Here is a 72,089-nt window from a genome sequence, read left to right on the forward strand (position 1 = left end):
TAACTAAGCACATAGTAGGTGCTTGATAAATCTTTGTTGAGGATGACGACAACATAAACTCTGTATATTTGAGGAGGAGTGGTTTTGGAGGTTTTAAGATGTTTTCCTCAATGAATGACTTCTTTCAAACTGGTTTCTAATTGTGTTTACCTCCTACATGAGTCCAATTTAGTACGGGGCCACAGTGAATCAATGTCGTGTGTAACCTAAGGACAGAATCATCATTTATTTTCCTGTTAAAAATAAAACTGCACCATGAATTTCGAACAAATCTAATGCATAAATACATATTTTGGGTGATTCAATGCCAGAATATCCCATTCAAATGCCAGCGTATTATAAAACCAACTGACTGCCATCATTCACTTATACTTTCAATGTATGCAAGTTATTTCACATCCATTTCCATTTTTCCTTAAATAGTAGAAACTGAAATCTACTAATCAATACTTCCTTCCACCCATTCTCATGGGAAAAACTCAGAGCCTGTGATTTGAGTATCACCAAGTCATCATCACTTGATGGTGCCCTATTGCCTCCTTTAGGCACTCGGCTTCAGTGGTGGGGTGTGGAGGGCACCAGGAAGCCCTCTCAAAACAACTGGAAGCAAGAGGTGTGAATTCACATGTTCAGCAGCAGATGTGTACATTCGTTCAATACCTGCTGCAGACATACAACCTCTTGCCATGTTTTACACATTTAAGTGTGGCACTTTGTCAAAGTGAGATGGCCCACGTCTGGAAGAAACTGGAGAAGGCGACCCAGAATACGAGGACTTCAAAGCAGCATGCAGGCTATATCCACAAAATTGCAGCAGGCACGGGGAGGAGAAGAGAGAGAGAGAGAAGAGATGACAGGTGAATGGATGGATGACAGATAATACATGATGGATAAGAAACAGACAAACAGAAATGTCGATAATACACAGAAATATTTTTAGATGGAATTAACAGATTTGGAGCACAAGATAAAAGAGTAATGAAAAAGCCCAGTTGTATTACAAGTCAACTCAAAAGCGCTGGCTGATTGAGTCCTCGAGTCATCAGAACGTCCACATAATACTGACAACTGTGCTCATTTACAAAGGGTTTACTCTGTTGCGGGCACTGGGCTGAGCACCTCACCTACTCTCTCTGTAAGGATCGTCTCATCAACTCCTCAGAACCTTTTCAATTATACAGAAATTCAAAGCACCTCAGAGAGAAGAGAGACAGAGGCATGAGCTGACACACACCTTGGTAAATGCAGTCCTGGGGACAAGTTTCAAATGTACCCCTAAGAAAGATATCAGGGCTTCCTGATTAGTTGAGTTGGAATTGTCCCAATATTCATGAGTACACAACAATCAGTGTTGGCAGAATCCATGCTGTGTACCCATGGAATATTGGGACGATTTCTCTGCACACTCTTTGATTGACAAGATACCTAATGTCAAAAATATTACCATGAATTTAGAAAATACCTTAATGAAATTTAATTTTATTAATCATAAAACATCCATATGTATTTGAGATTGGTAAGATGCAGATGATGCTAACCATGTAATGATTCGGATGACGGATAATGCTCGATGCATACAGAGTGATCGTATAGCCAGGGCACAGCTCAAGGATGCTGGCAGATGACAGAGCAGAAATCAGTTCCAGGTTCCACATTCTGGCTGAGTCACCTCGATCACTCTGAGCCTCAGCTTTCTTCATCTGGAAAATGAGGGCAGTAATACTCATCGCACAATGTTACTTTAAAGATTAAATAAGATAGTATTTATTAGGTTGAGTCATACAGGAAATCGCACAGGAAATCACACATATACAACTGATTTTGATCTACAAAAATGTCAATTTCCTGAGGTTCGACCTATTATATGTGAAGTGCTTGGCACAGTCTGGAGCATAGTAAGGACTCATTACACAGTGGTGGGGCTGGGATGAGGAGGAGGAGGAGTTGTTTGTTTGTGGACACTTGACAATAATTCCATGGTTCCCATTCCCAGGCCCATCCAAGTGTGTTCCCATCAACAGAGAACAAGAAACCAGAGAATCGATTAGAAAAGACTTCAAATAATTTGTTGTGCTACCACAGTTGAAACTTTTGGTTGGGTAAAATATTGCATTGGTTACCAGGAGGCGTGAGGGTTGATTGAATGTATTACCCAGGACATCTCTGCCTGGCGGCTGAGTAGACAAGCGTTGGCATTATCAACGAAGCGCATTTCTATCACGTGTAACACTGTGGTGGCTGGGAAGAGGACTGAAGGGGGTACAAATAGAAGGACCAAGGTGCTGGCACCTTCGTGTGGAGTCACGTGGAGAAAGCCACTGAAAGATGGACCTAGAAGTTCGAGATTACGCGAGCTGCAGAGCTCAGACAGGACACGTTCTCAGCAAGCTCTTGTTATGATCGAATCTGTCCCCTCCTCCTTCAGAACAAAAACTGACGATTGGCGGGTCACTGTTGAATCCTATTCCGGGACGTCAATTAGGGAAGTGAGGAGAAGCACATGCATGTAGGAGAGCAAGCAGCTTCACTCGAGGCGAGTGGCTGACATAAGGTCCCATCGTTTCATTCTACTGTATAACATTATTTTGCTCTACTTTCTTAATATTATCATAAGTACAAATTTAGGATTTTTGATCAGTTATGGACCACCTGCCGGGGCTCAGTATGTCACTGACAGACAAAGCCCTCAATTTCTTCTTTTCCCTGTGATATAAAAAATGCATTTGTCAACATTAAAAAAGAATGCTTGGAAGTGAGTCTTCACGAGCAGTTTCACACTAGACTAAGACTCGTTTATGTTTAACGCAGTCATCAAGGTGTTAGAGTACATTTTTATTAATAAGCTTCATCATTTTCTAATTTTCCAAAAACCCACAATGTGATGTTTACCTAATAATCCTGAAACTTGCACAAAATCACAGTTGTTACTGTAAAATTATTTAAATGACACAACCTTATCATTTACCATTTTGTTAGTTTAGTGCAGCAATAATTAAGAGATTCATTTTTTGAAAGCCCGGCATACAAAATGCTGCGCACATAAAAATAAACAACATCTTACTCATGTGACCAAAAAGCTCATACATAGTTTAATTTAGCAGCTGTAGAACAAGTAGATACGAAAAAGTGTAGAGTCCGGGGCCCCACCCACCGAAGGTTCTGACTCAGGGAGCCTGAGCTGAGGTGCAGAAACAAGCACTGTGAGTGACAGCCAGGTCACCGCACACTCAGAGAAGCACGTTTTATGAGTGAGAGTTGACTGAGAAGCATCTGGCCACACTGACACATTGCTTTCAGTGCTTTGAGCTTTCCCCCACGTTTCTCAAAGCCAACAAGGTCTGCGGTCAAAAGAGACTTGGTCATAGACACTGAGGATGAAAGACCCTCCCCTGAGAGGGACCTCCTCTAATACAAAATTAGTGCCATACTGGGACTTTTTCATAGCCAAATCCAGTTAAGCAATTACAGTCCATTTACGTTAGGTATACTTTAAGTCTATTTGATTTATGTCCATTCCATTTCGCAATCTCTTTGGTAGGCACCAAAGAGCCACTAACCAATGCCTACACATCACACGTCACATTCTGCAGGACCACCGTGAATTCTCTGCTGAGCACGCTCTTTTCCTGGGTCTGTAGACCTACTCTTCGGACATCTCCTCCTAAGGCTTCTTTCCCAAACTAGTTCCACTGCTCATCCCTGGATCCTCTCCACATGATCTAAACCTTAAGATAATCGACAACCAGAGCTGCCATTAGCCCACACAGTGATTTTAGAAAACAGAATTAGAAAACAGAATCCTTCCCTCAAGACACTTTACTTTCATTTCATGGAAAATTGTCACAGATGCTAATTTTGTTAGGACACCTTCCTGCTGACAGAAATGTATCCAAATATATAACTATATAATGTCTGTAATAAACAGACAGATGATAGATAGATAGATAGATAGATAGATAGATAGATAGATAGATAGATAGATAGATGATGGATGGATGGATGGGATAGACAGATAGACAGACAGACAGACAGATGATATAGATATAGAAAGCTTTCCACGCTCCCCTTGAATACCACGTGTAGTGGCTCTAGCAGATAAACTTTGAGGCCATTTGTGTATTTTGTTCTTAAATTTGTACCCTAGGTCCAAACACCAATATTTCCCACCACCCAAGAAATGGAGGTGGGATAAGAGCTTTTGATGATAATTATGATTTACATCGTCAGGCAGAATTCTATTTTTCCTTAACTTGCTGCCTTGTGGGCGGAATGTTTGGAATATGTTGGATTACTGGGGAATTAGTCTTTTTATAGGCCCCCTATTTATGGAAAAAAGAATAGTGTCAGTTCGAGTTCTCACTATTTAACTAGAGAGAAACGGAGGGTAGGTAAAATCTGCATAAACACAATGGCAAAGAAAAGCTTTATCAAGAGGTAAACTGCAAAACACAGGGATGAGTAATAACGTCTATAGATGTGCCTTAATCTACAAAATGAAGTGGAGAATTAACACAATCAAGCTTTCTTTCTTTTCTCCCTCCCTTTCTCTCCCACTCTCCTCACTTTCAAAGAAAGCACTACATGAATAATTGAGACAAGGGAATTTTTTTCCCCTGAATAATTCAGGAAATTGCCTCAATTTTCCTTTTCGCTTTTCGCTACATTTACTGTGTAGACTCTGACCACATGTACATAATGAGACCACGTTGCTACTACACAATCAACAAGCTATTTTTTTCCTTTGCCTTAATTTTTCAATTGATTATGTGACACTTAACTGTATCAACCATACGTTGATCTGACTTCTTTTTTAAAAAAGACTGGACTAGCCACACTGGCCTTGTCTCCTCCCCCCTTATCGCTAGCTGCCTGAGCAATGAGCAGCATTCTCTCCAACTAGTATATTTTATTATCTTATGAATGGGGTTGGCCTGTCCTTTTGCAAATCAGTAGGCTCTCAACTCAATTCCAGAGAAACTAGACACAAGAGGATGTAAGAATGCTTGCAAACTTCCTTTGAAAGCTAATAAAAAGTTGACTGACATAAGACCTACTATCTATTCCGTGTCAAAAATATAGTTTTGGATTCAGAAATGGCTTGAATCACCACCAAAAGCCTTGCCTGAATTTAGCAAGCTCAGCTTCTATGGTATATCAGTAATTTTTTTGAAGCCAGACCTAACATATAGATTCCTGTTTATATCTATTTACATCTAAGAGATGGTATCTATTTAGATACTTTCTCATTATTTGAAAGTGTTTCAATATGTTCAATGTGGTTACGAATATTTCAACATATCTTTTCACTCTTGTTGCTATAGAATTCATGGAAAGCTTCCCATGTTATTGTTTCTGAATAATTCTCCCTTACTAATTAAACACGAGACATAAGCATAAACACTGCTCGGTCCAGAGGTTCCCTCTTGACAACACAACCATAGTTGTTGACTCGAAAGGAAGCATTTCCTACAGAACGTCAAGCATTTTTTGCCCAGATGCAGGACGTGGCTCACTTTCCTTTCCCTCACTTTATTAAACATGGCAGGATCCCTGAATGAAAATCAAGCGTGGCCCAGCAAGGGGCTGAGTTATTAAACATCACCACTGTTAATGTCTGCATGACATTTGCTTGCTGACACTGGGCCAACTGATTCACTGTCCTAGACTTTTAACCTCTTTCTTCCCCACTCTTTAGTTTCTCATTGTTTCGCTCCCTTTTCTGACTCCATTTATTTTTAATTCAATTTGTTTTCATTCTTTCTTTCCTTCTTTTTGTCATGAGCACATTTTTTTCCCCTGTCAATCCTTACCTCTTTGTTCACTATCCTCAGCACACTATTTGTCCTTGAATTTTCTTGTTGAAAAAAATAGTTCTTAGCCCTTGGTCCAACCCTGGAACTCACAGGAAAGAGTTCAAGCCTCTTGCTCTATTATTAAAAGGCTATTCAAGTCATCAACCCATTTCGAGTTCATTTGGGGGCGGGGGAGAGGGAAGGTCCAGATTCATTCTTTTGTATGTTGCTGACTAGTTTTTGCAACACCTTTCACTAAAAAGACTGTCCTTTACCCATTGTATATTCTTGGCTTCTTTGCTGAAAATAAATTGACTGTATATGCATGGGTTTATTTCTAGGCTCTCTATTCTGTTACATTGATCTGTGTGTCTGCTTTTATGCCAATACCATACTGTTTTGATTGCTATAGCTTTATAATACAATTTGAAATCAAGAAATGTGATGCCTCCAAGTTTATTCTTCTTTCTCTAGATTGCTTTGGTTATTTGTAGTCTTTTGGATGTTCTTACTCAATGAGGGGACTCCTTTCAAGTGTATGTCAAATCGTCGTGTTGTACATTTTAAATATCTTACAATTTTATTTGTCAGTTGTACCTCGATAAAGCTGGGGGTGGGTAAAATCTCAAAAAAAAAAAAGGCTACATAAGTCACTGCATCTAGCCAAGAATGTTCCTTTAATCCAAACACACCTCTGCCTGCTAACAGAGGAAGCACTTCCTCAGCTCCACGGCCCTCACCTCAGCTCCCAGCAGGCCACAGCCCTGGGCATTCCCAGTCTCCCTAGCTGCTGTGTGTGATTGTTAAGGGCATAGACTGTAGGGTCAGTTTATAAACCTGCACTGGAACCCCAGCTTTGTGATCTTCAGCAAGTTCCATAAACGCCTACATGAGGGTCTCAGTTTCCTCTCCCATAAAATGGGGACAATCATGTTATAAAAATTAATTAAGCAGTTAACGAGAAGCACTTAGCACAGTGCCTGACTAACCCTGATATAATATATTGCTCATGTTTAGTGAATACTTTCATGTGCCAAGCAATGAGCTAAGCTCTTTAGTGGCATCATTTTGCAGCAATACTATAGGTTACCCATTACATTATGCACATCTTCTGAAGGAGATAAGTGAACGTCAGAGTAAGTGATCCAATGAAGATCTTAATGACAGTCACCACCACAAGAGCTGAGCCCTGGTGAACACTGACTCTGTGCCAGGCACAGCCATGATGGACAATCTCTTCATGGCCATCACTTCTGTACCCCAGGGACAGTGGCTATCCCTACATGCTTCATCCTTCTATAAATGAGATGGGGGTGCAATGGGGAGGGGAACGGCAGCCTCATACATGCCAATAGAAATGTGGCACCACATTGAGGAGCACCAGGAGAGGATGCCTAAAGCCTCGAGGCCAACAGAGTAAAGAAAATATATGAGTAGTGAAGGCCAACCAGGCAGTGCTGCTCGCCTGGACTGCCCAGTCATAGTCTTCAAATGTTGACCAAGAGGCCACCTCTGTTGGACAGCCAAGCACTTAGCAAGGCAGAGTGTACAAACCTCTGCTACAGGCAGAACATTCTCCACGTCACTCACAGCAGGATGTCTTTGGAAGTTTAACCTCTGGTCCACTACGGCCGATCTTAAATGGGTAATCAAACCTGCAGGTATTAATTAAACTTATGGTTCTATTTATTGTAGCACTCTGGGGATTGAGCAGACAGCAAATAGCAATAAGTACTTCTGAATGTTCTCTTTGGCTTAATTACTGTTCCATAGTTAGTCCATCAAATTGATGTACAATCAACAAGGCTGTACTTACTAATACTGCTCGTTTAGAGTGAGAATGTTTGGGAGCTGCCAACATCTTTCCCATAGTGCTCGAGTTCACTAAAGAATCAAAACAGGACGGACCCAAGGAGGCCTTTAATCTAGTCCATCACTTACCAGTTTGGCAGGGAGTGCCTCTCCCCTTCAGCTAGCATTGCTTTTTTTTTACACATAACTTTAGCACTGGAGGGTCTTTGGAACTAACTACATCATCACACCCAGCCTAAACAGGATGAAGAAAAGGGCAGAGTTATCGAGCATCCTGTGGTTTTTAAGCCTCATATGCAGCCAACATAGATAATTAAAAGTATGGATTCTTGAAATCTAAAGAGACGTTAGAGGTTATCTAATTCAACCACCTCATTTTATACAAGATGAAACTGAGACCAGAGAAGCCAAGTGGCTTGACTAGGTCACGTGATGTCTCAGTAAGGGAATCTTCGGCTGCAATAAAGAGAGACCTGCCCAAGCTAGCTTAATTAAGTAAAGGGAGATTTATTATAAGAGTGAAGGGGACTCACAGTATCCAGTCAGGGCGGTGCAGGAAATGGAAAGTCACCGGCCTCTGTTTCTGCTTCCTCCCGCACACTTGCTTCCTTCTTGTATCTGACACTCTTAATTCTTGCCCCTCGTGACTTCAGCTTACGTGTGGCTTTGAGTTGCCATGGCACCAGAATCTGATCCCATCTGTATATGACCTTCCAGCTTCAAAGCTCAGCACCTCCTAACCACAGGTTCTGTGTGTCTTCAAATTCTGCAAATTACGAATTTGATTGGCTCACCTTGGGGCTAGAGTTCACGCATTATACGATGAATTGTGGCCAAGACACGTGGGCCACCCAGGCCCACCCTTCAGCAGGGGTTAGGGGGCAGGGCGCAGTTCCAAGAACAAGGAATGAGACACCCACATTTGTAGTAAAGCCAACACTAACATCGAGATTTTCCAACTCTGTATCTAGAACCCTTCCATATTATACCAGCTCTCAATTTCAGCCCAAGAAATATCTTTCACTTAAAGGGGAAACAGAATTTGGGGCTATAAATAACTTAGAAAATGGTGGCTAGAGAATGATGACCTTAGAGTCGCTACATGTAAAACCAGAAGAAAGGCACTGTAGTTACCACATATACTGAATCACCATCCAAAATTATAATGAGGGAGGGAGGGAGGGAGGGGGAGAGAGAGAGAACACTGAGAACAAATAAGAACAATCAGAACGCAGACGCTAGACTTCCTTCTCCATTCTTCCCAGGAAAATAGCATGTTTTGGTGGTGTCAGGAGGTCCTTTACCAGGTCTCGTAATCCAAGTGACGAGCAGGACGCCATAAAATCCCCACCCTCTCTTGGAAGAATCGAGTAATGACATTCACATCTCATCCTCTAGTATCTAAACTACTTCTATTTGCTATGATCGTTTAGGAAGGAACAAACTGTGCTGTTTTAAAATCAGATTTTTGTTATCTTTCTGTTTCCTCCCTCCCATTAGATATAATTTCCTTCCACTGAGTGACTGAGGCAAGAAAGAAAACTTCTGCTAGTATTTCTCCCTTGACCTACCTCTTTCCTTAGACTGCCTCTTTCCTTCTGCTCTCTATTTTATCGGGAAAATGAGAGATAACTGAAATGAACCCAAGCAGGTAGTGAAGGCAAAAAGAATTATAAATCTTGGGCGAGAGCTCGGGTCACTGCCTTCGAAAGGAAAGTGGTATCAGCAGAAAAGGTGCTCGGCTGTGGTTAGAAGAACCAGCTCTAGGCCTGCGAGGGACACACACCAGCAATGTGACAAGGCAGTCGCTCTGGGTTCTGAGTGTAGTTTCACGGCAATGTGCCACAAGTGATGTCTTGGTCCTCTTTTCAGACATTCCCAGCCAGACCTTCATGATCCCTGGTCACTCTAGAGGGTCCCATTTACCCCCTGGAGCATGGCGCAGTCTGTTATCACTGTGGGGCTGAGGGAGAGTGGCTGGGAAGCAGAAATTCTTGTTCAGATCCTGGCGCCGGCACCGGTTAGCTGTGCAATCCATTTACTTCCCCACCTTCTTTACTCACCACAAACAGGGATTTGGACCAGAGGTCTTGATCAAGGTAGATCTGAACGCTTCCAGGTTTCAGGCTCCCTTGGAAATTGCAGCGCATGCCATGGACACCTCAAGTGCTGTGTACGCTTCACAGGGTTTCATCCTGAAAGCTACCCTTGAACCTGTCATTGATTCATAAGCCCTATGTTCATATTCCTAAACTAGACAACCTCTACAGCACCTCCAGCTCTGGGAGTCTGTAAATACCAACAGCCCCCAAATCTCCCTATGGAAGAAAAGCATTTCAGCACGCTGCAGGACACAAGAGATCATCAATTCTACCTCTTCCTTTCACAGACAAAAGAAACCGAGGGCCAGAGGGCTTGGACCAGCTGCCTATGACCCCAGAGTCTGCGGGGTTTGGATGAGAACCTGTGGACACTGACCAGGTCCCCACTGGTCCCAGGAGTGGGTGCTGCAAAGCACTGGTTACTCGGGGCTCCCCACTCAGGAGCTCTCTGTGCCCAGGCAATTGTTACTGGATCTTCCGACTTGAGAGAGATGATAGGTGATGGTCCAGAAGTTCTGTGCACCCCAGTGAGAGAGGCTGGATGCCACCTTGAGAGCTGCCGGCTGCAACGCCGCCCAGCACTGGGAGCCGGTGGGCACTGCATGGATCCAGGGCGTGGCCAGCAAAGAAAATGGTTCTGCAAGAAATGGGGTTTCATTTCAAAGGCGGACAAAGCGATTCTCATACGTGGTTCCTAATGGCACCATGAGAATTCCCCTGATGCCAGCCAAGCCAGGGAAAGAAACTGTGTGTCCTCTCTTATCAGCGAGAGCTGTCGCTTGAGAAAATAACAAAGTTCACTGTGCCCTGCCTATGCCTAAAAGCTCAGGCTTTTTGTTAACAATACTACAGAGTCGTGTCACATTCCATAAATCATACGTATGGGAGCAAGGCTTAAAGCATTTTCTCAAGTTTGTATAAAACCCAGATTTTTTTCTTTTTTGCCAGTCTTGATGAGCAGTGGGTGTCTGGGTGGGTGGATTGAGTGACACGTTAGTGAGAAAGTCCCCTCCCCTTGCGGAGCTCCTCAGAAAAGGAGTCAGAGAGATAGCACTTGAGAAAGTGACAGGCAGATCATGTAGCCCCGCTGCTGATGAAAAGGAATTTAAATCTGTCACAATCCTGAATTCAGCACAGCGCTGGTACAGAGAAGGGAGTGAACTGAATTTCACTAACCTTTGTCAGGCTGTTTTCATTTGGGGTGAGCCCCTGGAGAAGCATCTCAGACCCCTCCCTCCTCTCTCCCAGCATCCTGCGGCCACTAAGGAGACCCCAGCAGCTAACAGAGAAGCAGGCAGCCTTCACCTCCCATGTGTTCCCTAAGGAGTCCCCCGCATGCCCTCCCTGTGCTGGCTGCAAAGGTCTCCCAATTATCTCCTCTACCTGCCACGTTCGACAGTAAACTATGTGAGTTGCCAGAAATTCAATGTCTGAGGACACGCCACGATGGCACAGCCATGACATGAGAACAGATGGAAAACTTCTCAGGAACAAAATGTGCACACAGAAAAATGGGTTCTGGCTTTGAAGTGTATATTCACGGTGCAGCTTTCAAGTCTTCTGAAAAGCCCAAACCTGACCTACTTAGGCGGTGTTCTTATTTATGTCTCAGAAGAAGAAGCTGTATATTTAGCAAATGAGGACTCTCCACCCCCATGCCCACTTCTCCACGTTTATAGAGCTGAGCAATTTTCGCTTGTTAATTTTTCCCCAGATTGTCTCCATAACAGGGGATAGATAAGTTAAACACTGTTAAAAATCCATGAGTTCCAGGAATTCTGCAGAAATGCATTCAGACTTTAAGTGAGTGTATGACTTAATATTGCTTAAAAGATGGAGAACCAGGCTACAGTCGATCCGTGTTTGTTCATCTTCCCTTGGCTGGCAAACCAGCTGCCTGGCTGTTCTGTTATTAACGCTGCAGCTCAGATCCACCAGTGCTCCAACACGCAAACTGCGTGACTTTCTGCTAGGAGAGTCTACGTGCGCAGAGGAATACAGCATTGAAGCTATTATCTAGCTGACACAAGCCAAAATAGACATTAGTTTCAATTATCTAGATTTCCAGGAGAAAGCCTTTATAACCTTCATTATCGGGATAATTACCTTGACTCTCACCCTTTGTACATGTAATCAAAACCATAAAGTTTTCATCCTTTGTAACAAACAGCTGCCTCAAATCCTTCAGGGGAGGTCTGGGAATAGAAATAATAAGTGAACTACATACATGTAAAGAGCACACCTTCTAAAGAGAATGTTGATTCTTGCAGCTTTGTTTCAAGGAGTCCTCCAAAGAGAAATCTTCTTTAGCAAAGTAGGTGACACGAGGATGTCACATCACTCAGCCATGAGATTCGGACTCCCTTGGATTTTTTAGAAACAGAAAAGGTTAATATTAGGGAATCCAGGACCCACTGTTACCATGCATGTTAGCATATACTCTTTTTTTTTTTTCCCCCTGATAAATTTGTTAATTCCATCCCTTCTTATTGACAGGGAAAAGATGGATGAATAGTATGTGAGAGTAAAAAATAATAATGATATGAGGTCTTAATATATTATGTACTTTTTCTTCCGATTCCCAACATGAGCCTATGTGCAGTGTTTAATAGTGTAATTTCATCAGCCCAGCTCTCATTTTCTCAATTAGGCAAATGTGGGAAATCTAGGGTATGCTCATGGCTGTCTCCCAGCACCCACTGCCTCGCGAGCTGTGGCCACAGCTACCAGATTCTCCCGCACAGGGCGCATGGCCCAGAGGCAGCAGCAACCACCATCACCACAAGGACCTGTGGCAATTATCTCACCTGAGAGTATGACTTCGATGGGCCTGTCTTTCTCTGCCCCGTGTTCCTTGCCCCAGATCTTTGTCCCTTTTTAAGAAGTTGCTCTGGCCTGAACCTGAAGCCCTCCTCAGAAAAGAGCTCCATTTCTAGGAAATTCTACTGACTGCGTCCTGCTAAGCGGGCATCCTCCGCTTAACCTCTTTAGCTTAGCACGGTTAGATGAAAATAAACACATGCACCCGGGGTATTTCTCTTATCTACAGCTGGCTCCCAGGTCATGTTGGGACAGAGCTCATTGGGACACAGTATGACCCTTGACCTGGCTCCCACAGTTCTGGCTAACAAATCTATAATGCAATACCAAGTTCCAAGTGTACCCGATCTCCACACTTCGGGGGGGCGACACTGGGTGTGAGCATTAAATTAGATGATGCTTGTGTACAGAACTCAACAAATGACTGACACAAAATAGACAGTGTTAGAAGAATTGTGTCCCCCCAAAATTCACAGGTCGAAGCCCTAATCCACAGTGCGATGGTATTTGGAGAAGGGGGTCTTTGGGAAATAATTGGGTTTAGATGAGGTCATGAAGGTGGCACCCTCATTATGGGATTGGTGCCCTTATAAGGAGAGACACCAGAGGGCTTGCTCTCTACCTGTCTCTGCCATGTGAGGACACAGCCAGAAGGTAGCCTTCTGCAAGCCAGGAAGGGACTCTCACCAGGAGCCTGACCATGCTGGCACCCTGATCTGGGACTTCTGCTACAGGTCGAAATGTCATGTGCTCGAAAGGCCAAAACTCAAAATGTCAGAGTTTGGAGTAAGGAAAGTTTATTGATCCAGAAGGCGCCAATCAAGAAAGTAGGAGACTTAGTCTTCAAACTCCTCTTAAGAAAGAACAGAGTTCGGGCTTCTTTTACGTCACAGGAACGGAAAAATGGGAGAAGCCGTTTGTGTAAAACCCCGGGCAGGGAGCGGAATTCCTCTAAGGACTGGCATGCCTGAGGCAGGAGCAACTGGCTTGAGGGCCACGGGAACGAGGCAGACTTGAACAAGATGGAGTCAGAGAGGCAGAGCATTGCACCCTGCTACATTCCCCGCCTTGGGACCTTGAGGACTAAATGCCTATTGCTCATGCCACCCAGCTGTGGCCTTAGCCAAAGCAGACTAAGACAAACGTGTTCTCATCACCCACCTCACCCCTTCCGAGCCCCACGTTCCTCTTCGTCCGGTTGTTAGCAGCATCCCCACACACATACTTCCATGTTTCAAAGCCCTTTTCTTTCCTGAGTCAACCCGAATATTCTGACTTACACGGAACTCAAGGACTGGCCAGGAACCTACTATGTGCTTGAAGTGTGAGGCAAAGTCTTGCGAGACCCCATGCCCTCCGGTTGAACAACCGTCTTCAGTGTCCCGGGGCGCACCGCTCACGGGCCTGCTCCCATCGGCTGCGGAGCTGGGTTCAGAGAGCGGAGTGAATGAAATACAGCTATGTGGGCTTCTGCTCCATTAGGGAAGGGAAAAAATCAATGTTTGCCAAATGCAGAAGGACAAAATCAATAGCGAAAGAAATTTTATTTTCAGCCTTCTAAGGGAGTATTACAAAGGAGAGAGGGTGAAAATTATTATTATTTATTGATGTACATAGCACCTTCTGAAAGCCTCAAAGTGTTTTATGGAATTACAAACTGCTTTCTTTCCTTTCTGTGTTCAGATGGCTTTGCCCTGCTCACACATAGCCCTCTCTACGAGGGGTGAGTGCAAGAAGTATTAGGGCAACATGACACCAACGGTGATAGGAGTGATCACTTAAAATTGGTTACTCGTTTATTTATGAAAAAACAGAAAGTAATAATTAGTAGTGCAATGAGACTAGCACACTCTAATCTTGTGAAAAGTTCCTGAGGAAGAAGCCGCCTCCTTAGATTTTAGATGGCATCATAATATGTGTGGTTTGGCAAACAGAGGAAAGAACCCTCTCCCCACCCTTCTCCAATGTTCCTTTGTTGGAACAAGCAGCACATTTGGGGAGAATCAACCACCTGCTGCCAACATCTTAATGCAGTTCCTGGCAGAGGAGTTTTGATAGATGGCTTCAAAGCCATGAGTGTAAACTACTGAACAAAACTTTCCGGAGGAGAAACGTCAAAAGCGCGAGGCTGCAGGAAGCAGGGCTTCTGGAGGTTGGCAGCTGTCTGAAAAATCCATAAAGGGAAGAGTCAAAATAAAATCCTCTACAAGGGTAGAGGATTTCGTCTCCTCCATCTCCTCTTAACTGATTTTTTCTCATTTGAACTTTGTAACTATCCTTCGAGAAGGAGAGGCCAGGAATTATTAACCCCATTTTACAGAGGCTCCTAGAGTGTGAATGACTTACCCAAAATCATTCAGCTATTTATTGGCAGAGCTAAGAATGCAACCGGGACTCCTGGATTCTTAGCCAGAAGGAAGATGAGATTAACCAGCTCAATTTTCTACCTCAAAAGAGGAAAGCCTTCCACAGCATCCCTGAGAAGCAGACAAATCCAGAAATGATGGATTCATCATTTCGTGTGAGAATCGCATTTACTTTTAAAATTATTATTTGATCTCTTAATTACGAAAATACAAAGACCAACTCCATATAGTGTCCTCTGGTTTCTCCTCCCTGTGCCATCTGGAACCATCCGGTCTAGTCTCACTTCTAGTCTTACTTAAGAAAGACAGCCTAAGAAAAACCACCATCTGCTTTTTGACAAATATCTCCCGTTCCCTCAAGAATATTTCCTATTATTACATGGTTTCCAGCTATTTCCCTCTCCTACCCTGGACAGTTCCAATTTGTCCCTATTACATATTAAAATATTATGCTAAGAACCCAACAAAAATTCCAAATATCATCTGACATCATGAGACATTAAGACAATTTCCTCTCATTTTCTGGATACTGTTAGACTTGCTTTAGGAAGAATTTAATTTGCACTATGGACTTCAAGGGGCCTGCTCAAAATCTAAGGTCTTTTTATAGGAACTGCCAGATTTTCCAGCCACCAAGCTCCACCCCACACCTGCATCAGAGTTTTTTAAATCTCGGTGGAGGACTTCTAACATATTATTTGTCCTGCATAGATTTGTGAGTCAGACATTCTGTTGTCATTCAAATTACTAATAAATTAATTCGATGAACAAGAACCTAGGGCCCTATAACACAGGCCACAGGTGAGTTCTTTGTCGTTTGGCGTTAGCTTATTAATCTGCACTCGTTGGCCATTTGACTGAGAATGAATGTCCTCACCTAGTGTTTGGTTTACATGCTTCTTTTCAGGCACTGCTCCAGGATTAGCCCCAGGCAATAGCTACTTTAAGAATAAGAGGGATGAAATATGGAAACCCCCCCCTTGGTTCTACTAGTTTGCTCCTCTCTCTGCTTTCTAAAGTCGGTGGCTCTATAGTCTGGCTTTTCTTTAAGGGCCCCATTTGGTAACCCAGCTTCCCCAAAGGTCTGATGTCCCAACCTCCCACCCCTGTCATCAACTCTCCTCTGAGCTTGAGTCTCCTGGTGCCCCATCCCAGTGAACCCACTTGCTCACCGTAGACTTCAGTTTCTGCTCAAGAACTCTCCCTTGAAAACAGCTACATTGGCTCTGATATTCCCTTTGCCCTCCTGTCCCTTGTCCCTGAGGTCAGTCAATTACTTCGCTCAGCTTCGTCTTGTCTATACAAATATTATACAAAACTTTGTCAACATCCTTAATAAAATCCACGTCTACCATATAACAGCATTCCACTATCTATTAAGTCTAGTCAGAAAAGTAATAGGTTCACCTCTGTATGAATTGCTGGATTCCAGTTTATGTACATAGAGTAAACTCCTGCATAAGTTCAGCTTCTCCTTCTTCTGGAAGCTATCCCTCCCTCACCCATACCACCTACATGGTCAGTGTGACCTCACACCCAGCCTCAGTCCATTAGTCCAGGTGGCCAACCATGCCAGGCATTTCTTCTGCGGGAACCAACTAAAACCGAAGCAGAGAAGCTAATTTCTCTTCAGTGCCTGAACTCAAGGTGTGGTGCTTGAAAACTGTGAGCCTCTATGTTACGGTCACATGGGCTATGGCGACACCCCTACTGGTGAGGGGGCAGAAGACAGAAATAGAAGGGCCAGGACGCGCAGGTACAACAGACCCAGCGGATCCTGGAAGCCCAAGACTCTGGTCTCAGTTTTTCTTGAGATGAGCCACAGTCTTCTCTTTCGGTCTCGAGAGTCAGCCAAATCCTTTTGAACAAGCCCCTTTTTTGCCTAAGCTAGTTTGAGTTCAGTTTTTGTTATGTGCCACCGAAGAGTCCTAAGTGACACAGAGAAAGATTCTAACCCCAGAGCCCAGAGCCAGCCAGGTGCCCCAGCCTTTCGGAACCAGAGGAACCATTCAAACTCACGAAATCTCACAAAGAGCTTCTTGGCCTGAAGAAAGGAAAATAAGTAAATGGATGTATCTCACCCTACGTCCTCTATATGACGTAAGTCAGAAAATTAAAAACCTTATATTTTTTAATTTTCCCAGTGTACCAACAACTTCAATAATTCTCTTTTTTTAATGCTCTTTATTTCAGTCTACTTGATTTTCCTCTTTCTTTCTTGATGTCCTATTCATAGCAAAGGAAAGTCCCTCTCCCAGGCCCCCATCCAAATCACAGACTGTTACAGACCCGGGGAGAGAGACCGGGAGAGACCACAGCAGCCGAGCGTCTCTGCTTATTCCGGTTGCTCTGAGTTGAGCGGTGAAGGGGTTTTCCAGCTGAACGGGCCTTCTGCACACAGCACAAATGCTTCAGGACCCTGTCTTGCTTCCCTCCTCCTATTCACAGCCCTGGCGGGTACCCCAGTAAATACCTGAGACACTCACTTTTTTATTACACTTCCTGGTTAAGTCAAAACAGTTTCCAAGACAAGCAGAAAAAATAATTGAACAAACTCTCCCTACTCCTAAGTTTAGTCCAATTCACAAACACAGACAATAGCTAAATATAGAAAAGGCTTCATCTGTGCAAGGCCAACAAAGAGGGATCAGAATCTGCTCTTGGAACCTCAGTGTCACTTGGGAGTCACTGGCCGTTCAGTCCAGAGGGAGGGGACTTTCCCTCCAGACCCGTCCGTGCGTTGCTAAGCAACACGAACACGATGACCCTCGGCCTCGGGAACACAGAGATACTCCCCGCAATGTTCTTGAGGAGAGAAAGCCACGGAGCTTAGATTTCATGTCACTAGAACAGATGTACAGTGTAAATTACTTAAGGTCACGATCCCTGTGGGGTTTATTACTTTTCCCTCCTAGCATTTCCTATAATCAGGACCAGTTAAATAATTCGAGGAGCTCACTGCAAAATGAAAAGGCAGGGGTCCTTTTAAAAATTATTAAGAATTTCAAGAGGGTAACAGCACGCATCAAACCAAACACCCAGGTGGCCTACTGTGAAGCCAGTCTTGTCCACAATACCTTGGCCATGACTTTTAAAGAATAAATGCTTATGAATGGATCAATGACTTGGATAACCAGGGTCGGAATCAGAAAAAAGAGGAAGAGAGAGAGGACACTCCTGCTTCGAGCAAGTAACCCATTTTTATCTCTTGGGTGTCTGCTTAGAACTCTTGTAAGAAAGGGTTCCGCTGTTAAAGTTTGAGAACAATGCCCTACGGAAGCATCTTCATAGACCTTAGAGCACAGTCCACTCATAACCAGGTTCTGACTAAATCAGCTCAAGTGTGGATTCAAGAGACAAAGTCATTAAGACTGAAGATCAGAGAAAAAAAACATAATCTGGCACGTAAATTTTCAATGTTTTTAGAGAACGCTGTTCACTCAAAATAATCCGCGAGTTCATGAGTTGCTCTGACCAACCCCTGTGCTTAACCACCTCTTAGCAATTCATTTTCATGCCATTCACCAACTCGTTCCTTTACGTGTGCATTTTTACCTATGGTCTTCATTCTTATCATCAGCATCTCAAAGTATCTGCTAGAGGGCTGTTACAAGCAAACGATCGATCTTTAAAGAAAGTGTTAAACACTTGTTGGATGCTTGCAGTCACCTTGTTCTGCTCTTTAAAAGCAAAGGATGGGGATGCTTACCAAGCATTTTCTGAGAAATGAGTGTAAATTGCAGGAAACAGTGTGTAAATTAAAGAAACTGCCTAATATAATTAACCACACAGGAAATGTAATGGGTCTGAAAAACAAAAGCGTAATTTATGAGGAAATATCAATTGAAATAATGTAAATAATAGGTTTTTCACTGCGGTTTCTATTACTTGTGGAACTAAGGTGGCCATTAGTCAAGGAAGTGCCTCTCGAAATCTAGAAAGTTCTTTAATGATATAGCGTTAGAATGTCATAGTGCCTTCGGGAAAGGTCCTTAATTAATTGTGTGATTATTGTAAGACACCCTATGGGCCCAGCCAAGTTTCCCCGCTTTTCCCACTATGCCAACCACACCTATAAAACATGGCCTAGCCCTCGGCCAGGACCTTCGGGGAAAGCTCTCTGCCCTGAGCTTTCGTTGGATGGTGAACCTCTCCACGCCGGGCCCTCCTGTCTTACTGTTTACTTCTGAAGTGGTCAGATATGAGCAACACTGACTCGTTTCATATCATCCATCAGAATTAAAAGTGTTATTGATACTCTGGCATGCCCCTTCATAAACCGATTTAGCCAACTCTTCCTTTTCAGCCTCATCTTTTCTTTCCTTTGAAGCTGTTAGCTTCTCGACATGAAAAATATACATATTAATGGAATAAGCTCAGTGTCTCTACATAAACGGAATCACGACAAAACCTCTAAGTGACGCTTAACCACATAAGCTTTAACCGAAGCTCATGCTCAGATACAGACCTTTTGTAATTAAAGAAAAACAACATTAGCTTGTATTTTTAGTGTACATTTTTTGCTGTAAAAACCCGATTGTTACTTACCCTGATTACCTTAACTCTACCCTATAGCAAAGAGATTGCCGGGGGTAACCCAGACAAAATAATGGTGGTGGAATGCAAACACTCTCGATGTCAGCCTTTCTGAAGGTCCTTAGGTCCAGATTCCAAACGACAGAAAATAGAAAATACTATGAACAACAGATGTATTTTGCACCTCTGTCTTTGTTCCATCTGTGGTCCTGCTAATTCGTACGGCAGGACTGCCCAACCCTCTGTCTTCTGTCACTTTTCTGTCTCCCTGAACTGAGGGCTTTGGTCACATGCTCTGGGACTTGCAGGGTCTGTTTCCAGGGGCTCTCCCGCAGTGGAGCCCGCACGCCCGCTGGCACACTGGTCCAGCGGCTGCGATCTCCAACTCCCACGCCATATGGATCTTCCCTCTCCACTCACACGGTCCCAAGGCAGTCAGTCTTAAGGGTTCAGGAAAAGAATCTGCCCTCCCCAGATGCTGTAACTATAAACACCTAAAGCAAGCACTTTTTTTTTACATGTTGAACAACTTAAAATGAGAGAATAGAACAGTACATTCTAGAACATTTTTTAAGCCTCAATCAACAAATGGTCAGAGGTTAAAAATCCAGTTTACCAGAACTTTCTGGTCTCATGGGTCTTTTATATCCCTGCTAAGGAGGGGTGGTTGGCTCATTAGTATCAGCAGTTCTCTAATGGTAGAGGTAGTGACATTTATTTCTACACAAAGAAAGAAAAAAGAATAGCCCCTTCCTTATTCTTATTTCTGGCCATCACAGATATCCTTCTTTATAATTACTTAGGCTAGTGCTATTACAGCCATCATTTTCACTATTTACTATTATGGGTATTTAGAGGCTCATAAAAATGTGAGCTTCCTCAATGCTTAAACAGCACGAGCGATAAATCAGAGGCACAGAGCATTGGCTGACACTGGATGAAACCTGACAGGGAACAGCTGGATTGCTCTCTTGACTAAATATTTACAAAAGGCATGATTCTATCACTGAGCGACGCTGTGCGAATATAACAATTTATCAATCATCTTGTTTAACACCAATCCCCACAGGAAGGTCTCCATTCCCACTTAACAATGGGAATCTACTGTATGCTAATTAATTTGCTTATTTGCACTTAAGGTTATTTCAGACACGTATGCCCTTGTGCTTTTATAACAGCACGTTTTACACGGAGGCCAAACAAATGTTTTATAGGAAAAAAAAAAGCAGGGGTAGGGGGCCAAGTTAACTATAAGTCTTGGCTCACACTCAGTCTTCTGGGGTCAGAGTGGAGCAGAGTGGACATGTTAAGGCAGATTCTAGGGATGTGGCAGCAGATGTTGCTGCTAATTCTGGAGAATAGGAGAAAGACGAAAGGAGAGCCGGTAGCTTCTTGAATTTGAATTTTAAAAAGTTTGACTACTTGTTATTTACCACTAAAGTGGTCACTCTGAGGCGGGTCCATCATTACCATTCAGTCCAGTGCCCCACCTCCCATGTGCTCTCAGAAAGATGCAGAGTATGGTTCTCACCTTCGGGTGTCTTTCAGCCTCGGGAGAAAAACTGAGTGAGCCCAGGCTGACTTGCACAACATCACAAGGAACATAGATGAAAGCTTCTATAAAACCCATTAGTAGAGGAATTCTGGGAGGATGGCTGTGATGTCAATGGAATAGTTTTGGATCTTCCAGAATCTTCACATAAAACAGACAGAGCATGTAAATAGAAAACCGAAACACACGAACATGTGTGACAACACTGGGTGACAACTTTTCTCTACAAGTCCCCAAAAACAAGTGGATAGTGTTTAAGTACCTACTGCCCAACACCTGAGTGTTATGGGCACCTGAGAGGGAAAATGCAGAGGAAAGGAATGGGGCGAGCCTGTGAGCAAGAGAACCCAGTAAAGCCAACCAGTCGTCCCTGGAAAGTGTGCTGGGCGAATCTGAGAAGAGCAGCTGAATCTGTGACTAAGAAGTTGAAGGAGCGCCAACTGCACAGCTTCTCTCAGCCCTCCAGAACGACCAGCCAACCCTCCCTCCCGAGAAGGGGGTACGCAAGAGAAGACACTCAGGAATGTAACCAAAACTGAGCAGGATAGGGACAATAGAGGAAAAGGAAAAAGAAGGTGCAGATGAAAGGGGGATAGGGGAGGAGGAATAGTCAGGAAATCTCAGAAGGCTAGCTTCCACTTCACCACGCTACAAAAACAGCAGAGGAGGGAGCTCCTTGAAGTTGGCAAATCTCTAGGAACCTCTCTGCCTTCTACAAATTCAGAAAAACTAAATTTGCATAAAAATGAGCAATCAAAAAATGCACAGGTCATTTCCCATACAGAGTGATTATCAGAAAGAAAAATGTGTATCAGGATAACATCTCTACAATGAAATCATGCCATAAAGACATATTCCAAAAGAAAAAAAAAATCACAACTGTAATCTTTCAAAACGCACTAAAGATATTAAAAAAATGATATGAGAGATGAAAGAACAATAAATCAGAATTCGAAAGATACAGTAATGAGATAAAATTCAACAAAAATTATACATAAAGGAAAAATTTGTTTTAGAATTAAGACTAAATTATAAGAAACACAAGTGCAAATAAACACAATAAATAGTGCCTTTGGAAGGTAAAAAGGAAGAAATTTTTTTTAACAAAAAATTTATAGAAAGATTTTTAAATAATCAAGAGAAAATGGCAAATGTTGGAGATAAGCAAAGAAAATGTAAAATAGTATTCCTTGTAAAAGAAAACAAAAGCAAAAGAGAATAATAACTATAATTCGAAAATTTTTTCTTAAATTAAAATTAAAAAGATATGAAACAGTATATTGGAAGAGCTCTATGTATCCTTGAAAATAACCCAAAATGATCAACACCAAGTCATATTCTAACAAAATTGCTCAACTTTACAGAGAAAAGAAAAAAGTCATTTGGATGTTGGACAGAAAAATGCATGTGATTTATAAAAGAATGAAATTAGGTTTTCATCAGACTCTTAAATAGCAGCTCTTGGGCCAAAAGAAAATAAGAAAACATATTTCAGATACTCAAGGAAGGAAAATATGAGCCAAAAATTTTATACCCAGCAAACCTGACCATCAAGTAAAAACAGCTCAAACTCCTGTTAACATGCAAAACTCAGGAAATGCTTCCATGGGTCCTTCCTAAAGAAACTAGAAATTAAGATTCAGACAAACCAAATGACTAGAAAAGCATCAACAAAAAGACCTCTGATGAGTATTAAATATGTAATTGGAGAATTAAGGCTAAAAGAGAATTAAAAAGAAGAGATTATAATATGTAATAGCTAAATGATCTCACAGTGTAGATATAGCAGTCCTTTTTAAAATGGGAGAAGAGTGTATCAAGATAGTGTATTTCCTGTAAATTGACAAGAACTTACAAGTCTCTGGATTCAAAGACTTGAACAGACTCAGGTTTGATCTCTTTGAAAGTCTATAAGTATCATTAAGTTCTTTCATCAGGAGGCATAATGTCTGGTTTTCACTGTATTTAATAAAAAAATTATTTAACTAATGCTAGTAATTTTATTTAACTGTTTTCAGTAATCAAAATTGGTGGTGTATCATTAGTATTGCTGTTTCTAGATTTTTTTTATGTGTAATGTGGGATAAAGGAAGTTAGTAATTATGGGATATTCTAATGTCAGCACTTCCTGTGTCCTTCCTGATGTGGAGAGAGAAGATGCAATGTAATGTAGAAGAGTTTAAATAAAAACCCTGTAGTACGAAATTTGAATTGGAGGTATCAACATGAACTTGTGAGATATTTTATTTTTAAATATACATGTGCACACATTTATTTCCTAGATCTATCCACTGGAAAAGCCTAGAAAGAAGGAGGAATCCATTAACAATAAGCATTTTAGGTTCCTAGATTGTAATCTTAATGTGTCATTATTTTAAAAAGGGGGAGAACTTCTTGGAGCAATGGGTAGGACAAGAAATATAAAGATAAGAAGACATACCAGGCGTGAAGAAAATTATCAAGGCCTGTTTGAGCTTCAGTAAGGATTAAAATAGCAATAGATTGAAACCCAACATACATATTTAACTCCATGGGTTTATAATGATTTTTTTTAAGTGGTCACTTCCAAAGATGACAGAACCAATGCATGATCTCAAAAGCTGGATAAATAAAAGGAGAAAATCAGGCACCTGTCTGAACTGTACCTCTGGATCACTCTCTAAATAGTAGGTGAGGGGGAATATTATCTTATAAAATTATTCCAGCTAATAAATAAAAAGAAAATTGTAGAATCAGAACATCACCATTTGACAGCCCCTAAAAATTAATGAATCTAGGCATTGAGAGTGAACCATTGCCAACATCAAAAAAGAGTAAAAAGTAAGCATTGTGTTCCTCCTGGTGGAAAAACACAAGGTGATCAATAGTCTTGTCAAAGAGCTTAACCCTGAGTCTGATCCAGCCTCCATATTCAGCCGCCAATTTGCAGGGAATAGGAAGGATAGAAGCACTTGTCAAAATGTCCAGTGTGTACACAAGCAGCAAAATCTTGCCTCTGAGAAACTCACATGATCCAGTTCTCCAGCCTATAAGTTTTAAGGAAAAGAAAGGGATGTATGGCAATCTCTAATTATGAAACTTAAAAAAAAAAAAAAACATATCAAATAAATCCTGTCTTGGAAAAATGCAAAGAACTGATATTCGAAGAAGTCATGGTAGTGGCTACTTTTGGAGGGAGATGCGGTGGTGGGGACAAGGCACACAGAGACTCCCCTGGGGTATCTGGCAAAGTTCTATTTCTTTACTTGCATGGCATTTACAACAGTATTTGTTCAACTTGTAAAACTCCGCTAAGCTACATATTTGTTGGGTGTGGTTTTCTATATCTATATTTTATTTTACAATGACCAAGATTAAAAGAAAACTGTAATCCTAGCAAAAAGGCACAAATGCTATTATTATGTAAAGAATATGAACCTTTGAAGGAGGTAGGTCTAGATTTAGGCCCTACTTTACCACAAAAGAAAAAAGAAAAAAAACACTAGGATTGACCTCTCTGAGTCTCATTTTCTGCTCTGAGAAATGGTAATACTAAAACCTAAAAGTTCCAGCAATCTAATAGGTACTACATAAATATTAGTTTTATTATTTTTTTCTCCTTCTTCTTTTGTCCTCCTTGTTAAGTGTTTGCTAGAAAGATCAGCACGACTAAAACCATGAAGAATTTAGGAGGTTTCATGGAGGAGTCTTGAGCAAGATTTAATGAAAGAGATGGTATATTAACCAAAGAATGTGAGTGGCAATCTGAGTGGGAGGGCATATGGAAACAGCAGCTGAGTTACACAAAGGAAGGCCAGTAAGCAGGTTTGCTTGCTAAGGTGATCGAGGTTCATCAATCCAACTAGCTACAGAGGGTGGGAGGTAGCATAAGTGAGTGAAGCAGGCTCAGTGTCTACAAAAGACAGCAGCACAGGTACGATGATAAAAGGCACTGACCCTAAGACTCAGCCTCAGTGATGAGATTGGGAGGTGGGGCCTCTGGGAGAGAATCAGGATTAAGTGAGTCACGGGATGGAGCCCCTGTGAATGGAATTAGTGCCCTCCTAAGAATGAGAGAGCTTGCTTCTTCTCTGCTCTCTGCCATGTGAAGGTACAGAAGTCAGGAGCCAGCGACCCAGAAGAGGGTCTCACCAGAACCCCAGCATGCTGGCTCCCTGATCTCAGACTTCCAGGCTCCAGAACTGTGAGAAATAAATTTCTGTTTTTTATAAGTCACCCAGTCTCTGGTATGTTATAGCAGCCTCAACAGACTAAGACAGTGGGGATTATAAGACTTTTAAACCCAGGCTTAATCGTGTTTTTTTTTTTTAAGTCTGTTAACTAACTACCAGAACATACATTCTGTGAGTTCCCCATTAGTCCTTCAAATCCTTGACAGGGAGAAGAGCAAGATACTCCCACATTAGAAGTATGTTATGTACTTTGGATCACTCTGGGCAGAGCATTGCCATGCTAAGGAGAAATCTTTAGTGCACACACATGGCCAAAACCACACTAGAGATGAAGCATAAATATACCAATATCCTCAAATCCCCAAACCACAAAATAGCAAGGCTTACTGGAAAATAAATACAGGTCTATGCAATAATATCTACGTTTACATTGCTACAAGTTTAAATGAATGCTTTTCCTCACTGGGTTTCCTTTTTAGAAGTTCATGTTTTGTTTGTTTTTTAATATAACACCCTTCCAAGGAATTCCTATATCCTATAAATGATCAATTCCTATATCCTATAAATGATCAATAACTCTGACACTTAGGGTGAGAATGAAGGAACTGGGACCAAAAGTTGACCTCTTAGCCACCAATGGGAAGACAAAATCCAACCCTAAGGGATGTGATGATTAGAAAAAGCCAGACCTGTTGAGTTAATTCTATTAATTATATGGAATAACACCACCTGACTCCACCTAGCTCTCACCACATGCCAGGCACTGGCGTCACTGCCTTTAATCTTCACCAACACTCCTTAGAGGGGTGTGGTAGGCCCCGTGTTACCAACGGGGAACGGAATCCAGAACATGAGTAGTTCGTCCAAGGTCAGGCCATTAGACTCAATCACATGTTCTCTAACACCAAAGCCCCATGCTCTGTACTCTCTGATGTCACTGCATTATGGTAACTCAGGTTGTTATCCTGGTTCTTCTTGATTTGTTTCCAAGAATCCCAGGATAAAGATTGCCACTTAGATGTTCTTACAGGAGAAGCATCTGAACACAAGTGAACCCGATGATCCACCCCATTCCAACTGAGGCTGAGGTGGCACAGCCACAGATGGCACCTGCCAGGCCAATAGCTATACCACTAACACCAGAGAAGGGACAGAGCACAGATGTGGCATTGAGAGCTGGGTGCAAACCCCAGCTCCAGCTGTGATTTGGACAGGTGGCCTCACCTCTCTGATTCTGTTTTCTCATTGGCCAAATAGAAGTCTAAAATATCCCACTGCACAACGGTTGTTGGGAAGATTAAATACGTATACAGCAGCCTAAAGTGCTCAAAGTTCTTCTCCCTCATCCTATGTGCTGGGGGACATAGTATTTCAACCTCGTCTGCACACGGCACGTGGCCCAAGCGTTGTCTGAGTACGAGGCCACTATTATGTTTGATTTGGTTTTTCTCCTTTGAAAGCATACACACGTCACCCCAAGTTCAACACACCTGAGAACATTTATGCCTACGGCATTTTCCAAATTGGTGCAAAAGCCCGGCAGAATCTGTCTGAGAAACAGTCTCGCTCCCCAAACGCATCATGGTTATGAGAAGATATAGTTATAGACAAACTTGACCAGATGGCATCTGGAGAGTGTCCCTTTGAACAAGAAAACTGAGCTAATTCAAAAAGGGTCCTCTGCCTCCTTCAGCGAGATGGAAAAGAGAGAATATCAGCCACTCAGACATTTGCCCCGGCTCCCTTTCTGTCTGGACTGGGCCAATCTGGGATTCAGAGAGCAGAGCATTTCTTTGTTTGGCAACGAGGCGCCCAGCTGAGGAGCCCGGCAGGGGGCCACCCCACCCCGTCTTGTCCAAGGTGTGGGCTGGCACACATCCCCTGGAGAGTGGAGACACCACCCCTCCAAGACGCAACGTCTTCAGATTTCAACATGCTGGGGGAAGGAAGAGGGGATGTTAAGTGTTGTTTAAGGGGTGTCTGTTTGACCAGAAGCCTTTGCAGGAGTTTATTCACTTCGAAGGAAAATTAAGTTCACCCTCGCCCCTCCCTTCCCCTGGACCCTCAGACAGGCCGGCAGAGGGACTGGCTGTGTCATTTAAAGCCCCAGGGAGGGTGGCTGAGGCCTCGGCTCAGCTCCCACCCAGTTCAAAATGACTTTTAAACCCACTCTAGAAAAAGAAGGTTTTTGTTTCTCAGAGGCATATGAGTTTCCTGTGTAAAAATTAATTATGATGCAAGCTTCTTATAGGTAAAGCATTGGAATTTAAAAACAAAAACAAAAACAAAACAAAACAGAAATTAATAAACCAAACTGCTAGTATTTTAGCTTCAAACTGCCAAACTTTTATCTTAATGAGAAGTTTCTGAACCCAGACAAAACTTCCTGTCGAACTCACTGCTTGTAACCCATAAAGGACATTTTAAAACAATTAGCTGATAATACATTATAATTCCTATACAGATTTCACAGAGAAATAGATATTTGCTTGTCATTTCCCATTCCGTGTGTGTGTGTGTGTGTGTGTGTGTGTGTGTGTGTTGTGTGTGTGTGTGTCTGTGTGTCTGTGCGTGCGCACATTTAAACGATGTTACTCTGGGTGGTGAACACACAATGCAATATACAGATGATGTATCATTGAATTATACACTTGAAACCTATGTTTTTCTATTTCTTATTTTATTTATTTATTCAGTTAGTTAGTAATTATGGTGACACTGGTTAACAAAAACCAGTAAGTTTCAAGTGTACAATTCAACAGTAAGACAGATATATATTGCATGTTCACCATCCACAGTTAGATTTCTTTCTATCACCATATATTTGACCCCTTTTACCCCATCTACCTGCCCCCTCTCCCCCTAGTCTATTGACCATGTCCATGAGTCTGTGTGTTTGTCCTGTTTGTTTGTTGCCTTTAGATTTATATTCCACATATGTTATATCATGTGGTTTTCAACACTTTCTGTCTGGCTTATTTCACTTAGCATGGTTATCTCAAGGTTCATCCATGTTGTTGCAAATGGCAGTATTTCATTTCTTCTTATAGCTGAGTAATCTTCCATTGTATATAGTACCACCTCTTATCCAGTCATCTATTGTAGGACACTTCAGTTGCATACTAATGTTCATAGCAGCATTATTCACAGTGGCCAGGACATGAAAGCAACCGAAACCTATATGATTTTATTAACCAATGTCACCCCAATTAATTTGATAAAAAAATAAATAAAAATAAATAATTTAAAATAATATATCCACTACCCAAGTATTGGTTTGGAGACTCTATCTTTAAAGCGGGATCCAGTCTTTGCCGATTTCACTTCTAAGCAATGGTCCCCAAAAGGTTTTGATGCCAGCGTGTCATCCCTCCTAACTCCTCAGCAACTGTGATCGAGGTACACATGTGTCTGTTTGTCTGTCTGCGTGTGTCTGTCTGTCTGTCTGTCTGTCTCTCTCTCTCATCTCTATCTCTCGCAGTATCCCATAGATATCACCTCAAAATGACCTTGCTTGAATTGTTAAGGCTCTGCTATCTTCCCTCACCCAAATATGGGACACACAGCCCCAAAGGCAGTCACTGGATGTTACTGGTGTCATCGCCTCACTGACCTGGAAGAAAGAGAGGGGGCTCATGTTCTCATAAGCCTGTTCTGAAGAACTCCACTTTTGAAAGGTGGTAATATGGAACACCCCACAAACTGCCAGAGAGACAAATACTGTAATGAGGCCTCGAGTCGTCCCTCCAGCTGGCCCCAAAGGAATAGGAGGACTCTGACCATGGTGGCTGCATTACTGGAGACAGGAACCCAACATGAAGTCTCCGAAGGGGCCCTTTGTTGCCCTCCCAGATGTATGTATGGGCAGGCGAGCACATTAGTGCACAGTACTCCTTCAAGTTCTTACTCACGGTGAGGCATTACTGAATGACTCCATGCTCCCCTATCCTCCAGCATCCCCAGCAGGATGCTGTCACCTATTGGTCTCGTAAACTTTCAGAGGTGCTTTTGTCATTTGCTGCATCTGCATCTTGCTCTCTAACCTGAACAAGCTCTCCTGCCACTTACCCAGTAGCAGCACTTTTTCAGTTATGCCAAAGGGAACAGATATTTTGAATCCTGCTTTGATGGCAGTGGTCAGCTCCTGCTTGAAGTCACACAGTAAGAGCCATGTGAGACCATGAGAATCTCTGGGAGCTCCGACCGTGGAGGCCACTTGTGCAGATTCTTTAAAACAAGCCAACAAGATGCTGAATTACAGCACGATCCACCCCATCTCCCTGCTCCTTGACTTCTGTATTCTATTTTAATGAGGTGTGTCCAATTGAAAATCCAAAACCAAATACATTCTTGAACAATCTAAAAATAGATTCTTCCCTACATTATTTTAAAGGCTTTAGGCTCTTCCTCCAGTGTTGATTATCTTGGTTTTGCTATAACCAAAAAAAAAAACCAAGATATAAAAACAAGAAAATAATCTTTTAAGGTTAATAGCTTTGAACAATTAGTATAAATAATCACACTTTGATATTTTCTGCAATATTAATTTTGAAACTGAGCATATTATTTCTCTGAGCCAGACACTAAGCTGGCTAGGAATTATTTCCATCCTCATTTCATCCAAGGAAGTGAATGTGTAATATTAATCATGTCATTGATCATCTTAGACCAATGGTCCCATAGCCATTTTGCCTCTGTTGGCACCAACATTGGATGGTGACGTCTCCATGAGGCTAAGGAGTCCAGCCATGCTTTACCATCTGACCAAGAAATAGCCTTCCCTCCCTAAAATTCCGAATGTGCAGAAGACCCTCAACAACCGTTCACTGGGCACACAAGAGGAGCAGAACAATATTTCAGATGTTTTAAGAAACAGTGTCACCCTGAAATTTTTAATCCCAGGGCCTCGCACAGTGCCTGGCCTATAGCAGGTGTTTAAAACTTAACTGTAAGCATTGAATTAGAAATAGGCAACATCGACACAGACAGGTAGTCAGAACATTTTGGCATCCCACTCAGCCCCCTGCAGGGTTAACACTGTGACAGAGAGAGCACTTGCCTCTCCAGTGTTCTCTAGAAATGAGAGGAAGCAAATGGACTTGCGTATTGGTCTTCTTCATGGAGCCATAACTAAAACCCCTTCTGAGAACTAAAGCCCAGTGCTTTGAATTCAGGGAAGCTATTTTGAGGAATCGTCCCCAACACTCAGCAAGTAGGTGGTGCCCTTTCGAGTAGATTGAGATGAGAGAAAATGAAGGACCACTTTTTCATCTATGAGAGTTAAGACATGGACAGTTGAGCACCTTAGCATCTGGGGGAGGCATCAAGGCCTTACGAGTAGTAGAGGAAGTGAAAGCAATAGTTCTTGTACTTCCAAACTCCTACAGTGACAGTGAGACTTAAACACTTAGATAAATGTCTTTAACGACAGCAGAAGAAATGATTGAGGGCTGCCGACAATGCTCCAACCCAAAAGCCAACCAAAGGAACTTTCCCAATTCCGTGTTTTTTTAAAAAGTTGAGGCTCCTTTTATAGTTCCATGGTTTTAATTGAAGTTATAATTATTTGGTTTGATCCTGCTAGCAGCCAGAATAAGTAATTTCTAAGAATAAATGAGAAAAAAATTCTTTTCGGGTAATATTTCGTCATTCTTTTTATTTTGGAAGATATAAATGTGATCATTGTCCATAGTGCAAAAATAATGTTTCTAAATTCCAATGCACTAGAAATATATTCATATTTAATAACTAAAGTATTATAGTTTAATTATTATTATAGAACCACTTTAATCTATACCATGTCTGGTTTCCAGATCACCCATATTTACCCCTACAGTCCCTATTTTCTGTAGGGTAATGTAAATAAAAAGGAATGAAATCCTTAATGGCCCTTCATGTTTAATGCAGGGCACCATTTTTCTCAATTGAATTAGGATTGCAACTCTCCGAATATTGCTAATACATGAGGCCCAAGTTGTATTAAAAAAGTAAAAGAAGAAAAAAGAAGAGCTGCCTTATTGATGAGAAATCTAGTTTTTAAAATTATTTTTTGCAAAGTATTTTTAAAGTATTTTTTGAAATATAGTTTTTAAAGTATTTTTGTTATTTTCAAACTTGAAAAGTAATTTCTGAAATGAATTTTGTCATTCGATTTAGAAAGTTTATGAACAATTGCATCTTTAAAGCAGTTTACTATCAGTGCCTGTAAAACTAGTCAAATTCCCTTAACTTTTATCTTTGGAAGATAAAGGAGTCCTATAAACCTCAGAAGGAATAAAAATCTGACCAGATGGCTTTCATCCTGGGAATACACAGATAATTCACTATTGGGGACTCTAATACGTCATACCAAAAGGTCGCATAAGGATAACTTCACTAGGGGCAGTCAATGCCAAAAAGCCATTTGCTACTATTCTGCCCATGTTTTATTGGGGGGGCGGGGGGAGAAGGAAAGAAGGGAGGGAGGGAAGGTGGGAGGACTAGTAGAAGGACACATCGTCAATATACTAAAGGCTATGTATCTCACACTACTACTTATCATTTACTAGCAAAATACTAGAAGAGCCTGGATAAGAGTGTCTGCTATTACCATAACTGCTTAACATTCTGCTGCAAATTCTAATTAATCAATAAGACATGAAACAAAAATAATGTATATTATAACGGATATTTTGTATAACATAATATATAATATGTTACAGATTGTTTTTATATTAAATACAAATGGATTGAATAAATGACGATTTACAAATAATATGATTACACATCTAAAAATACCGAGACGTTTATGTAAACTCTGAAACTTAATAACAGCATTCGAGAGCTATTAATATAAGATAAATATATACTAATCAATAGCTGTGTGTATACCAGCAATAAGCAGGGCTTCCTTTTTTCTTTTTTTTTTTAAGCAGGGCTTCTAAAGGAAAGGGAAAATCATTCACAGAAAAGTCCTAGAAATAAACTTAAAACAAAGGTGTGGTAGTTATATGAAAAAAAATCAAAACTTCACTTGTAGACATAAAAGAATAATTGAATGAGTAAAGAGATATAGCATGTGATTATGACAGAAAGGGAGAGGAGAAAAGGAAGACGAGGAAGGAAGGAAAGGAAACCTAAGAGAAAGGGAGAGGAAAAAAGAGAAAATAGAAATCACGAATGTAGTGAATCTCAAGACAGGGATGGACTTTCCAAGTGTAAAAGCAAGGGAAGAAGCATCTGTATAAACAAACAAATAGATCTGACCACACAAAAATTTTCAGCACACTTTTTAAATGAGAAAAATTGTCAACCAACAAACTAGGAAAAATATTTGCCACAAGTCTAACAGACAAAATTTACAAATCTCTTATAAAGCAATAGAAAAAATTCTCATATTTCACTTTTTAAAATCAAATGAAATGAATAGCAATTCATGGAATGACAATTTAAACTTCCCTAAGGTTACAAGATACAAAATTAATATATAAAAATCTGTTGCATCTCTGTACACCAATCATGAACTATCAGAGAGAGAAATTAAGAAAACAATTCCATTTATAATTACATCAAAAAAAAAAATACCTAGGAATGAAGCTAACCAAACAGGTAAAAAAAAGTATATACCTAAAACTATAAGGGGCACTGAAAGAAAAAGAAGAAGGCACAAACCAATGAAAAGATATTCTACGCTCATGGAATAGAAATATTAATATTGTTAAACAGTCCATAGTCCCCAAAGAAATCTAGAGTCGACACAATCCCTATCAAAACTCCAATGGCATTTTTCACAGAAATAGAACAAACAATCCTAAAATTTGTATAGAACCACAAAAGACCCTGAATAACCAAAGCCATCTTGAGAAAGAAGAACAAAGCTGGAGACATTATGCGCCCTCGTTTCAAACTATATTACAATGCCATCATAATTAAAACAGTATGGAATTGGCATAAAAACAGACACATAAAACCGTGAAACAGAATAAAGAGCCCAGAAATAAACCCATGCATATATGGTCAATTAATTTACAAAGAAGCCAAAAATACGCAATGGAGAAAGGACAGTCTCTTCAATAAATGATGTTGGGAGAACAATGCAAAAGAATGAAACTAGATCATTATCAGACACCTTACACAAAAATTAACTCAAAATACATTAAAGACTTGAATGTAAGACCTGAAACCACAAAAATCCTAGGAAAAAACACAGGCAGTAAGCTACTTGACATCGGCACTGGCAATGAATTTTTGGATTTGACAGCAAAAGAAATGGCAACAAAAACAAAAATAAACAAGTGGGACTACATTGAACTAAAAAGCTTCTACATAGAAAAGGAAACCATCAACAGAATGAAAAGACAACATACTGAATGGAAGAAAATAGTTGCAAATCATATATCTGATAAGAAGTTAATATCCAAAATATATAAAGAATACATGCAACTCAATAGCAAAAAAAAAAATCAATTAAAAAATGGTCAGAAAACCTGAATAGACATTTTTCTGAAGAAGACATACAAATGGCCAACAGGATATGAAAAGGTACTGAACATCACTAATCATCAAGGAAATGCAAATAAAAAGCATAATGAGCTATCATCTCACACCTATTAGAACAGCTGTTATCAAAACGACCAGAGGTAACAAATATTAGCGAGGATGTGGAAAAAAGAGAACCCTTATACACTGTTGATAGGAATGTAAATTGGTGCAGCCACTATGGAAAACTATGAAATCTTCTCAAAAAATTAAAAAATAGAATTACCATATGATCCAGCAATTCCACTTCTTGGTATTCACCTGAAGAAAAAGAACATTAACTTGAAAAATATATAGGCACCCCCATATTCACTGCAGCATTATTTATAACAACCTATGTGTCCATCAACAAATGATTGAATAAAGAAATGTGATATATATGTGTGTGTGTACACACACACACACACACACACACACACTAGCCATTAAAAAGAAGGAAATCTTGTCATTTGCAACATGGTTGGAACTTTAGGGCATTAAACTCAGTGAGATAAGTCAGACAGAGAAAGACAAATACCTACCATATGATCTCTCTTCTACATAAAATCTTTATTTAAAAAAAAAAAAAAGACAGTTTGCAGATACAGAGAACAGACTGGTGGTTGCCAGAGGCAGAGGGTGAGGGGTGGACAAAACAGGTGAAGGGAATCAAAAGGTACAAACTTCCAGTTATAAAATAAATAAGCCATGGGATGTAATGTACATCATGGCAACTGTAGTTAATAATAGTGCATTGCATATTTGAAAGTTTCTAAGAGAATAAATCTTAAAAATTCTCACCACGAGAAAAAAAAATTCCATAATTATGCATAGTAATAAATGTTAACTAGACTTATTGTGGTGATCATGTCACAAAATATACAAATTTTGAATTATTATGTTGTACATCTGAAACTTATACATGTTATACATCAATTTTGTTGTATCTCAATCAAAAATAAATAATTTTTTTAAAAAATAGGGGAAACCTGGCAGACCCCACATTCACTAAGTGATTAGAGTTACTGTCACCAGTAATAGGACATATCAACATTGTATGAAAAAATATTCAAATATCCAAAACTATACTCATTAGTAATGAATGAGTATGGAAAAAATAATTTTTTAATAGTGAGCCACTTCACCCTATTGGATTGGCAAAAATTAACTAATTTTAAAATAAAACAATAATTTTAAATGCTGGCAAATGTGCATGCCATAAGATGGACATTTTCATACACTGTTGAAAATAATGTAATGGATACAAACTTTCTAAATAGCAACTTGGAAATATTCATAAAGAGCTTTTGTCCAGTAATTATACTTTACAAATTTATCCTAAGAAAATAATCACAGATATGGACAGAGATTTATGTACAGGAGTGTTAATTATGCATTATTTATAATAGTGAAAAATTGGACTAAAATCAGTCTAAAAGGAGAAAGGTTAAACTTATGGCATATATTGACTATATAACAGAATATAAGTAATATAATAAAACCATGAAAAATCATGTTTCATAAGACTATGTAATTAATTGCTGAGAATACTTTACACAATGTAAGGCACAGAATTTTGTATAAACATCAAATATACAGACACACAAATATATAAATTGGAAAGAAATACACCAAAAGGTAAACAATGTCTATTTTTGAGTCGTTAGATCATGTGTGACTTTCATTTTTTCTCAACAGTTTGCCATATTTTCTGCATTTTCTAAAATAAATGTATGTTACATTTAAAATACTGCCATGAATTAATAACTAATCTGTGCTCACTCTGTGTCAGGCCCTATTCAAAGTATCTTGTATGTATTATCTCATTTAATTCTCTCAGGCATTCTAGTCAAGATGGCAGAGTGCTTGCTATGCTCACCTCCTCTCACAACCACATCAAAATTACAACTAAACTACAGAAAAGCCATTACTAGGAGTCACCTGAAGTCTAGTTGAACATAAGTCCTACAACTGGGTATACACAGAAGAGCCCACCTCGAGACTGGTAGGAGAGGCAGAGATGTGAAATGACTGGTCCCACACCCGCATGTGGCAGTTGAGAAGCAGGAGAAATATCTCAGCTGCGAAAGTTCTCCTAGAAGAGCGAGGGGTCCTGGACCCACACCAGGCTTCCCAGCCCAGGGTTCCAGTGCCAGGAAGAGAAATCACCACAACTTCTGGCTATGAAAACCAGCTGAGTGAGACGGGGAGCCTCTGGAATAGCAGACATTCCTATTACCAGGCCGCACACAGACTCACCGCTGACAGACTCACTCGCTCTGAGCTCCAGCGCTGAGGCCGCAGCTCAAGAGGCACCAGGGACACATTGGGAGGAACTAAGTTGTCTGGCTTCAGGGTGAGGGCTGGAGAGACAGATTTCTCTCAGACAGAAGTGCTGCCAGAGGCTACTCTTCTTTTGTTGAGCCCTTCCTGCCTCATGTGTGGACCCCAGCGGCTGCCATATCTGAGTCTCCATCAGCATAGCTAACACAGGTCACCCACCCTGGTGATCCCCTGAGATTCTGCCCCTCCCAACGTGTGGGTCCACCCAAATCACTTCCAGTGGATTTTCCATACAAATGGCCTGTCTTGGCTCATGCTGTGGCCTTTCATAAAATCTCACAAAGTTTAACAAAACCTCAACAAGCAGTATTTGGCCTCGGCATGCCCTGTACCTCTTGCTGAGCAGCCCAAAGCCTGACACTAGCAGCAGTTGGCCTCAGTTTGTGGGCTGGCCTCTCAAGGCACATCCAAGACCAGCATGGGTGGTGGCCACCTACGGATTGCTGGGTAGCTCATGCCAGGTGATCCTAGGCAGGGCGCAGGCTGCAGCTAAACTTGGCCTGTGGTATGGCCACTCCCAGGAGGCCCCAACCTGCTTTAGTCTGAGCCAGAGCACCACCCAGGGTCATATCTGAGGACGAAACACCCAAGGGGCAAACAGGGCAAGCACCAGAGCCCTGGTAAAGTAAGTGAATCCTGCTCTGTAGGGTCAGCTCCTATGCAGCAGCTTCTCCACTGGTCATGTCCAGTCATCACAACCTATCAGCCCAAAGGTCTATCCCTCCCACCGATGAGCAAACAGCTACTAAGGCTCAACTACAACAGGAGGGCACACACAACCCATACAAGGGATATACCTGAGGCACTTGGCTTAGGTGACCAGGGAAGACTGTGCTACTGGGCTCCACAGCACGCCCACTACATAAGTCCATTCTACTAAGACCAGGAGACATAGCAGCCCTACCTAATATATAGAAACAAACACAAGTAGGCAGCCAAAATGGGAGGACAAAGAAAGATGTCCCAAGTGAAAGAACAGAACAAAGCTCCAGAAAAAGAACTCAACAAAATGGAGAGAAACAATCTACCAGATTCAGAGTTCAAAACACTGGTTATAAGGATGCTGAATAAACTTAGGGTGAGTAGAGGAACTCAGTGAGAACTTTAACAAAGAAATAGAAAACATAAAGTGGATAGAAAACATAAAAAAGAACCAATCGAAATGAACCAGTCCGAACGGAAATGAAGACTACCTTAGGAGGACTTAACAGTAGATTAGATAAAGCAGAGGATCAAATCAGCAGTTATAAAATAAGGTAGCAGAAAATACGCATTCAGAAGAGCGACAAGGAAAAAGAATCCAAAAAATATGAGGATAGTTTAAGGGGCCTCTGGGACAACACCAAGCATATCAACATTTGCATCATAGGGATACCAGAAGGAGAAGACAGAGAACAAGGAATTGAGAACCTATGTCAAGAAATAATGCCTAAAAACTTCTCTAACCTGGTGAAGGAAATAAACATACAAGCCCAGGAAGCGCAGAAAGTCTCAAATACAATGAAACCAAAAAGGCCCTCACCAAGACACATCATAATTAAAATGTCAAAAGTTAAAGACAAAGAGAGAATCTTAAAAGCAGCAAAAGAAGAGCAGTTAGTTACCTATAAGCTCCCATAAGACTGTCAGTTGATTTCTCAACAGAAGCTTCGCAGGTCAGAAGAGATTGGCAGGAAACAATCAAAGTGATGAAAAGGATGTACAATCAAGATTACTCTACCTGGCAAAGCTATCATTTAGAATCAAAAGATAGGTAGAGCTTCCCAGACAAGAAAAAGCTAAAGGAGTTTATCACTACCAAGCCAATATTACAGCAAATGTTAGAAGGACTTCTTTAAGAAGAAGGAAAAAGAAAAAGATAAAAATATGAATAATAAAATGGCAATATCTATATATCCAGCAACAATTACTTTAAATGTAAATGGATTAAATACTCCAACCAAAAGATAGAGTGGCTGAATGGATAAGAAAACAAGACCCTTACATATGCTGCCTATGAGAGACTCACTTCAGATTGAAAGACATACACAGACTAAAAGTAAAGGGGTGGAAAAAGATGTTGCATGATAATGGAAACAAACAAACAAAAAAGTTGAGATAACAATACTTATACAAGACAAAATAGACTTTACAACAATGGCTATAACGAGACACAAAAAGACCCAGTAATCCCACTTCTGGGTATTTATTTGAAGAAACCCGAAACACTAATTTGAAGGGACATGTGAACTCATATGTTCATTGCAGCACTATTTACAATAACCAAGATATGGAGGCAACCTGGGTATCCATCAACATATGAATAGATAAAGAAGAGGTGGTACATATATATATAATAGAATATTACCCAGCCATAAAAAAGAATAAAATCTTGCCATCTGCAGCAACATGTACGGACCTAGAGGGTATTGAGCTGAGTGGAGTAAGTCAGAGAAATGCAAATGCCGTATGTGGAATCTAGAGAACAGGATGAAGAAACAAACAACAGTAACAAGCTCATATTTACAGAGAGCATGTTGACAGTTGTCAGATTTGGGAGTGGGGGTATGGGTAAAGGGGGCAGGGGATTAAGAGGTACAAATTGGTAGTTACAAAATAGTCATGGAGATCTAAAGTATAGCATAGGGAATATAGTCAATAATATTGTAATAACTATGATTGGTGTCAGATGGGTACTGGATTTATCAGGATGATCATTTCGTAAGTTATATAAATGTCTAATCACTGTGTTGTAGTACACTTGAAATTAATATAATATTGTATGTCAACTATAATTGAAAAAATATACGTATAAAAATTCTAAAAAAGACTCTTACCATCTGTGACAACGTGGATAGATCTGGAAGGTACTCTGTTGAGTGGTATAGGTCAGACAGAGAAAGACAAATGTCATATTATTTAACTTACAAGTATAATCTAAAGAAGAAATAAACAAACAGAACAGAAACAAACTCATAGATACAGAGAACATTTGGATGCCTCCCAGATGGGAGGGGGTTGAGGGTTCAGTGAAAGGGGGAGGGGATTAGAAGTACAAATTGGTAGTTATAAAATAGTCGTGGCGATGTAAAGTACAGCAGAAGGAATGTAGTTGGTAGTACTGTAGTAACTACGTATGGTGTCAGATGGGTACTAGATTTATCAGGTGATCACTCTGTAAGTCATATGATGTCTAATCACTATATCGTACACCTGAAACTAATAAAATATCACGTTCCAACTGTAATTAAAAAAACAAAAAGAATTATTAAATAATTCAACCAATCTGTGAGTTAGATAATAAGTATTATTATTCTCATTATATCAATTAAAAAACTAAGGCCCAGGGAAAGTTAGTAACTTACCCAAGGTCACAAAGCAGTGAGTGGTGAAGCCGTATACTGTATGTGGTAAAGTGAATAAACTCAGAAGCCTGCACACTTAGCCATCAGTCTACATCAGCAATTTCCAAACGTCCTGGTCTCAGCCTCCTTTAGAATTTTAAAGATTATTGAGGCTTTTGTTTATGTGAGTTCTCTCTATTGACATGTCTATTAATATTTACCATAAACATATTAAAAATGTTTAAAACTTAGAAATGTTTAACTCATCTAAAAATAATGGTAACAAACTATTACATGTTAACATAAATAATACATTTTTAGTAAAAATAACTCTACTTCTAAAATACAAAAATATATAGTGAAAAGAATGGTGTTATTTTCTTTCTGCAAATTTCTCAATGTCTGGCTTAACAGAAGAGAACTAGATGCCCATATCTTCTTCCACACTTAACTCATTACAGTATCACTTGTCACATAGTCTCTGGAAAACCCCACTGTAAATTCATGGGATTGAAAGTGGAAATGGCAAATAGCATCTTAGTTTTATTCCGATAATGGTTTGGACCTTGCAAATCTTTTGAAAGAGTCTTGGGGGCTTCTAGGGATCCTGGAACCACACCTGGAGAACCACTGGTCTACACTGAGTTTCAAAAAAAAAAAAAAAAAGAGTTGACTAATTAGTATCTACTGCGCATTAAACACTCATCACCACTTCAGATCCTCAAATGGCACCATCACAACATTAGATGGGGAGGGAGAGGGAATTTGCTCTGACCTAATTCATTAGCCCAGAGCAGAATTATCTCCCAGTCACTTCCAATCTACTGGTAGAACTGCAACCAAACTTTGGATCAGACTAGAGTTCTGGAACTCTGTTAACCTTGGACAAATTAGATCAAAAGAGGCAAAGACAGGAGTCCAGACATGCCCTACAGAGAGAACTAGCTCCAAGGACCCCACCTCGCTGTAGACAGTCCATGTAGAGGAAATCCACGTAAGAATCTAGATCACTGTGTCATAAGTTCTAACAAGTCTTCGGTTCATTCATTCATTTGAACAACATTTATTGACCAACCACTAGTTAGAGCATCATGCTAGATGCTGAGGCTACAAAGGGAAAAGGAAAATAACCTCTTACTCATCACTCAATTCCTAGTGTCAAACACATTATCTCCCATGTGATAGGTGCTGAGTAAATAGTGATGAGAGATGGATGGATGGATGGATGGATGGATGGATGGATGGATGGATGGGCATATGGCTGAATGAAGGGAGAAATGGCCCAGTACCTGCCTTCAAGTAGCTCACAGTCCACCGAGAGAGAGAGATATGTAAAGAAACACAATGCCTTGTAGCCAGTGTTTGAACTGAGGTGTGCAAACAGGTATCCAACAAAATGTAAATTTCAGCAATTGCCCATGAACACCACCACCTTGAAGACTCTGAGAGAAGGCAAGTGGAAGAAGTCAAGGTGGGCTCACTTCCAGGGCCAGAAGAAAGGCTGGCTACACTTGGAGGCCTGATACTGGGAGGATATGCAAGCTACATGAGTCATGGTGGCCCTAAAACTGGGCCTAGCATCATATCAGGGCAGAGGCTTCGTTACTAGGACTGTGGTGGATAAGAGAATAATAAGTAGTAAATTCGACCTGATCTGATGGTGAGTTATCTGAATACCTGAACCAGAGCTCCTCAGGGCCCCTCAGCATGATTTCCACAAGGACAAAGCTCAGCCTGCAGGGAAGGCTACGTGGCCACGGCAGATGGGGAAGAACACTGGAAAGGCAGAGACCAGCCTGAGGTCCTCTTCTCCCACCCAGCCACCTACCTCCCTCTAGGCAGCTCTCAACAGTTACCCTCTGTGAGCATTGATGTCCAGCCATCGCTAATTAAATAATATGAAAGCAAATGAAACAACAGTTGTATGCACAGCCCGGAGCCCGGCACATAGCTGACACCCCATGACGTTTATCCCATCACTCCTTCCTATGACAGCACTTTCCAGACACTACAGACACACACTAGAAACAGCCGCTCTACTTTAAATTCCAAAAGCACCCAAGGCTGAAAGTGCTCTTGGAGGTGCGATATAAATAGGATAAGAAAATTTTCAGTGCTGTGTGGGAAGAAGCAATATAATATTCTCCGCCTAAAAATAGTGGGATTTGTTGTGGCCATGTTTCTGTTTTGTTTTACAAAAAGTAAAATCAGTTCTCTTGCATTTCTAGGTACGGGAAAGGATTTGCAAATTGTAAATAAAATCTAATGAGCTCAAACGCTCACCTGTGTAGCACTTTTCACACCAACCTTCCTGAGGTACCTCATCCGGAAATTAGAGCAGCTCAAAAGTCTTGAATGTGGCACCTTAAATAAACTTATTTTGAACTATTACCGAAAGCAGGAAGACTCCAGCCACCTGAGGCAAGGGAAGGAGAACAGGCTAGAGACTTCTGAACTCTGTAAATGACCAGCGGTGTCTTGCTTTCATGTGTAAGAATGGACTGTGGGATCAAGGTGCTACATTCCAGAACCTTTCTGCCCCGCCAGAGAAGCACACAAGATGTTTATGTAATGGATTCACCATGACGGTAATAGGAGTTGTGTTTTCGATGCCTTGAAAGATGGAAGATTGATCAAAATTACGACAAATAAATAAATAGAGCAGATGATCAACAGGGACGAGGAGAAACAGCGGCCTCGGCCAATCTGGCTTCTCACATTTGAAAGTTTTATTCAAGTTTATCAGGACGCCCAGCAAACAGAGTACAGACTATTAAAAAATTTGAGAGAGAGAGAGAGAAAGAGAGAGAGAGACCCCATTGATTGAGAGCAAGGCAGGGGAGATCAAAATATGCCCCATGTGACACAATCATGGACAAGGCTTCTTGAACTCCATACACGAGCTGTTTCTTTATAAAGAGGGCCATTTCCCAGGCTATGCCTCAGTGAGAATTGCCACAAACTAGAAGGTTCCTCTGCTTCTATCATATCCTTTAGGTGTGTTCATAGGCCCCCAAACCTCAGCCTCTTAGGAGTTTAAGAGAGAACTTGGGATCCCTAACGGCAGAGAGGGAAGGAAGAAAGAAAAGAAGGAATTCTTTTCTATGCAAAATTTGAAAATTAATGAGATTTTTCCCCTTTGGGGTGACCTCTGACAGTCTCTTTCCCCAGGTAAATTTCATCTCTGCTAATCTCATAGGCTAATATTAAAATTAAATATGGCATACTGCTTCATATAACATTCCTTTTTATGTGGCGACTCTCAAGACTGTATATTTACCTAAGGAACTCCCAGCAGAGTTTCACATTGGACCAGCTCTAACAGCCCAAGAAAAGGGGATTACCACTATTTACATATGACTTAATCATACTTACAGACTGCCTGTCCTTTTAGCATAATTCACTTCAGGCAGATGGGCATAGAATAAGCCATCAGCTCCCAGATCTGAGCAAGATGCTTTCCATTAACTAAAGCTGCAGAACAGCAAATAATACCTTGGAAACCTCAAAGAGAGAATCCATCTTCCAAAGGGCCCCATTTATGGGAAGTGGGAGCATAATTTAGGCACTAGAAACACTTGGCTCAAAATAATTAAAGGAGAAAATGGGCTTGCAAAATAGGTTGGCTTCAGATCTGCCTCCCAACTTTGGCGTGCTTTATTAGGTCTAATTGAAATTGTGGATAGTTACTTAAGGAAAAAGTTTCCTGATAGACAAAGGAAACTGCATTAGATTAGAAAGGATTTAAGTATTTTTCTTTATATAGAACTCTCAGGCGTAAACACAAAATTCGTAATCGTGAAACCAGTTGTTGGAGCACTGGATTTTGGAATAAAGGTGAGAAAGTAAGACCGAGCGGCCTATCCAATTAGCGGGTGTAACCGGCAAAAAAAAAAAAAAATAGAATTAAAAAAGGGAGGAAGGAAGCAAAACTTTAGAGACAATAAAAAGACGAACAGTTGCCAGGGATTTGGAACAAGGGAGGGAGGACAAGGTGGAGCACAGGCGAAACTCTTCTGTCTGGCACCGTCTCAGTGGACACGTGACACTATGCACTATGCTTTTGTCAAAACCCACAGAACAGTACGACACGAGGAGGGAACCTAATTAAACTATGGACTTTAGTTAATAAAAATGTATCATTGCTGGTTATCAATTGTAAGAAATGTACCACGTTAATACAAGATATCATGGGGAACTCTGTGGGGCGTGGTATATGGGAACCCAGTACCTTCTGCTCACTTTTTCTGTAAGCCAAAAACTGCTCTAAAAAAGTAGGCTCTTAATTTTTCTTTCAAGGAGTGGATGGAGGAAGGGGAGGGAAAAGTCAACTTAAGTTAGGAGACCAAAATAGAATCCCAATAAGAAAGAAAAAACATTGCGAATCGCTGTTTGGGGGCAAGTAACGTCGAGGCAAGGCATAAAGAGTAGTCGTTGGGCACCCCACGTGTAATACTTAACTTTCTCCAGGCGTGGGCACTGCCCGGGGATACATATGTTTAGAATCAGGAGCAGTGCTGTTTTGCGACATTCCTTTAATAGGGCAATAATAATATCAATGAGTAAGCCTCAGAATAGAGAAAGAAAACCGTGCCTCCTCAAGATATATTTAGGAGAGATGCACACTTAACGTCTACCTTCCTTTGGCCCAAACATTGATACTTACATTAAGAACCAAAAACAAAATAATGAAAATGCCCGTTTTAAGTCGAAGATCAACTTTTGCCACACTCCCTGAATTTAAAGGCCAGCAATTTAAAGAGCTGGGACTTCCCCGTTGGTGTTCTGGTTTTCTTAAACTCTGTATTGGCCAGTGTTATCATCATCATCGTCGATACATACGTGGGCCTAAATCACCTAATTTCTTTCGGCGTTTTTAGAAACCTAAATTAAGTACACAGCTTAAGCCAATGTTTCCTTTATTTTGATCTAATTTTTCTCTTAATTTCACTTAGAACCTAGATACCAGTTTCTTCTACTTATTAACAATGATAGCTAACATTTTTCTAAATAAGAGAAACAGGTAGCCAGATAATTTCTTAAATGAATAATTCTTGTTTTATTTTCATTGCAGGAAGAATCTCAAAAGAATGAGGTATTGTTTTTTCCTTCCTCTTTTCACTCTTCCTGGAAATGCGGAGTGGGGGGCACAGTAGAGGGGTCTTTAACATCCCTCCTATTTGAGGGAAAGAAACACAAGTCTGCCAGGCACCAGGAAATGAGCCCCTCGACCCCCAGGCTTTCATTTGCAAACATAGGCCTATCAATTGTAAGAAACTGATAGGTGGAGATGCAGACAGAAATGGTTCTTCCTGGGAGAAGGAAGGAAGCTCCAGATAAGGGGAAAATGGAGATGATTGAGAAGGGTGGGTTCCTTAAGGACCTAGGGCCTGTGGACAACTCTGGTGAGGCTGGATGTAGATCCTGGAGAGACTGGATGCCGAGAACGAATACTCGAAGAGCTGGGGTACGATCTCTGCGGTCCTCTGACCAAGCTGGGCCAGGACATCTCACTGGCACTGCCAGGTGGAAGATCTTTAGAGCTCCTCTCCTGTCCCTTGGCACCTTGTAGAGATGGAACTTTTAAATGATCCCATGACGGGCAAAGGCAGCCAGTGCTCCAGGACAGCTGGCCATCATGGCTCACATGAGTCAACTGTTAAATTTTCAGAAATTTTGTGAGCCAGTTGTTAAACACAGTCTTTATTAAAAATTAACTTACATATAAACTTACAATTAAATAAGTTATATTAAATACAAAAAGCGAAGACTCAAAACTCATCACTTCCTCACGATTTGACTGCAGTTTACTATGATCTACGCTCTTGGAGTCATTTCCCCCGACTGTGCCTGCTGGTGGAACACCTTCACGGGGCCGCTGTGCATCTCTCGTTAGCTCTGCGTGCAGTGATGTCATGTCGGTAGCTCCAGATCAGCCTTGCTGGGAGTACTTACACCACGCAAATCGGCAACCTCTACAGATCGGGGCTGATTGTTCCAGACCGGGAGTCAGCAAACTATGGCCGGCAAGTCGAATCTAGCCCACAACCTGATTTTATAAATAAAGTTTTATTTGAACACACCAGGCCCATTCAGTTATGCCTTGTCTATGTCTGCTTTTGCTATTTTTCTCTCTACGACGGTGCATTTGAGTAGTTGGAACAGACTGTGTGGCCTGCAAAGTCTAAAATATTCATTATCTGGTCATTTACAGAAAATTTTTTCTGACCCCTCGTCTATACTTAAGAAAGTAAAGAAGAATTGTAGTAATCATTTTGCAATATATACGAAAATCAAATCATTATGTTGTACCCCTGAAACTAATATGTTATGTGTCAATTATATCTCAATAAAAAAGTGATGGAGAATATGTCAATAATGCAGATTAAACTTAAAAATATCTTGTGTCCATGGTTTGTAGTTGTGTTCGAATAGCACAAAAAAAATCAAAGAAATGTTCTTTCAATATTCAAAACAATTATCCAATTCAATACAGAAGACGCACCTAGCGACATTACAAACTAGGGAAGTTCTGAAACATCTTTGTTATATCGCTTTCATATAACTCATTAGTGGAAATGAAAATATAATCAACAGCTATGTCAGAGACCCAGCTGTTAAGCATCTAGCAACAGGTACACGCATCACTGAACCCTGCCGCTGAATCACGCACCGCTGTGGTGAATGGCAAGCCTTTCTGTTCTTTTTGGTTTTCAAAAAATAACAAAAAAAGGAAACTCACATTCTTCTTGCCTCAAAGTGCTGTGGAGCTTATTCTTAACCTTCCATATACACTGTCATTTAACAATATGATAATTCTGGTATCATAAACTCAATTCGGTAGGTGGAGTAATAGGAATAGAACAGTTAAGAAACATCACAAATGTTGAAGCTAGGATTCAAACCCGGATTTACTGAGCATCTGAGTACATTTCCTTGGATATGAGTTTTAGTAGCCATTGTGAAAATATTGAGAAAATATTCTATATTTTAAGAAAACCACTGTGAACTCAGTTACACTTTAATGTAAATTTGTTAATTACAATGTCAATACCCATTTTAGTATAATGATAGCAGTGTGCATGAAACATTTATTCATTGCATAGGCAATGTCTGACATGGATTCACAAACAGCTTGTAATAATTTAGCAGTGATCTCAGTTGTCAGCTAGAGGCTAGAAACTTTGGAAACAATTCATGTAGCTTACCTGAAGATCCCTCTTCCTGCAAGACCCGATTCCCCATCATGAACTTGATCCCAGACTTTGCTCCCTTCCCCATGAACTGCTGCTTGCAGTCCTTCTGGAACACCAACTGGCTTCAGTAGATTTCCCATCCAGCCTGGATTACATGATCCGGCCCCCACGTGATGTCTTTCCACTACCCTCATCTGCCATGCCTTGGGTACTTGCTAGGGTGGCAGCGGGACGGACTGTTTGCTTACAAAATCTCAGTGATGAGAGAGCAGACAGACTCAGGATGTTGATAGCAAGTCAGAGTAATTAGAGTGAAGGACTTCAGAGTGGGGAAGTCAGAGACCCTGGGAACAGTTTTAAGCTGGTAAATTACACAGGCTGACTCATGTTTTGTTTTGTTTTTTAAATGATGTCACATGTGTAAAAGATTGAATCTCACCACATTCTAACCTTCACCTTCTGCCCAGAGAAAAGGAGCCCAGATTGTGGTTTTCCCTGGGTCAAGAACACACCTGGAGACCTCGGAGGGAGGCCAACACTAGAGGGCAGGAAAGCAGAGTGACCAGATGCTTCTACCCAAGAAGCCACAGGAGGACCTCGGTGGTCACAAACCATTGCTGGCCCCAGAAAATGGGCAGCCATGAGTCCCACAGCCAGAGCTCAGAAGAGCAAGAGCAGACCAGGTGGGGCGTGAGTCAGGAAGACCAGGGACCACTGGCTGAATGAGGTGCTGCTGTTAGCATTTCGCTTTGGTGTCCTGCCCATGGGCCTGGGTGGAAGAGTGCGTGTAGAGAGATCGTCTAAACAGCAAAGAGAATGACATTTTACAGAAAAGGAAATTAGTGTTTCTCTTTCACTTTCTTGGGTCATTAATAGCTGTGGTTATAACAATGGACTTTAAAAAAATCACAAACTCAGTAGTGCTTTGAAATTCATTGATTATTTAATCCAAAGAGGTGAATAGTCATGGTGGGGGTGGTGGGGGTTGCACTATATTTTTATGTGGACCATGTGCCATGCCAAGCCCTTACTAAGCATATAACCCAGTAGGTAGCTCAAATTTCTCCATGCAATAGTGAAGTTCAGGTACGTGTTAGTTTACAGCAGACAGATTGGGAGGGCAGAGTGCTCCCCACAACCACCTATCACCCCCCATTCAGGAAATACAGAAGGAGTAAGGGGAGAAAGGCTGTGATTCTGGGCTGCAATCTTTGATGAGAAGAATCATCTTGGGTTTTTTGCTCTTGAAATGAACAAAACTCACCGGAAGTAAACCTGTGCAGGGTGCTACACCCTTCTCAGCCACACTCTGTTTACCAAGTCCCTACTTAGCCATTTACGGTCAGACACATGCTCCTATCATTACAGGAAAAACAATTTCAAAAGGGCTGCCAGTGATCACCTTGCCGCCAAAGCCATAGGCTCCTTTTAAATTCTCCTTCTCCTTAGTTGCCATAACACTGGACCGCCCACCCTTGTAACTAGGCCTCTGTCAAAAGAGGAAAAAACAAAATGATTTGATGTCTACAGTATGCGCATTGAAGTGGGGGAGGGCAGCAAGACAACATTCCTTATCTCAAGTGCATTGGTCTGAAATGTGTTGCCAAAACAGACACTGGGAAATTGGGAGGGGAACGTGGTTGGGGGAGAGTTTAAATACATTCAGCAGGCTCTTGGAGACACAGAAATCCAAATCAGGGTAGGGGGCCAACTATACAGAAAGAGCTGGTCAAGCCCTAAAACACAATACAGCCACATAGAGGGAAAAACGAACCAAACACAGGCCACTCTGGATTCCGCTTCGTCCCTGCAGCCCAGGCCTTGCCACCAACACGTGGTTCTGAAACACTGCTAATTTTCTCCGTTCAAAACTGGCTCCTTGTCGGGTTGATTCTATAGCCCTCTGCCTGGCTTCCAAGTCCCCTCGAAGCCTTCGATTTTCCCACTTGGTTTCTCCCTGTACTGAGGCAGCTCAGCCCACCTCGGAGGGGGCTGTTTCTCTCACCGGGATGGGCTCCGTCTTCTCCCAGCGGGAAGATGACTGCTCCAGCCAGGCTGCCCACCCCCCACTTCTCCCCACTCCCCGCTCACACACATTCCCCGGCCTCTTTCTCAGAGGTCATCGGAAGCACATCATGGATTCCTTAAAGACCCCTCCCTTCGTCTGAGCGCACCCTTTTCCGAACTAAATTGGCAAGAGGGCTGTCTTTCACCACCTCTGTGCTTCCCTGACACATCCTAACATGGAGCAAGTATGGAATCCCTTTTTTATTGATTGATTGATCGATTGTCTAATATGGGAAATTATGCCTCAGGAAAACAAAAGAACTCATCATTTGCAGTATCAAAGGAGTTTCTGTTTGCAGAAATGGAATTATTCACTACAGATTCTTTTTATTGTGGTGAAATATATGTATATGTAACATAAAATTTACCATTTTAACCATTTTGAGCATATCTAGTTCAGTGGCATTGAGAACATCCACACTGCGGCGCGACCATCACCAGCAGGCAGCTCTAGAACCTTCTTCATCTTCCCAAACTGAAACTGTGTCTATCAAACACGAACTGCTCACGCCCTCTGCTCCCACTGCTGGCAGCCACCCTCTGCTTCTTGTCCCATAAATCTGATTACTCTAGGGACCTCAGAGAAGTGGAAGCTCAATATTTGCCCCTTTGCAACTGGTTTTATTTGCTTATCAGGATGTCTTCAAGAAGACTACATATTCTTTTAGCTAGTTCCCTGCCAAACTTAAAATTTATTCATTTCTAAATATGTGACAACTGGTATGGGAAGAACATACCTGGAAAGAAAATAGGACGAGTCAGAACAGGTGCCACCCACAAATGACCCATATCACAGCCCCGCCTTTACCCCATTGGAACTCTTACACAGCTTCTTAAAACTACGTTCATTTTGGAATATAAGGATTGCTGTATCTTAAAATAATGTAGTGGGGGAAACGGCTCTGTGCCCGGCACAGCATAAATGCATTATCATCTCATTTAATCTTCACAACGACTCAGTGAGTTACAGCTGTATTATTTCCATTTTACAGATCAAGAAACCAAAGCTTAAAGAGGCCAAGTAATCTGCCCCAAATCACGGCCAAGAAATACCGGAGCTGAAACTCAAACACTCAAATGGTTGCCTCTTTGACCCCAGATACGACGCCCTTAAACACCCATCACCTACTCTAATCCCCCTTCCCCCATCCAGAGTAGAAGAAAGCAAGGAAGTAGCAAGATGGTCTAAAACTTGAGGAGAAAAAAAAGTGGCTTGCAGGATTTACGTTAAGAAAGCATGCTGAGAAGGTGACTTTAAAACAGCCTGAGTTTATAAATTGTGATCAAACTATTAAAGTCTCTTTTAAAGAGAGAACAAATGGGCTTCAAGGGCAACAGGAGGAGTCTCGTTACTAGATGGGTTATCACAAAGGTTGTCAGCTCCTGTCCCCCAGGAGACTGCAGGAGGAGGAGAGGTTCGAACCTTCCTAGATCAGGCCTGCCTGGAGGCAAGGGGGTGAACCAGGCGGTCTTGTGGGACTCCCCCAGCACGAGAAGTCCCGAGGTGATACTTCTGAAGCTTTTGCGCTCCTAGAAGAAAGGCTCTCTCAGAAACACTAGGTAAGTGTCATAAATATGCATGTGGATTTTATCCTCTGTCATCAGTACAGGCCTACTGGGTAGGGTGCATGTCTGACGCTCTCAAAATTTAAGGGGCAATGTCCCCTTTGATTACGGGGCATTGTGCAATGAACTAACTTTCAAACTAACTTCAACTTGCATTCAAGCTGCATCTTTTAAATTCAGGCTGAGCAGTGAGTTTGCCTTGAAGTGAATATTTCACAGAACAGGGAAGATGCTAGCTTTTCATTTTAATGTCCTTACAGCTGGTTCTGTATGCATTGCCTCAGAGGCTGAGTTTGTCAAGATGTGTAAACAGCAAAATCCAATGTGCTTTTCGCGGGATGACCCAGTCTACTGAGGCACATTAAGTCTAGTAGAAGGTGACTCCCACGACAGCTTATGTTCAGAATTTCTTTAAGAGGAAAAATGATACCGTGAGCATGCCCATTCCAGGTGACAAGAGGCATCTCAACATTGCAGACATTCTCAGGGATAAATCTATGGTCAGATCTAAAATTTTTCTAGAGCAGACATATTACTTTGTCTTATATTCATTCTGCCAAATTCTATAAGCCTCTAGAGCCCATGATCGATTTCCACTCTTTCCATGTTTGTGAAGGGAACTCCAAGCAAGGTCTCCGTCCTCTATCAAGCGTTCAGTTCGTGAGGGGGGCTTGTCAGCCACCATCAGTACATCTGCCTTCTCCTCTGGGTTCCCTGCCTCCCAAACCTCCCCCTCTGTCACTGAAATATTCAGTCCAAACGGTGTTTCAGAGCCACTTGCATTCTATGGTTTCTGAGATAACTTCATCTGAAGAATTATCCAGATCTTCCTTGTCTAGAAATGTCATTTCCTGTGTGGTAATTACGGAAGTGTCTGCATGAATTCAGACTGGTATTTATTATTAATACAAATGAAATTGGCTCCAAGGCCTTGGTATATTTGGGGGGACCGGGGGGAGGAACGGGAGATAATGGAGTGCTTTCTGTGGAAATTCTATCTTCTACAAAAGTGGTTATACCTACAGAGCAACTGACGTCAGTGATGGACCTCACACCTAAAATGTAGCCTTTTTTAGTGTACATGCAACGTATTGACACAAGCTGTAGGTGGCTTTTGAGCTATTGGCATTTTTTTATTAAGAGGAGTCAGACCATACACATACACAGCCACCAAAATCAAGTTTGGCCCAGTTATTTCAACTACCTTTTCAATCACTGAGGTCTCCTGAAATACAGGATATCTACATGAGAGCACCACGAGAATCCATTAAGATGGATGAAAGATCGGGAGAGCCAAACCATGACCTAGTCATTTCTGTTCCAGAGACATGTCCTATGTCTTCCCCGAAGAAGACATTAATGCATTTACATTGATGTACCACCAAGCCATTCGATGACTATCATTAAAGCAGGTGAATTAAATGGCTGAAGGTAATCTCCCAGAAATGCACCCCAAACCCATACCCAAGCCAAACTTAAAATTCATAGTTCTTTATTGCAAGGATGAAGAGTTCCTTTCCCACTGATGTTGGACGTCTAGGTTCCTAACCTTGATGTTGTCTATTATAGACCATGGGTGAGTGGTGACCATTATCGTGCAGTCAAGAGTAACAGGGACGAAATGAGGCACAAAATTTGGAAAAAACAATGCCTCTTACAGTTGAACTATAAAACATATATCTGCAGACCAAAGAGACATGCCAAGTCTCTTTAAATTAGAGAAAGACCCATAGGCTCATAAGACATAGCAGTAAGCTGTGATTAGGTAAATATCTGAAGAAAGAATATATCAGTCGGGAGGAATTGGACAATCATAGGAACAGAGAAAGAAGAGTCTCGAGGCTTAACTGAGAAGGGAGGGCTGCCTGGCCCAGGGGTGTGACAGCCAGTCCCAGGAGCAGGTCATGGTCCCTGAGAAAGATGTCCAGAGCTGCCTCTCAGGGCCTGATGCCAGTAAGCATTCAAATTCTTTCACCAGGACCCTTGTTAGCAGTCCCTGCTCCCCTGTAACCTGATTATAATGCCCCTACCCGGGTCACAAGTACATTTCGAAACAATAAATTGGCGTGCTGGTCTATACATCAGCTTTCTTGAGTTTGGTTATTGGTGGCCCGTCTCCACTAGAGAGATCCAATGAGTGTTATCTTCCCCATTGTCAGTCTTCCCCATTTTGAAAAACAATAAACACACATATACTATTTACAAAATTGAGTAAACATATTTACAAAAGTCGGTAAACATAATACATTGTCGGTGATTATATGTGAATCACTGTGACTCATGTATAATATGAAAAGCAACGTAGTGTGAAAAGCAACAATAAGAATAAGAATAACATTATTCCATTTTGGGGAGAAATGTTAAGTAAATTCCCCCATTTTGTTGATTTATAGGCAGTTTTGAGGGCAGTGGCTGGGTTTTTATATTTTATATATTTACATTTTATGTGTGTTTGGTCCTCCGCAGTGCCTGGCCCAGTTCTGGGTCTATGAATTTTCAAATATGTGTTAGTTTATCAAGTGAATAAATAGCAGCAGCTGAACACATTGCAGCCGACTGCAACTGGATGGTGCAAACTGACCCAAGACACCAAAGGACAAAGCCCCGAACCCCAGTGGCCCCAGAGGGGTGGTCCTGACTTCCAGACAGAACCCAGGCCACCCAGGTCCCCGGAGGCCAGACAGCCGGGCGCTTGCTGGATTCCTTTCATCGATATTCCCCTGGCCCCCAGGAAGGCTCCATGGGACTCGACGGCCTGACCACACGCTCACACCCCAACTCCTTCTGAGGTCACCGCTGGGATGTGGCCATCTCTGCGTTTAGATGTGATTGAAGCACCACAGTGAGAAAAGCATCGTCAGTTCTCTCTCCCTGCTCACCGGGCGAGAAAAGATTTTTCATTTCATACATCATTTACAACTTGCGGCTGTGATTCTAAAAAACCAGTGGGCTTCATCGAGTTAATGAGCAAGAAAAACATATTTGGTAAGCGTGTTAATTTTTTGAATGTTCTGCAGAGCCCAGGACATTAGGCAATGTGCAAGGGGCAGCTGGGCACACTGGGGAGCCCCTCCCCCCGAATTCATTCCACCCAGCTTTGGGGGCGCCTGGCTATTTACTAGTAAGTCAGCAAATGCGCCTTCATAGAAACTGAATAGCAAATACGTCATTTACTTTGCATTCTCTGCCTTTTCTCTACTTGGGAACATTTGAGACCTTGGGCTAGAGTCACTGCTGGCCCACGAGAGTTTCTCTTCCACATACCGGTCTTCACAGCAAGAGAGAGGAGCAAGTAGGAGCAGCTACAAGGACAATTCAGGTCAAAACGGGGAAGAAGGCATACCGAATCTCAGTATTCAGGATTTTCAAAATGATATAAGACAATCTATCTAAAGAATGATGTGGTAATGAAGGTGACAGTCTAGACACTTGGATGAAAGGGTTCTGTCAGAGGACCAAAATAAGATACTAAAGAAGTCTTCATTTATTAAAGGATCCTTTTAGAGTTCTTATTCTTATCTATCAAAATCTCTAATACCCCAAGCCGGTTAAATACATCTCAGAATTAGCCTGTCCGTGAAGCCGCTGAACCTGGAGAGTCACATGACATTCTACAGTTTCTGCTTTTGAGTTTCTTCTTAAGTTAGACTTTTGAGATTGAATCCCAAAAGTTCATGGTGTCAGCAGAACCTGCACCCAGAATCGAAAGGGCACATATGTATTTTTCTCGTCTCTTGTCCACACGTGGAAGATGAGTAGATTTGTGTCTCTTTAGAGGTGGAGAATATTTGCGGCACTGTGAAGTGGAAACTACTAGATGACAGCTACAACTTCAGGGCTCAGAATATCCCCCTTTCTACACAGAATTGACAATGTGTAAGGACAGCATTTTAATCAGTTATAAAACTCACTTAAAGAGGGTCGATTTCTGGACCCCCACCTATCGCAAAGATAACCCCCTCTAAACACACACCACGCACACTCGCGGCAGAATTCAGAACTCCCGGGAGCCGACATACAGCGGGTCGTTTAGATTAGGCACACGGCCCAGGCGACAGAAACTGGTCATTTTCTAGATAAGACAAAATACAAAACAGTCTATTTCAGAAAAGATACAAAATGAGTATCTCTCTTTTAGGGAGGAACATAATTATGTTTTGTCGGAGAAGACAAATCCAGGAAACACTTTTGTATCCTGATACTTAATGGTATTCTGGATTCTTTCTTGCTGTGGTCATGATAAACCTGTACTTAACAAAGACACCCGGTTTTCCGTAACCGAAACTGCCGCGGAGCGATTATCTCAGGAAGACTGGGGCTCGTTCACATCCTAGCAGGAGATATGTCGCGGGTGCCTGGGGAATGGTGAGGAACGTCAATAAGGACATCTTAATGTGCAAATGATTTTTGGAGAAATGGAAAAAAGAGAGTTGAGAAGTGCAACCAACGAAAACGAAGCCAAGAACTGTCCGCGGCGTTTTCCTGTGTGTCATCTGAACGCCTGCCTCTGGTGTTGCCCATGCAAGAAGGACCACACTGCTAAATAACTCCTCATCTAAACCTTAGGCTCGCCGGTTCCGCAGGCGTACGCTGTCCACGTAAGGCCTGGCCAGACCGCTCCATAGGAAACATTGAAATCCCCAGCGGAACCCATAAATGAGAGACGAGAGAGTCAGACAAGAGGAAGCTGCTCAGGCTGGTTGGGGAAAGAATATTCTGGCAAGGTTGGAAGAAAGCCTCCCTCTCTCCCTCCCTCCCTCACTGCAGCACTGGTCTTAACAGTCACCTGACCCAACAATTGTGAGGCCACCAACAACCCCAGCTTCCGGCTGACACCCTGTGGTAGACAGGCCCCGCGTGACCCCTGCAAGCTGCAGGCTTGTGTAATCCCCTCCCCTTGACTGCAGGCGGGAATTGTGATTTGCTTCTGGCCTGTAGAAAACAGCAGAGGTGATCGGATAGCGCATCCTGGGATTGTCACATCGCATCTCCATTCTGGCAGGCTGGAATGAGGTGCTCTTGCTCCTCTCGTAGACAGCGTAACGGCCCTCCTCCCTACCCCCAGCAAAAGCGTCCAGGCCTTAATGCTGGGGAAACTGTTAGGGGGACAAAAGAGACTCTGTAGATGTGATTAAGGATACAGACTTCCAAGTAGGGAGCTTATCTTGGATTATCCGGGTGGGTCCAATCTAATCACAGAAACTCTTAAAAGCAGAGAACTTTCTCTGGCTTCAGTCAGGGAAACGGGGCAGAGGAGAGGCAGGCGAGATGCAGCCAATTGGAAGTCAGAGAGATTCCAGGCCTGAAAGGATTCAACGCACACCGTTGCTGCTTCTGAGATTTAGGGGCCAAGTGCAAGGACTAGAAAAAGGCCCCTAGGAGCCGACAGCAGCCCCCAGCTGACAGAGAGCAAGGACTTCAGTCCCATAACCAGTAGGAACTGAATCCTGCTGACAGGAAGTAGCCTGGAGCAGCTACTTCCCCAGAACCTCCGGAGAGCTTCACAGCCCCGCCAGCATCTTGTGGGACCCAGAACAGAAACACCAGTTGAGCCATGCTGTGCCCAGTCTTCCGATGAATGGAAAGTGTAAAATAATACATTAGTGTTACTTTAAGCCACTAAATTTGTGGCAATTTGTGACAGCAGCAATAAGAAACTCCTGGCCTTGAAGAAGCAGGCCCCCATGATGTCAGAACACCCGTGAAGGGGCCGCCCAGTAAGGAGCTAAGAGTGGCCCCAAATGATAGCCCCCAAGAAAGCGGGGCCTCGGCCCCCATGACTACAAGCAACTGAGGTCTGCTAACTACCATGTGAGCTTGAGAAAGAGGGCCAACCTCCAGAAAGGGGCTCAGCCAGACCCACACTATGATTGTGGCCTCGTCAGACTCCAAACGGAGGAGCCACTTGAGCTGGGCCCAGATTCCTGACCCATGGTGACTGCGAGATGGTAAACGTATGTTGTTTTGAGCCACCGAGGTCATGGCTACTTGTTACGCAGCAATCGGTAACTAATACAGCCCCCTCCAGAACCGCGGTTCACGTGTCTTCTAGACCACATCATCCCAACACCTACACCCACGGTTACGAACTCAGGACTGGGAGGGTAGAGGCTGGTGTAAAACACAGTAGGCTCGGGATAAAGGGCCAAAGTGACTGGGCCCTGTGATATGCAAATGTAGATTCTCTGGCTTCTACCAGAATTTAAAGCAGAGCTCTCTGAGTCTGAAGACCACGCTCTGCTGTTCCCTGTAAGCCACCACGGCACCTACCTTACAGTGGTGCCACGGGCTCTCCAATCAGGACACAAACAGTAGTTCACTCCTTTTTGAAAGAGCCTGGCAGGAATATCAATCTCCTACTTTATTTCGCATGCTGCTTCCTAAAGGAGGCAATATCCGGCAGAACCCCTTTCACGGGTGAGTGACAGGAACCCCGCTCAGACAGGCTTGAACCAAGTAAAAGGTTTGGAAAGCTAAGTGCAGGGAAGGCTGGCAGCCCGGGTCTCACTGCAGCTCTCGGTTCTGCTCTGCTCTGTGTTTCCTTCATTCTCCAACTGGCTCCTCTCTGCTGTCACGAGAGGGTGGCCAGCAGTTCACCCCAGAAGTGACAAGTCCTGGCCTGACTCTCACTGGCTCATTCAGGCCACGTCACTCTCGAACAATCGCTATGGAGAGGAGGGGAAAATTTGCATATCGGCTAAAGCCGGGGACGTAAGCTCAGTCCGAGCACACAAGGTGAACCTCACCCCATCCTCATGCACTGAGTGCTCTCTTTAAAGAGAAGTGAGGGAACCGCATCAAAATAAGGAAAGCAAACATTAGACGGGCAAAAGCAATGGCTCTCTGCTACCGTATTTATCAGTTTTGACTCTAAGTGGCATTGGACCGTTTTCAAACACCAAACCAATTTCCTGGGGGGAAAAAAGAAGCTATCAGATCAAAAATACATCCTTACATTGTGTCTGGGCTAGCCTGTGTCTCGGAAGGTCCCCTCCATCTTTAGAGTCTAGGATTCTAACTGCAGTTGGAGCCTAAATGGGAGATGTGTTATCTCCCAACACGAATAGCTTTGAAACCATTTTTGAAAGGACGAACATTCACTTGACTGGAAAACCGGCCCCGTCACTCGCTAGGTGCTTTTCATGTGTCATCTCCTGGCCCGCTCTATGTTTAAATGGTCACTTGTCCCTCCATCCACTGCTACAAACAGGCACCGAGTCTCTGAACGTCCCTATGAAGGTGACAGGGAGAGAGAAGTCAGAGGGTGCTTGGCAGGTCACTGAGTGTGCGTTTTCTCAACTCCTCAAACTTTGTTTTTCAAAAGCAAATGTCTTCAAATGAAGCAGTTACAAGTCCTTAGTCAGTTGAACTTTAAAAACAAAGACACTTTTGAGTTCTCTAAACACATACTAAAAGAAAAGGTTATTTTTTAACTTTCAAAAAAGACAGATGAATTCTTTTGGTCTTCAAATACAGCCAAGCAGAATTTAGCTAAACCTTTCCCCCGAGGACTATTTTGTGACTGAAACCAGGCACCATTTTTTTTTTTAATCTGAAAGGATCTTTTTATTTCAAAAAAAAAAAAGAAAGAAAGAAAGAAAAAGACATAGTTATAAGAAAATGAATACAGAAGCTGTATAGCAAAGGCCTGCCAACCATATAAGCACCCAGTATTAAGATTTCGTCAAATGAATTGTTCATACCTTCTCATCGGATGTCATTTTTGGATCCAGATGGTAATTTTAGCAGAAATCATTCAAACTTCCTTGAGATAGAACAGTCACTAAATCTTTAACCCATTTCAGAGATATATTGTACTGTTCCCCTATTTTTAGTGCCCTGCATCTTCTTTAGCATAATCCGAGGGAAATGCACCATATGTGTCATTTTCTACTACCTGTGTATAATTATCGGTGTTATTTTAATAATCAATTTCAGTGGAACGGCAGGCTTTGCTTCAGTTGCATTTAAATCCTAATAAAGCTCAATAAAAAGAAAATGAGAAAGAAAGAGAAAATATCGTTCAGAGGATTAACAAAACACTCCAACAAAAGGGACCTCTTTAATTTTAATGACGTGATAAAGTGATAGCCTTTTGAATAGACAATTAGGCTCATAAACCTGATATACCAAGGGCTTAATTCACAAACACACATTGCCACTAATACATTTGCAGAGGAGCTGTATGCTTAACAGGATTAGAATACAGCAAATCATTCATTATTAATGGAATCTACATTGCCTAGGTCTTCATCCCCAGATAGACCAGTATTTAAATCAAATAATTTAGCACAATTTCAGGAGCTTAATTCGGTACGTAGATTGCTCATGGGTAGCTCCGATTCCTTGCACAGACCTAGTACAATTTCCTAAGAGGCACCGTTAACCTGCTTCAGCTCCCGTTACCCCGAGGATTTAGATGGTAGATGCTCTGTGCCTTGCCCTGTTCCCCCGTCAAATGAGGAGCAACCACCTGGCTGGCTCACCTGGTAAGGTCATTTGCTTCTCCCAAAAGGCTGCAAGCTGCACCATATTCCATGCTCTCTCTCTGCTCTTTAGCTCTCATCGGCAAGTTTGCAAATGCAAGACATACCTCACGAGGGGGTTGGGGCAGACCTGGTCCAAATTGGAGAGGGAATTTACAGAGTTGCCATTTCAACAGTGTCTCAGGGGCATTGTCATCCCACATGAAGGACACAGAAATAGCCCTCACTTTGCCTCATGAAAAAGCTGGCTTCGTAGGTAGGTACACCTACTCAATGTGACTTGAGGGAAGATGACAAGGGGGTTATTCATCGTTTTTTGTTGAGCATGTGATTTGTGCCAAGCATAGAGTGACCAACTGTCCCAGTTTGTTCGGGACTGAAGATCTTCCCAGGGCATGGGACTTTTAGGTTTAAAACAAGAAATTCCCAGGCAAACCAGACAAGTCGGTCGCCCTTAGAAGCAATACGCTCTCATTATCACATTACCGAGGCTAATCATGCCATATTGCTTGAGGTCACCCTCAGCCTCATGAGAGAGGTAATCTTGTTTTTTCAGATGTGGAAACTGAGCCCCAAAGATGTTATCTAACTTGCCCAAAGTCACAGCCAGTGGAGCTGGGATTCAACCTGCCCGCTCACTGCCCGTTACACCCAGCCGAACGGAAGCACCTTGCTCCTTGCCAGGTTCACAAGCTTCCTTCACAAGGGGAATCCAGGTTCACCAGGTCATAGAGCTTCAGACAACCTGAGAACTCCCAGGCCCTTCGGCAAGGCCAGAGTGAGGGCCAGTTTAGTTGGCGAGTCACCTCCAGCACCAGGGGCCAGCAGAGACCCTCCTCATTTGGATGAGGGGTGTCTATCAAAACCACACGGGGCTATTTTCCCAAATAAAGATTTCCCCACCCTCGGCGGGGAGATTTAGATTCAGTAGGCTCATTGGTGTGCCTGGCATGTGTTTCAGATAAGGATCCCCGAGTCCCCCCAATAATTCACCAGCCTTGACAGCCACCCCATTCTGCTGCCCTGCAGCTTTAATCTACATGCCGCTGAAGCTCTAGGCCTCAGAAATGCAACTTCCTGCTGTGGTCAGGTAGACCATACCAGAGGTATACTTTGGGGAAGGGAAAAATCCCAGCTCTACTGCACAACCTTGGGAAAAATCTCTTAATCTCTGTGTGCTTCCATTTCTGCACCCCTCACATGAAGCTCGTGCTGACGCCTCTCCCAGGAAAGCACACAGGAAGCACTGGACACACTGGCTCACGTGACAGGAAGCGCTGGACACACTGGCTCACGTGTTGGTTCCCAAACCCTTTCCTCCCGGCACCCTGCTCATCCTCAAGGAAGATCATGGACAACCTCACTATTTCATTCCAAAGAAGCGTCCACCAGTGGACAGACATCATGGAAAGTTGCCCATTAGCTCTGGCCTGCGTACAACGGTCCATTTCACTGTGCATCTCAGTTATCAACTGCTTTGGAATAACAGAATCCTTCATTACCTCTGGGAGCCGGTCCAGCATGAGAGGCTTCAGTGGGTGCAACTGAGAGATGAAATTATAAACTTAACCACATAATACATGAAGTGGCTGACCCTTCTCATTAAAAAGAGGAGTGTTCACTCACAAAAGGATAATCGACATTTTTTAAACAGCAAGAGCCCAAATTACATTAATCATTAATTATGAATAACAATAAGTTATAACATACATTCAGCCTCTAAAATCCAGAATTCTTAAGACTTGGCCTGTCCCAGACAGGAAACTTTCTAGTTTGTAGAAGAAAACAAGGTTCCATGTAGGCGATTCCCTTTCCAGCATCCTTTGCCAGTTTCTCGGCCTCCACGGGTGCTCAGGACCGATTTCGGGCCTTCTCCCCGCTTACCCAACACTCTCTCCCCAGAGAGAGGGTCTAATCTGTTTTTATTCTGTATCTAAACCCAGGCCTCAGGTCTGAACTTCAGCTGTTGATCTTGACATAGAGGTTACAAGAATCTCAAAGGAAGCATGACTGATATGGGTCGAACTATCACCAGAAAAAGCTACAATGAAGCCCTAACTCCCAGCGCCACCAAACGTGACCTTATCAGAAAGGGGGTCACCGCGGACCTAATGAGTGAAGATGAGGTCGTAGTGAGGTTGCGGGGGCTCCTAATCAATGTGGCTGGTGTCCTTATAAGAAAATGACCATGTGAAGATACAAGACTTGGGGAGAACATCGTGTCAAGAGAGAGGCAGAGATTGGAGTGATGCTGTCACGAGCCACAGAACGCGTGGGGCTATCGGAAGCCGGCAGAGGCAAGGCAGAATGCTCCTCTAGAGACTTCGCGGGCGGCACAGCCCAGCTGACACCCTGATTCCTGGCTTCTAGGCTCCAGAAGATAAATTAAATAATCGCCCGTTGTTTAAGCCCCCTGGTTTGTGGTACTTTGCTACGGCAGCCCTGGGAAGCCAACACAATGCCCGGCCCTGGACCCCACTGTCCCCTCAGTACAGGGAGCCTCCTGCACTGTCTGCACCTTCCATAAATCTGGGTGACGTCCGAGCCTCACCGCCTCCCTCCCACCACCCTACGTATCTCGCCCAGCCCAGCTCCTTCCAATCCGATCTCTCCTCTCAGAGTCACCCCACCACCTCCCACCTGGTGACGGCAGCAGCTGCCTAACACATCTACTAGGGCTGCTCGGATCCCCCCTCCATGCAGTGTCCAGACGGACCCTTCTGAACGCCGGTCACATCACTGCCCTGCTGAGAATTCCGTGGTTCCCACTGCAGGTCAGGTGAATTCAAACCCGTGACACGGCCCGCCGAGCCCCGTGTGACGTGGCCCTGCCACCCCTTCCTGCTCCATCATCAGAGTGGACGCTGCCAGGAAACACAACATCACTAAGTGCCACCTATGGAGAGATGGCTGGTCATCTGATTTCTGACTTTCCGCAGCTCCCAGCCACAGATTCCTGACTTAGGTGTTGCCTAAGTGGCTCTCGGTGCTACAGGAAGCTTCTCCACAAGGTGGTCTTAGGGAGACTGATGACACCCCAGTGTGAGAGATCCCACAGGTATCACGACCCCATGTCACAGACAAGGACCAAGGGCATAGTTCACACAACTTTTAATGAGAGCCCCTTCATACAACAGAAAATAGTGTGGCTTTCCAAGAAAGACCTCTGACCTCTGGATAACACACATGGCTCAAACAGGGAACTGAGCCTATCATACGGCACAATCGCCCTAGTCCTATCAGAGCCACGTCTGGGGTCACGGGACTTTTTAACAATGTCACCAAAAGAGACTGGCAGGTCTATGTATCTCTTGGAACAAGAGAAATCTCAGCCTGGATGTTTCCTGCCCTTCAATCACTAAGACAATTTCAGTGATCTGCCGAGAACTAGACAAAACACTGGATTCTTCCTCTTGTCGCCAAATCTATAACAATAAAAGGAGTTTTGATTCTCCGATGAGGTGAACAGGAGAATTCGAATGGAGGTGGGATCCCCGTCCCTAGGGGAAGTCACTGTGCTCAGCTCATCCCTCCTCTGCTTTTCCAGGCAGAAGAGCCAGTCTAAAGCAAAGCGAAAGCAAGAATGAGTTGATTTGCAGGTTTATTTACCCAGGAAGCACCTCGTAATGAGAAAAGCATTTAAGCAGCATCCAAGAGCTACTCGAAGACTGTGACTGGCCTCGGCCTGGTGGTGAACTGACCCCCCGCTGCTGCTCAGACACCATAGCTGGCCGCCACCCGATGACCCTCTGTGGGCTCCAGGCCTTGGCAACTCTGCAAAACACCTCCCCACCAAAGACACTCCGGTCACCATACTGCTCAAATCCTGCCACTCTCACCCTCTCCAGTGTCACCGCCTCAGCTCCGGCCACCGTCATCTCTGTCCTGGATTGCCATGAAGGCCACAAGCTGGGTCCCCAGCCTCCTCGACCCCCTCCAAGTCAGATGGTCTTCTCAAATATAAACCTTACGCCTACAATATCCCAACCGAATTGTAGCCGAGGCTCTCCACCTTGAGCTCACACAGCCGCCACAGATCTTAAATCCTTGGAGGAAAAAAGCAGAACTCATCTATCAGTCACTGTGCAAACCACTAGCTCAAGGCGATTCCCACTTTCTTCCTGAGGCCATGCTACATTCCTTTCAGTGACGTCATGTCTTTCTGCGGTTGGGGTTCTCAGCCCTCCATGACAAAAGCAAGTGCCTTGCTGCATACCCAAAAGAATGAAAAGCAGGGCCTCGGCAGCAAGGTTCAAGAACTCAGCACAAGAACTTGTGCACCGAGGTTCACGGCAGCACTGTTAATCACAGCCAGCGCGTGGACACAGCCCACGTATCCATCAGCAGAGGAATAAACAAAACGTGGTGTACACACACAACGGAATAGTATTCAGCCCTGAAAAGGGACGAAGTACTAATACATACTACTACACAGAAGAACCTTGACATCACCTTGCTAAAAAAAATAAAAGCCAAACACAGGACAAACACTGTATGATCCCACTTTGATGAGATACCAAGAGTTGTGAAATTTCTAGAGTCAGAAAATAGGATGGCGGTTGTCTAGGGAAGGTAACGTGTAATAATAGGTCCAGTTTGGGATGATGAAAAGTTCTGGAGATAAGTGATGGTGATGGCTATGCAACATTGTGAAGGTACTCAATGCCACTAAATTTTACACTTAAAAGTGTTTACAATGGCAAATTCTGTTATGTGTATTTTACCACACAAAAAAAAGTAAAATGTTGCAAAAATCATAATGCAAGAAGAAATGAGCATAGGTTTCACTCCCAGGGGTTAAAAGCTGTTCCACACCCAGCTGGTAAGAAATGGTAGTTAAGAATGCAACGAAAATATTTTCCATTTAATTTATGCATATTAGTTTTCAAAAGGCAACTAGTTGTTAGAACATAAATACTTCTCAGGCTGTTTAAATATAACTACTTAATCAATTGAACTGTTAAGTATTCTTTCGGCTGAGGGGCACCAGGAAAAAAATTACTGAGACACTCGCATGCTATGAACCAAAACGCCGCATACGAAGTTCACTTACCCAGAAACCCCGGATCTTATTTACCCCACAATTTACAGGAATTACAGTGGACAGAGGATCATGCTAAAAGATACTACCAGGAAGAAATCAGTATATCTAAACTCTATAGGACCAAAACACAACTTTTTTTCAACAAATACACGTCAGAGAAACACAAAAAGAGAGAGTCACAGGAAGAGGAAGCCTACAGATTAAAAGAGACTTAAGAGACATATCAACCAACTGCAGTATATGGATCTTATTGGATCCTAATTCAAAAAACTGTAAAATATATTTTTTTCAAACATATATATATATATATATGAAAGTCAGGAGAAAGGTAAAGACTAGATGTTCTGGTGTTATTTAGGAATTGTTAATTTTGTGGTATGATGATGGCATTGTGGTTATTTCTTAATGAGTCCTTATCTTTCAGAGACACATATTAAAGCTTTTATAGGGGAAACACTATGGTGGCAGGGACTTGCTTTGGAATAACCTAAGTGGGGGACAGGGAGAGTGAGTGGAAGCGTTAAAACGAAGTTGCCATGAATTGATCAGTATCGGACCTGGGTGATGGGTGCACGGAGGTTCAGCTCATTACTCTTTCTACTTGTGTATATGCTGGCAGTTTCCCGTTTCCAAAATTAAACGCGTATCTTCTTGTAAAACCTGGTTTGTGCTGCTCACTTTACCTCCTTGGATGGCTCTCTGTGCTCTCAGGATCAAGTCCAAGCTTGTGAGTGTGACAGCTTCCCTCTGCTCCCCTGTCCGTCCACACTTCCCTGCTCCAGTGACACCCAGGCTCCCTGGTCCCTCCCATCTCCCCGCCTGTGCCCCATACTCTCCCCTACCTCAAGTAGCACCCTGCCCGCTCCTCCTGGGGGGTCTAAGGCCCTCCTCAACTACTTTCCGTACAGAATTTTTTCAACAGTAGTACCTTAATTTCTCATTAACTCATTGAATTGAGTGTCTGGTACACAGTAGATACTCAATAGACATCTGATGAATTAAGAAATGAATGGCTAAACAAACAACTGAATACCTTATTGTTGTTATTACTACTAGTTCCTTCCTGTGACAGTTTGCCACCTACAGAGGCCTCATTGTAAAGCGTTTAGTACAGGAAGAAATGGGTCGTCCCTCCTACCTGGGAGACCTAAAGAGGCACCTGTAAGAATGAAAAGGTCCTATATAGTAAGACTACCTCCCTGTGTCAAAAGTCAATACAAGGAATCACAGGAGCATTAAGCTTCCAGAAAAGCAAGACCCTGCTCAAGGAGTAGCAGGGTTCGGACGGGGCGCAGTCTCGTCAGGGGAATCCTGGCCCCAGAGAAATCCTATCCTCGCTCTCCGGACACTTACTTCCTCTGGGGCCTCAGTTTCCTCACTCGCCTCTTGAAAGTCTCTTCCAGGTCCAACATCTTGTGATCCTACCCCAGTTTTGACTGATATCCACCATCCTCTGTCCAATCATTACGCAATAACAAGTTATTGATCTCTGATGGTGCCCGAGCCTCACCAGGCTGTGTGCTGGGCCATGTAACAAATTTCAGCGCGAACATGGGTCTCAAAATCGTACAGAGAAAGATAAGACAGGTGCAGAAATAACTATATCGCAAGACGGAACATCATAAGGAGCAGAACAGGGGCCCGAGCAAGATGGCTGAGCTAGACTTCTGTCAGGGACAGAAGGGTTGCTAGAAGCAGCAGGATTTGGACGGCAGCCTTGAAAGGTAGGTGGGACTCTGTTAGGATGTGTTGGCTGCAAGTCACAGCCTGCTGGAGTTGGGTTCCTAGCCCACCAAGGAATGCATCCTCACATGGCTGAGCCCTGAGCAAGCCTGGCCTTGTGCCCTGACCCACTCATGGGCATGGCCCTCCCCTCCCCTCCCCTTGCTCTTTGCTGTACCCAGGTGGGTTCATCGTGAGCAAGAAGGTAGAGTCCAGGCACCACTTCAAGCAAAACAAAGTGCAGATAAAGAAGAGAAAGTGTTAGTCTGCTCTCTTCCTGTGGCTTGCTCTTAAAGGAAGAAAACATCTCCTCCAGAAGACTTATAGCCAACTTCTAGTCAAGACGTATGGCTGAAACGGGGTGGCAGGCCCATTCCTGAGCCCGTCCTGGGCCTGTCTCGTGGTCTGGATGTGGGGGCGTATACCATGTCAGGTCCACGTGGGGTTCCCTTGCTGGGCCACGAGCCATCTCTGCCATCTAGATATTGTCAGGTGGGTGTCTTCCACCTTCTCTCAACCACCGAAGCAGGCTGTGATCTAAAGAACAGCCAGTCAGGCGGATACGAGCAAAGGTCTGAAGACAAGACAGACCGGAATTCAATTCCCATCATGCCTTTACATCACCTCAGTGGTTCTGAATCCCCGCCACACATTAGAATTACCTAGGCCCCGCCCCAGACCCATTAAATCTTAGTCTCCTGGGACTGGATCCAGGCATGGCGTAGTCAGTGGTTCTCAGACTTGAGTAGGAACAGAATCACCCTGAGGGCTCCTTTAAGCGTCGATCTTTGCTTTCCATGCTCTGGGTCTGGTGGGGGGAGAATTTGTGTTTCTAACAGGTGTTTCTAGCAATGCTGCTGCTGCTCGTGGAGAACCCGCTTTTCCCCAATCTTGATCAAATCTTTATCCCCGCTCAGAGCCACACTCCTCTTTCTCAGCTATAAAATAGAGATAATAATACCTGTACTCTGCTATTATTGAAAGTAGTAAAGCTAATATCCACAAGGTACCTAGCAGCTGCTCACAAGATGCAAGGCAGGATTACTAGTCATGCTGCTACGGGCGTGTCGGTGGGCCATCCAGGTGTGTCCCTGGGCTGGGTCAGCCCTCCCTCCTTCCTACCATTTCTGTGCTTTCTAAAAACATGTTAGCGCCCCTCAGAAACATGTGCAGCGTGCTTTCTGCACTAGTTCTCTCTGGCATTTTCTTATAGAATGATTCTTATCAGAGGAAAAACATCTGTTCCACTTTCTTTAATCTCTAATTTACCTAATCTCCCCTTGTAAAAAAGGTATATTGCTAATGAGTAAACTTCTGCCAAGGGGGGAAAAAAATGCTTCTTTCAATTATTTATTCTTCTCATTGACTTTACCCTCTGTGGTGTAATATCACACAACATAAAGATAATAAATGGGCCACTTTTTTTTTTTCTGGCATTTTCATCACTGGCCACCGATAGAGAGACTTCCAGAAGCGAAAGATGTCATTTTCCAAGTCTCCACATGAAGCACCAGACGTGCATTTGTCTGAGTAAACCTTTTCCTCCGACAAGTGTCCTCACCCCGCCCAGGGCACAAGCTGGGGAGAACCCTCCGCAGACGGCGACCGTGACGGAGAGCGGCCGCCAGAGGGCGCCGCAGAGCAGCGCAGCCTGCCCCTTCCCGGACCGGCGACTCCAGCTGCCGGGCCGGCAGGCCTGGCCTAGGGCGTTTGTTTCTTGTTGGAAAAAGTGTTTCTCAGAAGCATTAGACACCTTGGTATTGCTCTTCTTTAACTTTTTTTTTTCATTTTTAAAAATTTAAGTTAGTAAGCGAATAACATGATGTGCTCCCATGTGTTTATTAAAGTAAATGAAGATAAAATTCTTTTTAGAGGATGTAAATGGATCAAAAGAATGTAAGTGAAATTTTGGAATTGTGCTATGGGGGTGGGGGTGTTGAAGGCCATCTGGAATGAATCCCTATAAGATGAGGAAACTTGAGGATGAGAGTTCACACTGTCAAAACTAACACACAGGGGGGCCACACCAGCCCCAGACCCTGCCTTAGGACCAAGTCCTGTTCTCTCCCCGCCGTCAGGGCCAGGAGGCCCTAAGAGACAGAAGAGATACCAGTTGGCCCCAGTCTCCTCTCCCCTGCTCTCTTACAATGCAAAAGAACATCTGACATTTCATACTATAATCTGTTTCTGCCGTAACTTGCAATGTTTATGATACTTTCGTTTTTAGGTATTTCACAATTTTGTATTGTGGCAAAATAATGCATGATGTGAAATTTACCATTTGAGCCATTCTTAAGTGTCCATTCCAGTAGCATTAAGTACATTTTCATCATGGTGTAACCATCATTACTCTTCATCTCGAGAAGTTTTCATCTTCCCAGACAGAAACCGTCTCGAACACCGTCTGCCCCCAGCCCCCTCCTCCAACCCCTGGCAGCCACCATTCATTCTGTTTTCCATCTCTGTCACTATTCCAGAGACCTTGTATAAAGGAAATCGGGCAGTATTTGTCCTTTTGCACCTGCCTTATTTCACTTAGCATAATGTCCCTAAGGTTCAATCATGTTGTGGCCTGTGTCGGAATGTCCTCCCTTTTAATGGCTGAGTAGTATTTCTTTCTTACAGCTGACACCCAGAAGAATACTGTGGGACAGGATGGAGGGCAACCTCGGCCCTCGTCTTTCCAAGGAGAAATCAGAGCCTCTGGTTAATGTGCCCGCGTCTGCACAGTGCAGATCTCACTAAGCCTTTTACTCACACCCTGCACTCTTCACTTTGCCTTTGGTCTGTGTTCTCCCAAGTGCAAGAAGCAGGCTTCCCGGCCACTCCTCCGCACAGCGACCTGGGAGAATGCTGGAGGGGCGTCCAACACACCTGGAACTGAAGGGCGACCCCACAGCCGGCAGGTATGAAAAAGAGGATGAACCAAGCCAGGAAGAAACAGCTCCATGCGCGAACAGTTGCAAAGGTCATACGACACAAAGCTCAAAGCTCATCCACATACCTGGTTACGAAGGTGATGACAACGTTGGGGGTGGGGGGTTAGATATTCCAGCTCCTGCCGACTGCGTTTGATACAACAAGCCACCAAATGTACCAAGACCCTTCAGACTTTCAAATCCCACTTTGGCCAGAGGTTTAATTGAACAGTAGGATTTGTGACGAAGCACTCAAGGGCACAGTCGTTGGACATCCTTAGCCAGGTAAACTGTTCTGCTATGATAGTTCACAGAATAAATTGCACCATTAATAATGGCCTACATCCTGAGGCCGCTGAGGATTAGTTGTACAATTGGACTGTTCTTCATATCTACCTATGTTTTATAAACAAAACCCATTATGGCTTTTATTGGGATTACTATTTTTAGTTATCTATGTCCTTTTTGCGCATTGCATCATTTAATTTACATACACAGTCTAGGAAGAAATTAAGGTTTAAAGATTACACGACTTGCTCAGGGTGACACAGCTGGTAAATCATAGCCAGGATCCCAAGCAGGATTTTGTGACTTCCAAGCCCAAGTTTGCCACCACCGACCTCAATGAGCTCACGCTGAATTCTTCTCCCCTACCCAGGAGATGGAGGCCGTCCTTGGACTCATAGATACTCTGTCCCCAAACCAAAGCCTACGCAACTTAGTCCATTCGACAAGCCCTATGTGGGCACCTTCTTGAACACCAGTTGCTGTGGCAGGTCCCTTGAGAAATAGCAAGGTGAAAAAGGCCCCATATCAAAGAAGGACTTGTGTCCTATTGTGACTCCTTAGGCTAACATGTAGGAGTAATACGGAATGTCAAATGTAGTGATTTTCTGGTGTGTATTAAAAGAAATTGGGAAATAGTTTACCGGATGGCATTTGGGTGAGAAAACAGACTTTTACTAAAACGCTGTGCTTAAGCCATTGCAAACTTCACTTAAGTTTGCAGAGACATCTGACATTCCATGAGATTTGTCATCATGGGCCAATAACTGCAATCGTGCATTAAAGGGTATTACCTGGAGAAGGGGTGTTGCCAAGATTCCAGCCAAAATATGTTTGAAAAATCAAATGGCATGTTTTTCTGAAATCGTATTTACTCTGGGAACACTGGGAGAATCAAAAAACAAAAGCTCTGATCCATCCTGTCTTGTATGATAAATACTGAATTATCTTGAACTCTAAAAATTTACATAAGATGAAGCAACATTCAGAAAAGGTTGGCTGATCCTAAAAGGATTAAAATCTGTCTCGATGGTCCAAGAGCCCTTTGTAATTTCAGCTGCTTGTCATCCTTGACTGTATTTTGCCAAATTTTTGATGTGAAAATGCTAGAGGACCCGACAGTGTGCCTCGGTTTGAGAGGTCTGCATACACACTGGCAGAAAGGGATGCTGTCTGGTTTTTACACGTTGATTCCCTCGGCTCCCACCCCGACGCGTTACCAAGGAAAAGGAGACGTATTCTCTAGTTTGTGGTGAAGCAGGAACACTTGTACCAATAAATGAGAAATACAAAGAGTGCTTCTCCTTCTGCTAAATAACCTGAGACAAAAATAGGAAAAATGTGTTACCCATGAATGATGGTTTAAGATCTATGTTCTCTAAGAGTGAACAAAAATGTTTAAACATCATTGCTTCTGAGAAAGTTACTCTCGGGATAACTTTCAGGTAATATTCCAAAAGAAGTTAGAAAAAAATTTTTTTAGTTATATGGCAATGTCGTCCCCAATTTCTTAGTTCGTGTGGCAGAAACGTGTGGATGACTCCAAGGTGTCTCAGACTGAACACACTCAAAACCAAACTGACGATATTTTTCTGCCAAGCGTGGTCACTTCCGGAGTCCCACTTACCGGTTATTCACCTTTGCCCAGTTATAAATGGCAGAAATCAAGTGGATCATCCCTAAAACTCACTCTCCCTCATACTCCATGTCGATCACCAAGGTTGTTCATTTCTACCTTTAAAATATTTCTCAGATTTACTTCTGTCCACCTCTACCCGACCTCTGCCGTCCAGGGCAACGCCCACAGCTGCAGCGTTAGGAGAGCCACAGACCCGCCCACTCTCCCCTCCCGTCTGCTTCAATCCTCTCCCTACTTTTCAAAACTGGTCTGATTGCATTACCACGAGCCCCATCCGCACATAAAACTCTTCAAAGGCCAATTGAAAGGGGCCCTAAGCCTAATTATTGTTGCCCCTCTCACAATATGTGACTTGCTTTGACCAGTGGGACGTAATCAGAACATGTGACCCGTGCCACACCTGGGAAGTCCTGGGGGCATTGTGGGACTTTGTCACCGATCTTTTTCCCTGTGCCATGAGAAAGGCATGAGCCAAGTTCAAGTTGCTTCGTCAACCTTGGTTCCATAATGAAGGGGTTCCACAGGGCACGGCTGCAGCCTGCCCAGATCCAAAATGTCACATGAGCAAAAAATAGACATTTGTTACTGGACGCTCCTGAGATATTAGAATCTGTTTGTTACGCAGCCACAAGAGGCTGTAACATGAGGAAAGACAGCCATCTGCAAGCCAAGGAGAGAGGCCTTCATCTCAGAATTCTAGGTTCCAGAACTGAGAGAAATAAATGTCTACTGTTGAAGCCCCTCACCCTGGCCCCAGTCTGTTATGGGGCTCAAGCAGACTGATCCAGTTAATCCTGAAATTCTGCAGATCTGCATGGGGAAGAAGAGGGGAGATGGCAGAGACAGCCCCGCCCTCTCTGGCAGGCTACAGGACACAGCCTCCGTGTAAGAATAAAAAGGGGTCTCTGCAGGGCTTTGAACCCAAGGAGTAAACCAGAACCACATTTTCTGCAAAAGCACATGGAAAAAGGTGGGGTGACAATGCTGGCACCCAAGCTCCGGTGAGCCTCTCCCTACTGGGAGATGCCCTCGGGGTAGAGCATTCCGCACTGAAGACTGAGGACAGGTGACAAGAAAGGGGACCCCTGATGCTATTGGGGCAATCAAGAACATGCCAGGCCTCAGTGGGGATCCAGAGTTATCCGGTATTGATGTCTCGGGCACACACAACATAAAGGAAACCCCCTTATACAGAAATCTTGGTGGAAAAAAGTGGGTGGGTTTTTTTTCTCACTAAATTATCCTACCAGTACTTTTTGTAGAATTAAAACAACAAAAACAAACAGCCAAAAAATCTCAATAGTCCCTTAGTTAAATAAGCAAACACTTGAGCCATCTAAGAAGAACTGAAAATACGCTGCCCCTTTTCATGCCGCGGAGGCCTGTGGATCCCGCTGCCAGGTCAGCCTCCACTTTTGCTGGATCAGCGAACTGGTAATGAGATCCTGTGTCCCCTCCTCCCCCGACATCAGGCCCTCTCCCTGCCTCTCCTGTGCACCCGAGAACCCTGCCTTTCTCTGAAACCTCCGCTGCCCCAGGTCGCAGCCAGGAAACGCAAAGAATAAGGAGACGATGGGGCAGCTGTCCCAGGCGTGCCCAGGGTCCCACTCTGCACGAGGACCTCGCCCCAGCACCGCCAAGCACGCGTGACACACACATCGTTCGCCCGTAACCCAGACGGCGGACCCCAGAATCAAAGCCGGCAGCGCGGGTACCACAGAGACCTCGGTGCTGCTGCGTGTCAAGTCTGCACGGGGCGACGTGGAGGTGGCCGCTCTGTGAACGCCAGCATCTAAGGAAAACCGCCCGGGGCTGTAAATCTTAGTCACTTTAAAAATATTGAAATTGTCTC

Source organism: Pteropus medius, unplaced genomic scaffold (genome assembly GCF_902729225.1).
Source record: "Pteropus medius unplaced genomic scaffold, Ma_sr-lr_union100, whole genome shotgun sequence".
Lineage (NCBI taxonomy): Eukaryota > Metazoa > Chordata > Mammalia > Chiroptera > Pteropodidae > Pteropus > Pteropus medius.